Consider the following 72,089-nt stretch of genomic DNA (forward strand, 5'->3'; position numbering starts at 1 on the left):
TACCATGTTGTGGCATTTTTCTTAGCAACTCCTTGTACCTTTCTCAAAGAATTTCTAGGCCATTTGTTTCCATGTTATGATAGACCCTTGAGGCAAGGAACTCAGCCATTATTTTGGCCTTTCTTACGCGAGAGAATACAAAGAATCTTAGATGAACTACATCCTTAGACATATTGCTCGGCTTACAAGTGCCATAAATCTCCAAGAAATTCTTTAGGTGCACATATAGGTTTTTGTCTTGAAACCCATCAAACTAGCACATCTGCTACACCATCTTGATGAAGTTTGGCTTCAATTTGAAGTTATTCAGCCTACAGAGGAATCACGAACAATCTTTGGAGCAGCTCCTTCCAAGTTTGGGCGGGCATAATCTAAAATGCTCTGTTGTTGATTCTTAGCCATTTCCTCTTCTTGGTTCACCTCTATCGAGCCTTAACAAACACTGGTATCTCATAAATTGACTTGCCCCAACCTTCTATAAAAATTGCGGTCGATATCAGGATCGAGGCTTGCCAATGGATATGAGGAACTCCCTTGCGTCATACACTTAATCCTTCAACAATGAAAGAACAAAATAAGCCAAAAATAAAATAAGAAAAGAAGGCAAAGATATATATAAAAGAATGTTAAAAGTAAAAGAAAAGAAATATTCATAAGAATATAAACAATATTCATAAGAAATCCACACGGTCGTGTGGAATTTCACGCCCTTAGTGGATCACGGGCGTGAAAACACTGCAGCGCCACAGAATCGAAATACAACTTAAAAACACTTCTAACTTTGTTCTAAACATAAATCATCTTTCTAATTGAAGAAACAAAGCATTATTAACCAGATTTATCTATGAAAATCATGAATTGATGAAGGAAATAATAAATAGAGCTTACCGACGAGTTAAAATGGAAGAACTACGAATCGGCCGCAAAACCTTGCAACAATCCTACCAACTCGGCGCTAGGAGGTCGGGGGTTGATGTGAAAGTGCTCCCAGACTAATGGAGGGTGTGAGGGAGAGGAGAAACGACTATTCTTTAAAAAGAACTCACTTGCCTCTTGGGCGTTACAGTCACATCCACACGCAGTGCGGAGTACCCACGCCCATGTGCCCCACATGAGAGAGCTTCACGAGGCGGGTGCACGCCTAGGGTGCTCTCGGAAAAACTCTCACTTGACTCAGAGCGCTCCCTGCAGGCGTCGCGAGAAAATACTCACGCCATGTGCCCGGGCCCACGAGGCGGCCACTGCCCCCATGGCTTCTACGGACATCAGAGAAAATCGCTAGAGTGTTCCACACGCCCGTGCGGAAATGCCACCGGGTGTGGACATTCACATGCCCAACTCACAAGGGCACCCACCGCCCTGTGTCTTCTCGGGATGAAGAGGACTCCTCTGCGAGAGTTTCCTGCAGGCGTGCGAAATTCTGCCTTGCCCGTGCACTTGTCACAAGATCACCCACAGGGGTGAGTTCACGCCCCTGTGTGTTCTTGGGATAATCAGCCAAACTCTGCAGAAATTCACATGCCCGTGTGGAAATTACCCACGGGCGTGCGATATTCGCATGGTCGTTCACAAGGGCACCCGTACGCCCTTGTGCCTTCTCTGGATGAGCTCGCGATACAAATCCACGGGTGTGCGGAAATTCCCCACGCCCGTGCGTCTTCACTGGATGCCTTAGAAAAAAATGCAGGCTCTATAGAAAGTTTCTGAACATGTTTACACACTCAGAGCCTGCCCTAGTATGCAAGTTTTACCAGCGAAAAACATGAAATAAAGCTCAAATGACATAACTTCACCAATTCCACATGAAAACACAAGATGAATATTCAAAGCCCACAAGAAAATCTCATCACAAGCATCTAAAAATCAAGACACCAACACTTAACAAATTATTCATGAAAACAAACTAAACTAGAAGATAAGAAAACATTAAACACTTGGGTTGCCTCCCAAGGAGCACTTGTTTAACGTCACTAAGCTTGACGCACCTTGGCTTACCTCACGTGGGTTCATAGATGAAGGTTTCCCTCTTACCCATGACTTGAAAGCATGATGTGCAAAGTGTCTTGAGGATAGAGGGTGAATTATCGAGCTTCAGACCACCTAGCGATGGTTCATCCAACTCCTTCGGTTTATGGGCGTCTCCAACTGACCTTAGAGTGTTTCGGTGGCGTCTCTAGCACTCTTCATTTTCCGGAGCACCTTCTTCAAGATTCCCGGGGTAGATGGTATTTCTTCTATCGAACTAAGCATCATTACTTCTTCATAATCCTCCTCTTGGTCGAACAAACCCTCGTATGGGTCCGGATTGAACATTTCCTGCATGTATTCATCAATAATCTCATCAATAGTGTCTAGAAAATATAAAGTATCATCGAAATCAAGAGAATGCCGCATGGCTTCAGCAAGGCGGTATGTGAGCTTGTCATCTTCAACCCTCAAAGTTAGCTATCCGCCGTCCATGTCAATCAATGCCTTGGAAGTCCACAAGAATGAGTCTCCCCAAGTATCAAAAGGTACATCCGCATCCTCATCGGCGTCTAGCACTACTAAAGTCAACGAAAAATGTACTTGTCAACCTTGACAAGCACGTCCTCAATGATGCCTCTCGGATGTCGCCTTTGTTCGGTCGGCTAGTTGCAAAGTCATCCGAGTAGAGACTAGGCTCGCTCAAGCCTAGCTTTTTGAAAGAAGGTGTATGGCATACGTTGATCTCGGCCCCTGAGTCCGCCAATGCCATTTCCTCACCTACATTGCCAATATTACACGGAATGATGAAGCTTCCCGGGTCTTTCTTCTTGTTCGGCATGTTCTTTTTGCAATACCGTGAGCATGAAGCATCTAAAATCATGAAGCACTTTCCTCCAACTTCCTCTTGTTAGTCAACAAGTCTTTCAAGAACTTCTCATACTTAGGCATTTGGGCCAATGCCTCAACAAAAGTGATATTGATGTGGAGTTGCTTGAAAAAACTCAGGAACTTCTTGTACTGTTCATCCCCTTGGTCATTTTTCAATATAGAGGTATAAGGGATTCTTGGCTTGAAAGGTGGGGGTGCCACCTCTTTCTCTTTGCTTGTTACCTCTTCTACCTCTATAACCTCGGGTGTGTGTTCTTTTGGCTTCTCACTCGGAAGCCTACCTTCAACCTCACGACCACTCCTCAAAGTGATCGCCTTCATGTGCTCTCTAGGGTTGGTCTCTGTATTGCTCGGCAAGCTTCCATGTGGCCTTTCAGAGAGAGACTTCGCAATTTGCCCCAAATGATTTTCAAGGTTATGTAAAGAGGCGGTGTGGTTGCGAAGTGTAGCCTCGACTGATTCAAACCTTGTATTTGTAGATTGCATAAATCTAGTCAAGTGCTTCTCTAAGTCATTCATTTGGGTTTCCAAACCTGAGACTCTCTTTTCCACCTGAGGGGCTTGTTGTTGTTGTTGGAAACCCAGTGGCCCCATGGCCTTTTGTGGACCCTGATTACTCCATGAGAAAGTGGGATGATTCTTCCAACCCGGATTATAGGTATTGCTATGTGGGTTTCCTTTAGGTCTCATGCCATTACCTACAAAATCAACGTTCTCCACAGAAGAAACATCACGCGAGAGATCGGACAATCGGAGGGCATGTCCTCCACCACACCGGTGCAATTAGTCATGGCCACTACTGTTTGAAGTTAGAAGATCTAACTTGTTACTCAAATTTTTCCACTTGAGCCACCAATGAAGTTAGCATCTATTTCATGGAGACCGAGACACCTTTTTCTTCTCACTAGCATTCCATTGGTAGCTATTTAGCCCATTTCCTCAATTAATTGACGGGCCTCATCCGGGTCTTCCTACCTAAGGTACCTCCTACTGTCACATCCAAGAGTTGCCTTGTACTCGGATTCAAACTGTTGTAAAAGGTCTGAACAATCATCCACTCCAGGAATCCGTGTTGCGGGCACATTCTCAGGAGCTCCTTGAACCTTTCCAATGTCTCGAATAGAGACTCCAATTCCAACTGAACAAAGGATGAGATCTCGTTCCTAAGCTTTGCAGATTTTTTGGGAGGGAAATAACGGGAAAGAAAAGCTTTTACCATCTCCTCCCATGTGGTGATCAATGCTCTAGGTAATGAGTGTAGCCACTACTTCGCTCTCCCCTTTAGGAAAAATGGGAAGGTTCTCAACTTGATGACATCATCCATCACTCCATTTATCTTCAGCATATCACACACCTCAAGAAAACTCTCTATATGACTGTTTGGATCCTCATCGGCCAACCCGTTGAACTGTGTGGATTGCTGCAACATGTAGATGAATGCCGGCTTCAGCTCAAAGTTCTGAGCTGTAATCGGGGGATGCACAATGCTCGATTGTGTCCCCAACACTGAAGGTCTGGCATAATTAGATAATGTCTGATGTTGCTCGTTCTGTTCTGCCATGTTTTCAGATCCTTCCACTTCCAAATCAGCTAAATTAGACTGTTGTTGCACAGGCTCTTTCTCTTTTCTTCTAAGTGTACGTTCAAGCTCAGGATCTCCTTCAATCAATATCGAGGGATTCCCTCGGGTCATAACCAGGAGCTACACCCAAAAAAAGAAAAGAAATAAGAACGATGATAGAATAAGAAGATATGAAATAGAATGTATGTTGAAATAGCTAAGAAAACAAAGTGCAAAGTATCTCTAAACGCTTACTCCCTCAAAGCAGCGCCTAAAAACTTGACAAGGTCCCTTGCGTATATCCCGTAAGTGCATGGGTTTGTCAAAGTAATAATCCCGGATGAGCGGGAATCGAATCCACGAGAGTAGGAATAAAAACACTTAATCCGCTTCTTAGCTATGTGAAAGATCAGTGAGTGATAAAGTGTGACAATGATTCAATTCTCAAAAAGTAAAAACAACGAGTAAGAAAGCACGAGTAAAGGAGGAGGTAAGGCAATCGATAAAGATGGGGTACTCGGATAATGCTCCACCTACGACAATCGTTTCAAGTGCAAGAACCCTCTATGATGCTTCCTAATAGATGCAATAGTGAGTCGTGGAAATCCTTATATACATAGTCCCAAACCTAAGGTCAACTATGCCTAACCCCTATACATGTCCCGGAGGAGAGATTAGATAACCTCTCAACCTCGCACTCAAATAGAGTTGCAATATGCTCTAGGAATTCCAAGTGATAAATCTCTTCCCTAATTATAGACTCTAACACTTTTGGTCCGGTGGAAGGTCCCTAACAACAATTAAGCCCTATATACTAAGATCACCTCAACACTTCACTCCGTTGCACGCGCAACTAAGCCCCAGCGGAGGTTCATCCCTTAGACCATTCACTCTATTATGGCCGCAAAGAACTCGAGGAACGGAGGTAGAATCTATCACGTCGGAGGGGAAAGGGGACGCTCCTGTACCTCTCGACTCACCCTCTCAACCCTCTCCAACCTAGCTTTGTCTAATGATCGTGGTGTGTCACTCACTCACAAGGTTACCAACAAGAACTCCCAACCCTAGTGTCACTCTAGGGGAAATGTTCATACAATCAAGAATTCAAGGTTGGAACTCACAATAAACATCAATTAATTGAAAGCATAATAAAGAGATTCAGTGAAACAAATACATCCTAGGGTTCACAAATACCCAAGTACCCACTAGGGGTTTAGCTCTCTATGGAGCTAAGTACAATCAAAGAAATAGAATGTAAAAGCAATGAATCCATAAAGAAACCCCCTTGATAGTCATGTCGATGGTCTTGTGGAAAGTCCTTTACTCGTGGTGCAAGGATTCCCCCGTCCGGTATAAGATACGCCTCGACGGAAGCTCCCCTTCCAACCTTCTTCCTAAGGAATGACGATGTCGGAGCCATAGAACCTCTCCAAAACCTTAGCCAATACCCCTCAAAACCCTAGCCGAAGCCCTCTCTCAAGTTGGGGAAAAGATGGAGAAAAGAATACTAAAATTGGGGCTGATTCGGCTTTAAATAGGGCTGGAATCGGGCGACTACACAGGCGTAAATGCTTCACGCGCCCGTGCGGAATTTCCACACGGGCGTGGATAATTTCCACACGCCTGTGTGGATTCTCTGAACTCCTATTTTCTCCGCCGGCTGTGAACAGTGATGCTACAGTAATTCCTACCGTGTTGCTACAGTGCTTGACCTTAGGTTCACCAAAGTATACAAAGAGAGCATTCTACAAGTAAGGGAAATTTCAACACTTAATATGAAAAATCAATGCTCTAGCTAAAAACTTGAATAAAAAGGATACAAAACCCGAAATCGTGTACGTGTGTGAACTCACTCAAGTCAACCCAAAGTATACTCCTCAAAGTTCTAAGTACAAGGGACTTATTTATCTACAAAAGTGACAACAATTTCAAAGATGGTAGTACCTTCACACATCCTCTAAGGTAGCCCTCTCCAAAGCGGCCGCTTAGGTGGCTTTCACACTTTCGAGGTGGTAGCTCTTTCTACCGGAGTGGTAGCTTTCACTCATCCTATGAGATAGCTCTTTCTCTCATTAGGGCATAGCTAGTATCCGACTTATGAGAGTAGCTTCATACTTCATAGGTGGTAGCTCTTTCCACCCAACAAGCACAAATGAACAATAAAACTTTTCTTTAAATTCAACACAAGAAACAACTATAACTAGTCCCTTTAACATCAAACTTGAGTTTCCAAAAGAGTCTAATAAGTGAGTAGTATAACAAGTATAAATCGGGCAAAAATTTCTAGACATTCAAGCAAAACTAGAGCATGAAAAACATTCAATGTTAGAAATTCTCCCTAAACTCAAGAATACAATCCCTTGCAACTAAGGTGAACCGCCATTGGCTATGTGAGCATATATCAATCAAGAATAATCGAAAAAGAATGTGTGCACTATGAAACTTCCCCCACCACTCACACTTAAGTTGTACATTGTCCCCAATGTACACATGTAAGCTCACTCAAAATATATATCATTCAAAAGCAAATGTGGGAGAAGCAATCAAAATAATACTCCCCTGACTCCTAGTGTTGCATTTGATGAAGCTAATTCCATGGGGGTAGTGTTTCGACGGGTTGTGAAGCTCACACGGCTAAGTGCCTAAGCACTATGGTCGTGCCCATGACTAAGTCTCAATTCCCCAAGAAGACAAGACCATCTCGCACGCATACACGAGGGGTTCGATGAAAGCTCAATAAAAACAAAATATCTCGAGTATATATAAAAGATAGACAATGAATACAACTCGAGATGCAAAATGAAAATAAACTCGTAAGGAGAATCCTTTTCCGAGTGAACAAGTCTAAAAATAAAAATGAATAAAAGAAAAAGAACTAAAAGTCAAATGTCAATGTCGCCCTCGGGCTCGGGTAGCATCGTCACATTCTTTGGTGAAGATGCACATGGTGGGTCCACCAATGCTGGGGTAGGGGATGGGGGTGCCGGAGGAACTGAGGGTCTGTATCTCAATAGATCTCGTAGAAAGTCGAACCGGGCCATAAGATCTATATACTAAGCTAAATATATAGAGCGGAGCTCCGCCATCTCGGTCTGAATCTCTCTCACAACGCTCTCAAGCCTCTCAATACGGTCATAAGCTCGAGGACCGTGTCGTGCGCAGGGAGGTCCTGAAATCTGCGGGGAACCCTCCAGTAGTATCTCCTTCGCTCCCTCGGGCGGTCTCGGGAGTCGTAGCAAGAATATAGACCGCCCACATCTCCGTACTCAATCCCATCATCCCGATCGATCAAACGCAAGAGGGGTAGGCGCAAATGTCCTCTCAACACCACGTAAAAGCATCCCCAAACCCATTCCCAAAATGTGCCTCGGTAATGTAGGGGGCCAACAAATAATAAACCCACTCTCACAGTGACCGACCGGTACCTCGAATATCTCGCTAATATGCACCCTAAGTGAATCGGCACATTACGGGCCATGGAGTATAAAAAGAGAAGATCCCCGCTGGTCGATCAGATGTGTTATCAGCTCGACCCTAACATGCACTGCGATAACTATGTGTAAATGGTCAGTAGCTCGACCGGGATAGGCTAGTGGCCTCGACAACCCTCGCTCATACTCCCCATGTCGACTACTGTAATCCTATACGCATGATGTGGAGACACCGATCACGGAAAATCCACCGTGAATCGATCCCATACCCACTGCACTCAGATAAGTGATATCGCATGCAGCCCCCGTCTCAATCAGAACTCAGTGACACTCATGGAAAATGGATGTCCGAATGCTCGAACCGTGATAGCATCCGTGAGTGTCAAATCTCCCATGCATCAACGAAACTCAAAAGACGCTAAAACCTCAGCGCCAATGCACGGTAAGTCAGCTCACCGGTCGCCGCAGAGCCTCCTCCAGACTTCCTACTACTAGCATCTCATCAATTTCATTAGCTAGATTGTCACCTCCGTCAATATCTCTCGACACTTGCAAAATCCGCCGAAAACAAGTCTCGACCAAAACCGAAAGTAGGAAAGTCTCTCAAATCGAAGTCCGATGCTCGATTTGAGAAAATCCAAGTGTAGTAGCTCGGTGGGTGACTCGTAGATGCTTTACTTCGCTTCTTCTCATGCGAGGTGCCATATCCGCTCATACAAAAAGAAGAAAATGATCAAAGAAGCTCAAAGCGAGATACTATGAAAGATTACACACGGGCTTGTGGAAATTACCCACGCCCATGTGGATCTAGAGGGTGTGAAAGTCCCAGCACGAGTGCACAACAATTCTCAAAAATTCAACTTAGAACCCAGGGCCCGAGATGCTTTTCTAAACATACAACATGCATTGTAAAAATGAAAATTCCCAATTAAAGATATTCAATCTGAGAAAAACAAGAGTTGGCGAAGAAGAGAGGATAAAAAGGTTACCGAAGAAATAAATGTGAAAACTTTGAAAATCGGTACGATATGTGAAGCAAAATCCTCCAAAACGAAGATGAACGGTCGAAAAGATGATCAAAAGTAGTTTTCAGGTGACTAGAGATGAAGAATGAGATGGATCATAAGGTTTTTAAGGAAAAATCGCTGCCTCTGAATTGCAGCATCCACGCGGGCGAGTGGAAATTCCCACAGCCTGCACCCCCTACAAGAGAGCTTCACTGTGGTAGGTGCATGCCCCCAGGGCTCATCGGGAAAAACTCTCACTCGACTCGACATGATCTCACACAGGCGATCGGAAAATACCCACGCCCGTCGCCTCGACCCATGGGGCGCCCAGACGCCTGCGTGGCTTTTCTCTCGACACCCTAAGAAAAATACCAGTAGTTCCCACACGCCTGCGCGGAAATTTCGCGACGGGCGTGAACATTCACACTGCCGATCTCGCAGGCGCACCACACACCCCTGTGTCTCTCGTGGATGGAGAGAACTCCATCGCAGAGTTTTCGCGACGGGCATGTGGAAATTACCCACGCCTGCAGCTGTTTCACAAAGTCGCTCACGATGGGGTAAGTCCACGCCTCGTATGCTCTCGGGATAATCCGCCCAACTCAGAATTCCACACGCGCTGCGAAAATTACCCACCGGGCGTGGGCAGATGCATAGTTATTCACAGGGGGCAGCCGCACGTGCCTGTCTCTCGGCCGAGCTCGCATGCAGGCTCCACCCGGCGCAGTGGAAATTCCACACGCCCGTGTGTTTTCTCCGGATGACTTAGAAAAAAATCTGCAGTGCTCAGAGAAAATTTCGAACATGTTTACACACTCGAGCCTACTCTATTATTCAAATTTTTACCGATGAAAAACATGAAATAGAGCTCAAAACGACCATACTCTCGCCAATTCACTTGAAAACACACAATGACTTTAAAAACCCACAATAAAATCACAACACAAGCATCATAAAAATCAAGACACCAACACTTAACAATTAATTCATGCAAACAACCTAACTAAAAAAATAAGAAAATCAAAGAAACATTTGGGTTGCCTCCCAAGAAGCGCTTTGTTTTATGTCACTAAGCTTGACGTACCTTGTCTTACCTCACGGGGTTCATAGATGAAGGTTGCCCTCTTACCCATGGCTTAAAAGCATGATGTGTAGAGTCTCTTGAAGGTAGAGGGTGTATTATCGGGTTTGGGACCGCCTAGCAATGGTTCATCCAACTTCTTTGGTTCACGGATGTCTCCAACAGCCATGGAGTGTTTCCGGTGGTGTCTCCTAGCCCTCTTCATTTTCCGGAGCACCTTCTTCAAGATCCCGGGGTAGATGGTACTTCTTCGATCGATCCAAGCATCATTACTTCTTTATAATCCTCCTCTTGGTCGAACAAACCCTCGTATGGGTTCGGATTGAACATTTCCTGCATGTATTCATCAATAATCTCATCGGTAGTGTCTAGAAAGTATAAAGTATCATCGAAGTCAAGAGAATGCCCATGGCTTCAACAAGGCGGTATGTGAGCTTGCCATCTCCAACTCTCAACGTGAGCTCTCACCGTCCCATGTCAATCAATGCTTTGGAAGTCCGCAAGAACGGTCTCCCAAGTATCAAGGGTACATCCGCATCCTCATTGACATCTAGCACTACAAAATCAACCGGAAAAATGTACTTGTCCACCTTGATAAGCACGTCTTCAATGATGCCTCTCGGATGTTGCAATGTTCGGTCCGCTAGTTGCAAAGTCATCCGAGTAGGCCTAGGCTCACCCAAGCCTAGCTTTTGAAAGAAGGTGTATGGCATGACGTTGATACTTGCCCCTGAGTCCGCCAATGCCATTTCTTCACCTAGATTGCCAATATTACACGGAATGATGAAGCTTCCTGGGTCTTTCATCTTGTTCGGCATGTTCTTTTGCAACACTGCCGAGCATGAAGCATCTAAAATCACTGAAGCACTTTCCTCCAACTTCCTCTTGTTAGTCAACAAGTCTTTCAAGAATTTTCAGCATACTTAGGCATTTTGGGCCAATGCCTCAACAAAAGGAATATTGATGTGGAGTTGCTTGAACAAACTCGGGAACTTCTTGTACTGCTTCATCCCCTTGGTCATTTTTTTCAATCTAGAGGGATAAGGGATCTTGGCTTGAAAGGTGGGGGTCCCATCTCTGTCTCTTTGCTTGTTCCTCTTCAACCTCTATAGCCTCGGGTCGTGTTCTTTTGGCTTCTCACTCGGAAGCCTACCTTCAACCTCACGACCACTCCTCAAAGTGATCGCCTTCACGTGCCTCTAGGGTTGGTCTCGTATTGCTCGGCAAGCTTCCATGTGGCCTTTCGAGAGAGACTTCGTAATTTGCCCCACTTGATTTTTCAAGATTATGCAAACGAGGCGGTGTGGTTGCGGCATGTAGACTCGATCGATTCAAACCTTGTATTTGCAGTTGTATAAATCTAGTCAAGTGCTTCTCTAGGTCACTCATTCGGGTTTCCAAACTTGAGACTCTGTTTTCCACCTGAGGGTCTTGTTGTTGTTGTTGGAAACCCGGTGGCCCCATGGCCTTTTGTGGACCTTGATTACTCCATGAGAAATTGGGATGATTCTTCCAACTCGAATTGTAGGTATTGCTATATGGTTTTCCTTGAGGTCTCATGCCATTACCTACAAAATCAACATTCTCCACCGAAGAAACATCACCAATAGAGATCGGGCAATCGGAGGGAGCATGTCCTCCACCACACCCGGTGCAATTAGTCACGGCCGCCACTCTATTTAAAGTTAGAAGATCTAACTTCTTACTCAAATTTTCCACTTGGGCCACCAATGAAGTTACCGCATCTAACTCATGTAAACCGGCCACCTTTTTCTTCTTCCTAGCATTCCATTGGTAGCTATTTAACCCCATTTATTCAATCAACAGATCGGGCCTCATCGAGGGTCTTGCTACCCTAAGGTACCTCTTCGTCGCCGCATCCAACATTTGCCTTGCACTCAGATTCAAACTGTTGTAAAAGGTCTGAACAATCATCCACTACAGAAATCTGTGTTGCGGGCATTTTCTCAACAGTTCCTTGAACGTTTCCCATGTCTCAAATAGAGACTCAAATTCCAACTGAACAAAGGATGATATCTCGTTCCTAAGTTTTTGTGATTTTTCCGGGAGGGAAATAACGAGCTAGAAAAAGCTTCCACCATCTCCTCCAATGTGGTAATTGACGCTCTAGGTAGCAGAGTGTAGCCATCGCTCGCTCTCTCCTTTAGGGAAAATGGGAAGGCTCTCAATTTCATGGCATCATCCGTCACCCCATTTATCTTCAGCATATCACACACCTCGAGAAAGCTATCTATGTGACTATTTGGATCCTCATCGCCAAACCATTTAATTGTGTGGATTGTTGCAACATGTGGATGAATACCGACTTTAGCTTGAAGTTCGAGTCATGAATCGGGGGCGTATAATACTCGACTTTGTCCCCAACACTCAAGGTTTGACATAATCGGATAATGTTTGCGTTGCTCATTCTCGCTCGCCATGTTTTCGGATCCTTCCACTTCCAAATCAGTCGGATTAGATCGTTTCTTGTACGTGCTCTTTTCCCTTTCTTCTAAATGTACGCTCAAGCTCGGGATCTCCTTCAATCAATGTTGAGGGATTCCCCCGGGTCATAACCTGGAGGTGCACCCAAAAAGAAGGAAAAAGAAATCAGAATGATGATAGAATAAGAAGATAGGAAATAGAATGTATGGTGAAATATCTAAGAAAAAATAAAAGTGCAAAGTATCTCTAAACGCTCTATTCGACAACGGCTCCAAAAACTTGACAAGATCCCCTTGCGTATATCCCGCAAGTGCACGGTTTGTCAAGTAATAATCTCGGATGAGCTGGGTATCGAATCCACAGGGGAATAGGGAATAAAAAAATACTTAATTGGATTCTTAGCTATGTGAAAGATCAATGATGATAAGTGTGACAATGATTCAATTCTCAACAATAAAAACAACAAGTAAGAGAGCAAAAGTAAAGAAGGGGGTAAAGCAATCGATAAAGATGGGGTACCCGGATAATGCTCCGCCTAGGATAATTGTTTCAAGTGCAAGAACCCTCTTTTATGCTTCCTAATCAATGCAATGGTGAGTCGTGGAAAATCCTTAACTACATAGTCCCAAATCTAAGGTCAACTATGCCCTAACTCTATACATGTCCCGGAGGAGAGATTAGATAACCTCTCAACCTGACACTCGCATAGAGTTGCAATGAATTGTAGGGATTCCAAGTGATAAATCTCTTCCTAATTATAGACCTAACCCTTTGGTCGGGTGGAAGGTCCCAAACCACGATTAAGCTCTAGATACTAAGATCACCTCAACGCTTCACTCCGTTGCACGTGCAACTAAGCCCCCATCGGAAGTTCATCCCTTAGACCATTCACTCTATTATGGCCCGCAAAGAACTCAAGGAACGGAGGTAGAATCTATCACGTCGAGAGGGAAAGGGGGACGCCTCGTACCTCTCGACTCACCCTCTCAACCCTCTCCAGCCTAGCTTTGTCTAACGCTCATGGTGCGTCACTCACTCACAAGGTTAACAACGAGAACTCTCAACCCTAGTATTACTCTAGGGGAAATGTTTCATACAATCAAGCATTCAAGGTTGGAACTCACAATAAACATCAATTTTTGAAAGCATAATAAAGAGATTCAAATGAAACGAATACATCCTATGGGTTCACAAATCACCCAAGTACCAACTAGGGGTTTAGCTCTCCATGGAGCTAAGTACAATCAAAGAAATAGAATGTAAAAGCAATGAATCCATAAAAAAAACCCCTCGATGGTCGTGTCGATGGTCTTGTGGAAAGTCCTCTACTCGCTCGTCCAAAGATTCCCTCAGTCAGATATAGGATACGCCTCGACGGAAGCTCCCCTACCAACCTTCTTCCTAAGGAATGACGATGTCGAGCCATAGGAACCTCTCCAAAACCTTGGTCAATACCCCTCAAAACCCCTAGCTCAAGACCCTCTCTCAAGTTGGGGAAAAGATGGAGAAAAAGAATACTAAAATCGGGGCTGATTCGGCTTTTAAATAGGGTTTGGAATCGGGCTGACTACACTGGCGTGGATGCTTCACGCCGCGTGCGTGAATTTCCACACGGGCGTGGATAATTTCCCACGCCCGCGTATGGATTCTCTGAACTCCTATTTTTCTCGACTCGTGAATAGTCGTTTGCTATAGTACTTGCTACCGTGTTGTTGCTGTAGCTCGCCATGATCCGACCGAATAGCTTCCCGAATCCATACTTTCATCGGAGTAACGCAAAGCGAGCACACGCTCACGTCGCTGGATCACTTGCTTCTTCAATGATAGGCAAGTTGGTGGAGCTCTTGTTCTATGTGCATAAATCGGAATGCTCGAGTGTGACTGCCTTTGTGCCCCTCCAAATGGATGTGCCAAACTCGAATACGAGGAGGTTGGCACACACTCTAGCATCTCACATCCGACCTATGTCTTAGCGTTTGAACCTTAGCAAGATTTCCTCCAAAATCGGTGCATTGTGATCCACATTGGCTTCTTTCCTTCATACTCGGCCTCACAACCCTACCTACATAAAAGTAACATAAAAACACACATATTAGTGTAAAAACCCGAGAAAAGTAATGGTCAACATAAGGAATGAACGCTTCGCATTCATACCGCACAAGCACTTATCACTCCTAGTACTAATTCCTCCTCTAATCTCTAGCCGGTTGACGATGGTTTCGAAGTGATTTAACTAGAGTAAAATAAAGGAGAAGGATGGAAAGAACAGGTAGACAAGGGTGGAGTCGTTGCAATCAATGAGAAGTAATACCCAAGACTAATTCTCAAGTGTATTTGTGTACTAACTTGCTTTGAATGACTATCAGGTACATTTAAGGTTCTTACAAGTACTCCCTAGCAATGTCATATCTATGGCTCTCAAATACTTTAAGTTTCACAATTGTAACTACAGGTCTCATACACATCAAGTTTTGCAAATCACACAAGGTAATTACAACTATTGCAATTAACAAACGTCAAGTTTTACTACTACAACTATGCAAATAAGGCACATCAAGTTATATGACACTAGATTTAACATAAGAACACAATAAAATTCCATAGTCATTGAAAACCAGTAAATCAAAGTACACTAAGCATCATGGTTCATAAGCCCGAGGCACCATGGAATAGTTAGCCAGTCATAAGTTCATACAAATAAGAAAGGTAAAAAGATACAAAACAATGAAAGTTCATAACTCCATTTTTCAAGAAATATCTTCACAAATGAGCTCAAAGAACTTCTTTGATTGGCTAAACTTCACTCCTTAATGTGAATTCTACTCTTCCTTGATCTTCCTAGAAAGTACGGTGAAGATCGCTTATGGCCTCTGTCAATCACCTGGATGTGGAGAAGAAAACCTTTGCCAAAAAGCTCCTCTCAAACACTAAATCTGGGTATTAAAAAGTAAGCTTTGGCCTAAACACGGCCTAAGCACGCTCCCTGCTTAGGTTGTGCTTTTCTTGGGACTTTGACAGAAATTGGCTAAGTGTCCAAATAGTAAAAACATGGGTAGATCACTGAAGCAGCTCAAACGCGTGCTTCCTAGAAGCACTCCGAGTTGGAAAAGAGCAAAGAAACCGTCCTTAAGCTATTTGGAGGATTACGGAAATCCAGTGAAATGCACAGGGAGAGAGCATGGTCGTGCTTAGCTCGTGCTTCCCCTGGAACATAGATATGCTTGCATTGTAGCTCATACCTCATGAAACCATTAATAAGCACGGCCAAGAAGCACAACCATGCTTAGGCTGTGCTTAGCTTGAACACTTAGCAGATGATGTTCTTTTGCCGATCTTCCAAATTCACATCTATTGTCCTGGCCCCTGTTAATCTACACAATAAACACAAAATACCCAAAATAGCATCGAATATATACAAAGAATGCTAAAAGACAAGCAAAATGTAACTTGGAGGTAAATAAAATAACGATATGAAATGCACTCATCAAAGCCAGCCATGACTATTATTTATTTCCAAATCCTCAGCAAGCAACTTTGGAAACAAAATAAAATTCTCATAATTTCCTTATCGATCACAACCTAAGTTATTTGATAGATGCAATCATTTACATCTGTCCCAATTGTTGAAAATATTTGACCACCATAGAGCCTTTTGAGGAAGCAACCATTAATAGAGACTATAGGCATGCCTCCTGGTAGAAATCTAACCCTAAGTGGAGACAAGCAAGCATACATAGACTAGAATACACCTTCATTGCATTTAAATTTAATTGTTGACCCAGAATGTGGTCTAATTAAGTAAAGGATGTAATCATATAATCTTTTCATTTGTGTGTGCCCATCACCATCAAGCATCATAACCCAAAACTTAGATGCATATAACACACAAAAGAAAAATAGTCAAGATCCCAGGTAGTGTAATATTGTTTAACATGAATACATATATTTGTGTGTGCCCATCACCATCAAGCATCATAACCCAAACCTTCATCCTGCTAATATCAACCTCTTGTTTGGTTTTAACAGCTTAGATAATGCTTAAAAGCTTCTAGGAAGGGTATGACCCAAATTGCTTTAAGTAGTGTTATGCTCTCCATTGAGCATTGACATACCTTATGTTATGATCTCTAGTATACTCATGTTTCAAAATCCCAATTTTTATTTGGATAGTACTCTTATCTTTGATCATTGGTGAGACCCATAAGTAAAAAGGACAAGTTTTCTTGCAATATACCTTACATCTCTTCTTGTTATTGGGTCTGAAATTTATAACACACCTATTCTCAATGCCATAGTTCTTAATTGCCTCTTTGAACTGTTTAAAGCTACTAAACTTCATACCTATCTAGAATTGGGAGTTCTTCATATCAATTTGTTCCTTAAATTCAGGATACTTATGTCTAGTAGGATGTAACTCATCCTAATTTGTTGATAAACATGATTGCAAATTCATCAAACACAACATACTCAAATTCAGCAATATCTTCATCATCATTATCTTGTCTTCTAATTTCAGACTGTATAGTTATCTCAGGCCTAGGTCTAGCAATGTCACCCATTTCACCTTCTCTTTCCCTGTTTGTCACTATGGAAGCTATACTCAAAATCATATAATTTGCTGTCTTCTTCTTCTTCCTCATCTTCCAGATTCACATCCTTTTCTATAGTTTCTTCAAGAGCAACATGCCCTTGTCCTAAAACCCACCATATGTACCAACATTTCTTAAGCTAATAACACTACTACTAGTAATATCCTCCTTGGTCACCTTAACATATAAGTTTTTATCCCTACTCTAACCCACAACCAAGGCCATTTCCAATGCATCCAAATCATCTTTTATTTTATGCATTCCCATCCTTTCACTATTATTATCCTTAATCCAAAAGGTGCACCTTCTACATTTTCAATTACCTTCTACATCCCTATCCCTTAATCATGTCTACATCGCCAAGTTTTGGCATATAGTCAGCAGTACAATAATCAACAAATCTTGCAAAACTATAATTACTCTAATTCTCTACATCACCAAGTCCATAATACCCTTGCAGTGCGAAATATTCAACAATAGGCACTAAAAGTTACAAAAATGGGAAGATAGTGATACATTAATATGGGGTTGATACTAGTTTAGGTAGCATGTGAACACAATCACATTAAAACATTGCATAATAATGAACCTACATTCAACACATAACCACATGAAGAAATAAAAAACAACACCCATAAAGCAAACCCCATAAGAACCATACATATACATAAAACAAACACATAAAGGTAATGTTAAACAAACACACTCATGCGAGTGGCAAGTTGCTCATCTACTCATCATAAGGAATAGTGTCCAATATTTTGTTTGACCTTTCTTCACAAAGATTTTATGGGTATGATACTTAAGGAGGCAGAAAACCTTTCTAAATTGGTCCCATATGAGTACTACACCTAGTTGGAATTTCAAGCTAGAATATGATTGTTGATATCATTAAACAAATAGACACCAATCCACATGGTCAAAGTAAGCATTCTAAACAAATATTGTTTGAATTTCTTAGACATCAATGCTAATAACAAAAATCTTCAAGCATCAACAAACATGATAAAGTAAAATAGCTTAAACATCAAATGCTTCAATTTCCCAGTCATCAACTTAAATAGCACAAGAAAAAAAAGGAGTCATCAAACACACAGGTCAACAAGAAAACACCTAAAACATGAATTCATTTTAGTCTCTCAAGCATCAGTGTTGAACTAAAACATAAAGTATGGGTATTATTTGTGTCCATTGATTTACATGGACATAATGATCCAATAATGGGTAGTGTATTTACATGGTAGTGTCAAACTCCTCATACAAAAAATAGAATTATGGAGGGCATACATGCATCATACATCCATCAAAAGAGAGTAGCTAGATAATATAATCTTCTACATTGTGTGTGAAAACCAAATGCTTGAAAATTTGATAATAAAGTTCACGGGTATGAGAACAATATTCAAAACTCAATTACTAGGTTAAATATATTGATTGAGGATTAGTGGGGAGTAAAAGTACAAGTTTTGAAGACAATATACATACCACTAAACACTTGAAAATGTGGCCTATAACTCTATTATAACAAAACATAAACTGACAGTTATAACTTAATTATAACTCAAAGATTTATAACTTAATTATAACCAAGACAATTATAACTGTGGCTATAACTCAAAGACAATTATAACTCAATTATCCGAACCATTGATAAAAAAGTTGGCATAAGAGAACATAAATTGACAAATTATAAGAAAACCCATGTACAACCATTGGAGATCAAACACAAACTATATAAACACCAATGACAACCAAGTTTTAATTCTCAATTAGAACCATGTAAACAATGGGACTTGAAATAAAACAAAAATTGTGCAAAGGAGTTCAATGAAAACAACAAACATGATTATTGAGAAGAATTAAGATAATTGTACATTAACACAGTATGCATCCAGAAAAGTAGAAAACTTTAACCTATTTTACCCCTTAAAAAAAAAGAGTTCATATAGTTACTTCAACGGCTAAACCGTTGCCAAATCCTAATTACATTTCTTTTTTAAACTTCACAAATGTAGTACATTTAACATTTGACAACAATGGGGAGATGAGATAATAAAAAGACTTACATAAACTTGGTGCTTTGTCATCTGTTGATCTTATTCGCCAAGTGTCTGATGTATGCTTGCACTGGTTTCGGCTCGCTTTGGTTTTTGCTTTCGCCAAGGGGCTGCTAGGGTTTCTGGACTACTTTGCTTACTTAGTAATGGAGATCTTTCACCACTCTCTTGGCTGAGCTAATCGAGAGATAAAGAAAAGGGTTTTGCGAAGGGATCGAAGAGTGTGGAAGAGAAGGTTGATGTGGAGACTAACATGGAAGGCCTCTTGACATAGAGTGTACACTTGCTTAAAGAAGATGTCTAGTCGGCTAAAATCTGGCGTGTCAGATCCACCTCGCCTTAGTAAGGTCCAGATTAATAGTTCACATGCAATTGCGGTCGCCATGTCGGATTAAATTGGCTAAAAACCCATCAAGATTCTCTTCCAATGAAATCGAATTGGTGTTTGGTGGCCAAAAAGATACAAATCATAATCCAGTATCTAAAGTGAAATAATTATAATAGTACAATGACTTACTCAAATTTTTACCTATAAAAGAAAAGGAGTTTATCGGAAATGCGGCGGTAGTTTATTATGTTTGGCTAGTCAACTGGTATGGAATTTAGCTGTTTTAACTGATTTTGAATAGGAATGGGCATGGGGCAGGGAAAAGGATGGGGAGCTTCTACCCACTCACTCACCATCCCGCGGCGGGGATTCCCCGTCCACGCCCTAGTTGGGAAATCGAGAAGGAGGAAGTCCTCATTCCCAACACATCCAGGTCTCCCAATACAATTTTTTAAAAAAATTTCAAATAATCTAAGGCATAAATCCATGAACTTATATACCAATTGAAACCAATTCTTATCCATAACAAACACAATATTATACTATATTATATTATTTATTTTATTATATTTTTAAAAAAAATCTAATAGTTTAAGACATAAATTAATTAAATTAGATAATAAATGAGACCAATCCTTCTCAATAAGAACCATAATAATTTATTATATTTTTAAAATTTTTTATATCAACCCATATGTTATATATATATAGAGAGAGTAATGTTATATTGAGCGAAGAAACCACACGAACCGACCACACATGGCCCGATGTGGTCGGTGACGTCAGGAATCTTTTATTTTTTTATTTAAAAAAATAAATAATAATAAAAAGTAAAAAGTCCATCGTCACCCACGTGAGGCTCTCTTCTCTCTCTCTCTCGGGTCGGCGCTTCCCTCCCCGACCTCCCGGCCCGTCTTGGCGGCGCTTTCCCTCGCCACTCACGGCCCCATCCCTAGCCCGGGCGCTTTCCTCCCCGCTCCCGTGCCTGCCCTCTCTCCCAGCTCCGCCCCTAGTCCCGTGCCGCTTTCCCTTCCCACTCCCGGCCCCTAGTCTCGGCCGCGTTTTCCTCCCGCTCTGCTCGTACGGCCTCCCGGTGCCCCTGACAGCCCCGAGCTTCCTCCTCCACTCCCGGCCGTGTTCAAGTCGTGGCTTCCCTTCCCTGCTTCCTGCCTCCACTATATCAAAGGTATGATTTATTTCATGTTTTGTAATAATTTGTTTGATTTGTTTGAGTTATTTTGGATTTTTGTTTGTTTTACGGTGTTGATTCCCTTATTATTTGGCCTTGTTATGGGAGCACAAACGTTTGGGAAAACCAATTCTTTGTTTGCTGGAATGTGTTTAAAAGCATTATATACATACTACATGAATGATTTAATAGTTTAATCATTTAATTAATAATGGTTTGGGTTGTGTTACTTATAACTGATTCTTGTGGCTAAATAATCCACTCCATTGGACCATAGTTATGAATGGATTAATTGATTTTGTGTACATACCTCTAAAATACATACATAGATGTCTGTGTTGACATTTTTTGTGGTTTTTGTGGTTTTTTTTTTTGTGGTTTTTAAAGATTTTTATTTGTTTTATGATGGGTTTCTCTTTATGATTATAAACCAAAAATTTCATGGAGTTATTTAGGCATTATATGGATTATTTTTGTTTGTTGGCAATGTATATAAATTATTTTTCTAGTTATTTAGGCATCATCTGGATTTTTTTTTAATGATTTTTTTGGAGTTATTTATGATTATAAACCATTGCTTTGCTTCATGTTTTCTAAGTATTTGTCTAATTTGTTTTTAGACATATACCTAAAGCAAGAACATGGAAGAAGTGGTACTTGGGTGTAATGAGCAAGGAAAAAATAATGTAGAAGTTGGATGTTCAAGTTATGAAATACATGCCAAAGAAAAAATCGGTAGATTTGGATTTAGTTGAAAATATTATGCGGGGGGCTGGTATGATTCTTGATTTTGAAGAAGTTTATAAGTTGTATGTCCAATATGCACGACATGAAGGGTTCGGCATCAACAAAAGAACGAGATTAGATGATGATGGAAAAATTGAAATATTACATGCTAGCATGTGCAAGAGGTGGCAAAAGAATATCTACTTCAAAAAACTCCTTCAACCCAAGATTATCCGCCAAAGTAAATTGTCCGGCAAAGATTAATGTCATTGTTGGAAATGATGGGCGATTTACCATTTCTAGTGTTAATTTGGAGCATAATCATCCACTTAGCCCAGAAAAAGCTCGTTTCCATAAGTGCAATAAAAAAATTGATGCATATGTCAAAAGAAGGCTTGAAATAAATGACCAAGCAGGGATAAGCCTAAGCAAAAATTTTCATTCCCTAGCAGTTGAAAGTGAGGGTTATGAAAATTTAACATACACTGAAAAAGATTGTAGAAATTATATTGTGAAAGCAAGGCCATTTAGGCTTGGCATTGGAGATGCCGTGGCATTTGGAAAATATTTTTCTCGCATGCAACAAAGAAACATAAAATTTTTCCATTTGATTGACATGGATGAGGAAAGTTGTTTGGAAAATATTTTTCTCGCATGCAGTTAGATTGGTTTTTCCAAATTCACATCACCACCTTTGCCTTTGGCATATCATGAAAACGGTTCCCAAGAAGCTTGGAGGTTTAAATGAATACAAAGCAATCAAGAAGATTTTGAAACACATCACATATGAAGCAATGGATTCTCAAGAGTTTGAAGACACGTATTTGAAGATAATGCCTGACTATAACATTGAGAAAAATGAATAGCTGAATTCTCTATTCAAAATTCGTGATTGTTGAGCTCTTGTATATGTTAAAGGCATATTTTGGGCTAGAATGTCTACCACTCAAAGAAGTGAAAGAGTAAATACATTTTTTGATGGTTATGTTGGTTTGACAAATTCATTGAAGCGGTTTGTTGAGCTAATATGATAATGCCTTGAAAAGCAATATTGAGAAGGAGAACAAAGCTGATTTTGCTTCATTTAACTCGTGTTTTCCATTGATCACCGATTGCTACTTTGAGAAGCAACTACAAGAAGCATACACAAATGAAATTTTTAAATTTTTTCAAGATGAGTTGTGAGGCATGATATATTGCAATCTTTTTCTCACTGGTTCACATGGGGCAATCTGCTCATTTCGGTGTCCGAGCATTGTCAAGGGAAAGTAGGTGTATTTAGAAAGCAAGTGGTATATAATGTCTCACACTAATGAGGAAGAATTTGACATTAAATGCTCGTGTCAGTTGTTTGTGTTCAAGGGGATTATTTGTAGGCACATTTGCAAGGTGCTTATTGAGAAGAATGTGAAAGACATACTTTCTAGGTATATTTTACCACGATGGAGGAAAGACATCAAACGCATGCATACATATGTACAAAACTGTTATGATGACCCATAAACCAGTGAGGAGAAACTGCAGTACAATAAATTGTGTTCTCATTTTACTAAAGCCGCAGAACTTGGAGCAGAGTCAAATGACAAATACATGTTCTTGATGAAATATGTAGATGAGGCAATTGAGAAGTTGATGGACAACACAACTTGCAAGGAAAAGTTTACACCTATGTTGTCGGAGGAGACTAATGTGCCACACCAAAAATTTCTCACACCTTTGAAGGTGGGGGGTAAGGTTCATCCACCATCAGAAAGGAAGAAGTCAAAAGTTGAAGAAATAATATTCAGAAACAAGAAAAAGGTATTTTTATGTAGTATCATATTCATTACTTCTTTAGTTTTTTCCGATGTTTTTTTTTATTGTATAACATCCATGTTATTATTGGCAGGAGCCACAAATAAAGGGAGATGCATTAGCTCAGAAAATTATACAAGATGATCATTGCACATAAGAGAGTGTGGTAATTCTCTTGTAATTGTCTTTAATGTCCAAATTATGAATTTGAATCATTTAATTTCAAATAATGATTTGTTTGATTATAATCTCTTTTATTAGGTGAATTCAAATTCTATATCGATTAATCTGGACATGCATCACAGTTCTTTAGGTTTTTCAAGCCAATGCAATGATCTCTGATTAAGGTGAGTTGCAAGATGTACAAATTTATTTTTGCATTAAATACTTAGTGATTAAGATTGTTGGTGATATGAAGTTTTTGATGTATACATTTTAATTTTTTCGAAAGGAATCGATTGTGGTGCAAGTTAATTATATAGTGCAAGGGTTAATTTTTGTGTTCGTATTCATGTTCATGCTCATGGAGGAAAAACCGGAAATTTTTGTGTTCATGTTGATGAAGAGATGGTTGATTTGTATTATAAGAATTTTGTGCTCATGTTATGAGATTTTTGTGTTTGTTGCTTATGTTTGATGAAGAGATGATTTGTTTGTGTTATAAGAATTTGTGCTCATGTTATAAGATTTTTGTGTTTGTTGCTTATGTTTGATGAAGAGATGGTTTGTTTGTGTTATAAGAATTTGTGTGCATGTTATAAGAATTTTGTGTTTGTTGCTTTATGTTTTGATGAAGAGATGGTTTATTTGTGTTATAAGTTCAAGTTCAGTGTTCATGTTATAAGAATTTTTATGTTTGCTTATATTTGATGAAGAGATGGTTTGTTTTGTGTTATAAGAATTTGTGTTCATGTTATAAGATTTTTGTGTTTATTCCTTATGTTTGATGAAGAGATGGTTTTGTAGTTATAAGAATTTGTGTTCATGTTATAAGAATTTTTGTGTTCTAGATTTTGTAGATAAACATAATAATTTGCAGTAATATAATAAACATGTCCCATTGAGGAATACGAAAATTTGTGAATATGAAAATATATCTGTAGCCTTCCTTTAGTCCCCTTAGCGTTGGAAATATATCTGCAGCCTTTCACTGTCGAGTGACAATTCACTCTCCTGTTCTTTCTCATTTACACACAAGAGCACCTGAGTTTTATCAAGAATATATCGAACATTATGAACAAACAAAAAATAACACAAAATTAAAAACAAAATATTAACAATGATGAGACGGTACCATCGACATTAATGTAACCCAAACACATATCTGAGACGGTACCCAAACACAAAATTAAAAATATAAATAGTTTATGATGTAACCCAAACACATCATAAATTAATTGACAACACCTAAAATACAATTTTCATGTTCATATCTAAGACGGTACCATCCACATTAAAAGAAATTAAAAGAACCCAAACAATTTTCAAAAACCAGCTCACATATGAGGCAGGTACCATCCACATTTGAGGACGTATCACTTCCACGATGCCCAATTTGTCCAACTTCTGGGCATTACTGAACCTGCAAATTGTCTTACAATTTAAGTCATGCCACTTCAAAAGCCAAAAACAAAGGAGAATGCAGCATGTTTGTGCAGAAACATAAATTGTCAGGTTTTCCAAGATTCATGTCAAGTTACAAAAGATGTGATGATGAGAGAAATCATAAATTTGTGCAAAGAATCCTAAGCTTACTTTTGTAGTTATAGTCCATGCACCATGAAAAGTTAATTTCCTGTCATTCAAGAGCGAGCAGAAGCTACATGATGTAATATTTGTAGTTTTAAATTCTCTAATCTTAGACTGATGTGCTGATGTAAATTTCCAAATTATAGCATGATTCAAGAAGGACAAAGACATCATTGGAATTCTTTAAAAGAACTTAACAACTAAAAGTCACAATGTCAATTGAATAAATAATATTTGCACCACAAAAGTCCGGACCATTGACCAAAATTCAGAAAGTTGTATGACATAGAACAGAAAGCCACAAAGAAAGCTGGTGATTAGATACATTTGAACAAATAAATCCAAACAATGAAGATATGAAATTTTATTGCTGTCCTTTAAAAGGTGACGTATGATTAGTTAGACATTTATTTCCTTCTCATTTTTTTTCTTCTTGTTTGTTAAAGAAAATTACTCAAAACTGCAGCAATGTGTTAATAATCTAAAATGATTAAGAAAAAAGATTCATCATCAAATCAAAGACATTACATGCGACTGATTAAATCCTAAGCAAGAGCTTTATAGGATTATGTTGATTTCTCAACTACAATAGAAAAAGAAACCCCCAACCAATTATCTCCGGTTTTGGTTTAATGTGACATTTTAAATATCACAAAGAGATGGGCAAATAAGTTCAAAAAACATAATTCTGTACAATCGTCCAACCAACTAAAAATAATCTCATTTTGCAGTATTATGACGGAAAATATCAGAGGTTTGAAATTTTTTTTTTTCTTAAATAATATGGACAAGCAACTGTAAACATACATCCTATTCAAGTCTTTATCATATATATTATGATATATGAGTTCGACTTTCGCATAGAAATCAAATGGTACACATAATAACTATGAAATAAAATACCCAAAAAACACATAACTCTAGTTGTGCAACAGCTGAATCAACAGTTTAAATTCACCAAATCCTTTTACTAAATTGAATTAAATAAGTTTATTGTTCTGAAATTCATTCCTAAGTTTCAATGTTGGACCATATAATATGTCATTATATTAGAGAGAGAAAGCACAGAAGAAAACTAGCCAGCTTTTTTTCACAAAACATCAAAATCTGAACTTGAATTAAAAACTAAAGCATACTCAAAATGTGGAAAACCTACAACTTAACATGCTTCAAGATAAAACCACACACAAATTAAAGGAAAGAATTTTCTGAAGCCCTAATTGTTCCAGCAGGTTTAGGGCATCAAAATCTGTAGTTTTTTCTTCAAAACAATATTATCCAGCTCTGGCTTCTTACACCAATTGATAAGTAGCATACAATTGATAGAACGACCGTAGAAAAGTCATATACTCAATTAAGTTTCAAATTTCAGAATAAAAAACTATTCATTTTTCTCCCAAATAAATGAGCAATTCATTATAAGACTAATCTGTTCAATATATATGAATTATTACTATAAACCAAATGCAAGAATTACCTTTTCCATGGAATCAAGGTACTGTTTAATATGTTTGCTAACTTTCTCTGCTTAAGTTTTTGTTAGAAGATGAGGGTCTACATCAAACACTTCAGGAATGGTAGAGACATATCCTAATCTTGCAGAAATATTCAAAAGAAAAAAACATAAAATTAAATTAAATTAAATGGTACTCATTTGGATCAATTTAAAGGGAGTAAGAGCACTCGTATTACAAGATGAACACTAACAATAACCTGTACTCTTTGAAAGCCACAAAGGCTTCAATTTTTACAGCTTCTCTGGTATCCATCTGCTGATTACATCAAGATTGATAGATATCAAAAATATCAAAAACAAAAAACAATAACAAAGCAGTTTAATAAGAAGAAAAAGGCTCGGATCTTGCCCTCTATTTTTAGCATGGATAAACACGAATCAAGAGTTTGCAACTAAAGTTGCCACGTCACCCCAATTTCTATACTCTTTTATAGGGCAAATCATCATGACCATCATTACTAAAGAGTAAGAGTAATGTTATATAGAGCGAAGCAACCACACGAACCAGCCACATCGACAGAAAGAAATACATGATGCAACAAAATGATTCATGTTGAATATAGATAAAATATCAACCAATAGAATTAAAACAGAGGCTCAGATTCAACAGTAATGATGTTCTCCCATCCTTCCCCCTCCCTCTACAACAATAAGCTAGAGTGCCGGTTGCCTACTAGGCCATCCAAGCCACTATGCCATCGCTAGTAGAGTGCAGGCAGGATAGAAATTTTAGGGCCATCATTGCCTTTGTACCTGATTTCAAGGCGAGCCAGGCTTTTGTGCCAAGAAATTCAGAGAACCAGCCACATGAAAGAGAGAGAGAGAGAGAGAGAGAGAGAGGGAGAGAGTCCCACACGCGAGAGACACAAACTAGGGCCGATCTGTGCCCTAGTTTCTCTTCAAAGCCAAACAAGAGAGGGGCGCCGCCCGGGAGCGGGGGAGGGAAGCGGTGGTCGGGAGCACATAGCCACACGAAAGAGAGAGAGAGAGAGAGAGCGAGAGAGTCCCACACGAGAGAGACACAAACTAGGGCCGATCTGTACCCTAGTTTCTCTTCAAAGCCAAACGAGAGAGGCGACGTACGGAGTGGGAGGTGGAAAGCGGGCAGCACGGAGCCAGCGAGGAGAGAGAGAGAGAGAGAGAGAGAGAGAGCGAGAGAGTCCTACATGAGAGAGACACAAACTAGGGCCGATCTGTGCCCTAGTTTCTCTTCAAACCAAGAGGAGAGGCGGTGCGAGCGTCACCGATCATGGGGAGAAAGCTGCTCGTCACGGGGAGAGAAAGAGAGAGAGTCCCACGAGAGATACAAAACGCTGCCCTAATTTCGTGATGCCCTTATTTTTGTTTCTCTTTTTAAATATTTTCACGTCACCTGCTACATCAGTTGTGTGGCTAGTTCGTGTAATTTATTCGTTCAATATAGCATTACTAATATATATATATATATATATAAAACATTTTGGGTGGGTACTCAACGAAACGGAAAGATCACTGTCGGCCTTGCCCTTACTACTGGGGAATTTTGAAAATCCTTATATTGAGGGCATCTATTATTCGAAGAACGCTGCGGCAAAGACGAGCAGCTTCATGGCCTCATCGGCGCCCTACCAATGGGGGGAAACGGTGTCCTCAGCTGTGCATTCGCGCTACAAAGCGCTTCCCAAGAAGGGGAAACCTCAGGGCCGGGAAAACGACTGTTCTCGCCGCTTTCCTCCTCTCCTCCCCATTCATGGTCGAACCTAAGCCCGTCCAGCCCCTGTACCCTAAATCAATCCTAAATCTTGTCGATTTTCATCTCAGATCTCGAAGTCGTGGCTCTCGGCACTGGGACCAAAATGCATCGGTGGATCCCTTCTTAGCCCTCGTGGGAATGTTGTCAATGACTCTCACGCCGAGATCATTGCAAGGCAGAGCCCTCTTGAGGTTTGTTTTATCCCTTTCAAATCTTTTATGTGCTTTTTGTATGAAAGACCAGATTATTCTATGATTTTTCTTTCGTGGGTGGGCAGGTTCTTTTTATTCAGAAATTCTGTGGATTGATCAGAAAGAGCGTAATGGCGAACAGAAAATGGCTTTTCTTTTCGATGCTGAGCAAGGGAAGTATGTGATGAGCCCCTGGTTGAGATTGCATTTATATGTCACCCAAATTCCATGTACGCCCTTTGTCTTGCAGTTTCTATGGATGTTTTTGTTGTTCTTTAGGATACTGCTGCCTTTTTTATTTTTTATTTTTATTTTTTGGCTTCACTTTTTGTTGGTAATCTTTTGTTTGATGTTTCCATTGTAGGTGGGGTTTTTTCTATGGCTTTATCTCAAGCATTGCATATGCGGAGTTCTATTGATGGTGATTCATCATCTACAGGGAAAACGAAAGACTCCAATGGTTTGTTCACTGTCATATTTTCTCAATTGTGCAAGTTTTGACTTTGTTTTGTATGGGCACTTGAATGGACTGTTTGTTCTACAATGGGGAGTCTTTTTTCTAACCTAGATGAAAAGTTTGGAAAGAAGCAATTGATGATATCACTGCATTGCTTGCGGAGGCACACTTATTTGCATGAAACATATTTTCTAATTGAATTTTTAAATAAATATTTTTCATTGAGCTGATGGACGGACAGATGCATCAGTGACTCCAGTTATTGGCTGCCCTGAATTTGTTCAGATGGTCCAAAAGAAGCCTGGACGCGGTGACACAACTTTGTCAATGAGTTGCTTTGATAAGATAACACGGTGGACTGTTGTTGGACTTCAAGGTTTGGTTGGTTCTCAAAGATCTCTCTGTGTAATGTCTTTTTATCCGAGGCATTGCCAATCATGTCTCTTTTAGAAAATCTCATGGATATTCAGGGCCATTATATGCTTAGATCATGTCATATCATTCTGATTTAGTGCTTGAGGTTTTTGTGAAGTTATCTATATTGCTCTTAGTAGGAGCACTAATTGCAGGTTTTATGAAAATGTTATTATTTTTTAGATGTAATAGTGCAATTTAAAACTTAGTTTCCTTTCAAACTTTCAGTGAAGGTAATACTTGTTCTATAGGTGCTCACTCACCTTGTGCATGTCTTGAAACAAAGTAAGAATTATATGTGAGTGATGACTTGATCAGACTTTACTTATGTTCTCTGAACCCTGAACCCTTTATTGTATTCTTAATGAGTTATTTATTATTAAATCTGCAGCTGTTATCTTACATAATTTATGACTAATGTTGACAGTACAAATTCATGTATCAAGTTTAACATTAAATGCATGCTGATTACTCAATCAATTTTTTACTTATTCCTGCTTGTTGTTCTTCCCCTTGAAAGTTATGAAATTATTTCTTACATTCATGCTGGATGTTAATGAACTCTTGTTTGGTCTGCTTCAGGAGCTTTACTTTCTCACTTGGTGCAACCTGTCTATCTATCTACTATTACGGTGGGCAATTCTTGTTGTGATGCTTGCAGAGAATTTTACTTTGAACATCTAGAAAAGGCTTTTTGTAGTCGAATGGCTACTCTACCCAAGAAAGTTTCAAGCTCCTTTGAAGTGCTCAAGGTGGTTTGCTTTGCTTAATAGTAGTAGGATATATCCCCAAAAACTGTTAGCTCACGAGAGAAAATTTGTGTTCAACAGCCTTGTATCTATTGGTCTTCTGTCCCTTTGAAGGAATTCCAACAACCTCATGGTGACGATCCCAATTTAACATGCGGGTAGCTGATGGTTCTCATTTTCGCTGCAGTATGCATTGATAAATGAATTTTTTGCAACTTATTGCAGGCATGCTAGCTCATAAAGTAAAATCTCTATGTTTTTTTCCCTACTTGTAGGTATTCAATATGTTGGAATAGATCTGGTCTGCATGAGGTTATCTTGGGAACAACAGGGAGGAAGCAAGGCACATCTACTAAAGGGGCATTGTCCCGATCAACGGAGTCATCACTATGCAAGTATGGGAGATACATTCCGTCCACTGTTTCAAAAGTCAACTTTCCATTTTCTTTTACGATTGATCTATGGTTTGGGTAATTTAGGGGCAGATCTTTCTTTGTTTTGAAATGACTTGTGAGACTAGATTGTTTATTAATGCACTACTGCACTGAAACTGGTATGTGCCTACCTCTTTTCTGATCCCAGGAGAAGGTTGCTGGAAGTATTCATGAGTTTGAAGCACAAATTGCCTTTTGGGTCTCAAGCTGAAGAAATTCTTTATAGTGAACTGAAGGTGATTATTTTATCTGATAATCTATGAAAAGGTGAACAACACTGCCAACATGAGCATTCACAATATATATTTGTCAAGCAAAAAGTTAATATCCAGAAATATCTCTTGGTATTAACAAAAGGGCATTTTGTCACAAAACCGGGTAATTGCTATTATACCTCTTTAAAAAACCATGTATGCTTATATACTGCTGCATATCATCATTGTTTGCTTATGTGCTCCTATAATGAAAGTCCATTAAAAGACATTTATAAAAGGACCAAAGTGCCCCTCACTTTGTTCTCTTCATCCAGATTGGGAGAGAGAGGGGAAAGAGAGTATAACGTTCAATGGTAAATATATTTTTTATTGGATTTTTAAGATGCCTTTTATACATAGGGCCAGCAAACTGCTGATGCCTGTTCTTGTAAAATTTTGAACAACTCTGTTTTTGTAAACTGTTGTGACAAATTTGTTTCCACTTGCAGGGCATGGCTTATGAGTACCAATCTGCTCTCAAGGTCTTAAAAGAGAGCCCACCCTTCATCACTTGGCATCCAAAGGTTTCAGACCTCGAGGCCTTTTCTTCTAGAAAACATCCTTAGTCTAGCTAAAAAAATAGCGTGTCAATGATGTCATTACAACAGAGGTTCTTTCAGTCTAGGTGTGTTCATCGATTCGCCCCGGAACGAGGAATATCCTTGATTGATTACATATTTACATTATGGAGGACAAGTATTTGATCTTCATTTTCATTAAATTAAGAACTGTATTTTGATGCTGCTAGTAGAAGTGAAATCACCATATGATGGACCTGAAGGCAGATTCAGCAGCTTGAAGAGTATTTTCCACTCCAGTGCCTGTGAGGTTACTATTGTGAAATCTTGCGGGAGACTTTAAGGAAAACTCTGTCGACATGGTGATTATTTATAAATTTTATTTAACAGCATCTGTTACTGACTTAGTTCATGGCACTTGTCATAGCTTTAATTGATTAAGTTGGAACAGCCATTTTGAGGTGCTATGATGTTATGGTGATCTGTCCTAATATGGTTGTCGTATTGTCTGATCTGCCTAGAGTCTTAAGAAATAGCTGATTCTTTTCAAGTGCTCTCACACCTAACATAAAAATGCAAGATGATGTGGCTGGCAACTATAGCTATCATAATGCTGTCATTATGCTTTTATTGACTGCAGGCATGATGCCACCAATCAGAAATAAAGAATTCCAATTCGTAGTCTTGTGGCTTTCTTGATCATTGATTAAAATTTATTTCATGCTGAGATGCAATGAGTCACAGAGCATGCGTGCCCGCTGCAAATATGCTAGTTGCCTCACGTCTTTTCGCATACAGGTATACAGATATAACTATGATTTAAGATTTATCTTGCAAAACATCCATACTTGTACCTTTCACTACTTTTTCTCTTCCTTCTTTTCATCCTTTTTTTCCACTTTCTTTTCATCCTTTTTCTCGTCTTTCTTCTCTTCTTTCTTCTCGTCTTTCTTCTCTTCTTTCTTCTCGTCTTTCTTCTCTTCTTTAGCAGGTCCAACTGTTACTATATCGATCTTCCCGATTTTCTTCAGCTTTTTAGCAATGGCAACTGTATCCATCTCTCCGATGATTGTCATCTTCTGCTCTTTCAGATCAATTGCGATCGAGTTTATCCCTGTTTCATTGAACACACATCCACATGTTAGTTCACAATCAAAGAAACTCAAAACTCAAAAAAATATGAACACAAATGTTGATGTACGCATACCATAGATATCTGCAACAGCTTCCATGGCTTTCTGTTTGGTTTTCTCATCATTCATGGCCAAAAATTTTTGAGCACCACCTTTTTGCTGAACAAAATACAGACCATTAGCGTTTTTGTTTTGGGTATAGAAACATGGAAAGAAAACCAACAAAGAAGAGAACGAAACGAATTTACTTACTTCCACCATCTTGAGCTGGGAAGATGAACCAAACCAACCAGCCAGAGTGATGTCAGACCGCAGAACGTGGCCCTTATTATTGAGCATGTTTGATTATGATACACCCTAGCCAACACGTAGTTATCATAGGACTCTATATAAGAGTGATGTAAAAAAAGTTTGGTGCTGTTTCCTGTTAAGATATCTTGCCTGTTTAAAAATGTTCTGCAGGATAAGTAAAAACAAAATGTACTGCTGCATTTGGTTTGAGGTGACGCGAATGTTTTAGTCAAAGAGCAGCCGGCCAAATGTTTGGACTTGGGCGGCCTAGTACAGTTCTTGAAAAAAATAATTCATTTTTCAAGCTGGATCCCGTGAAGGATTTGTTGGTGTCAGAGCAACCAGCGTGAAAAATGTTTGTCATGTTTCTGTTTATTGGAGATGTCATACTAAAAAATATTGTGTAAATTATCCGGTTCCAATGTTTGATCTTGATGAACTGCATTTGTATGGCAGTAGTCCCAATAAAATTAAAATTAGAAAAAACAGAAATAATATTATTGCATGGATGCCCTGTTTTCCCATTAATTTAAGGTTTTATAATGTAATATTTCGTGTCAAACAAAAAAAACGGTTATTAAATATGATGTGTATAATCTCGTCATGATATTATTAAACAAATACTAATTTTGCCATCTGTTTCAATGAAATTCTCTGATTAAATTTTGTTCTTATTATTTCTATTTAATATTTTTCTACAATTTTGTGATAGACCACCTTGAACTTATTTAAAGAACATTCATGCTGGGACCATCTACAAGCTTACTGTAAGGGTCTCACCTTATGCGCTCGGCGGTGGGCAGGTCCATGCCGAGGGAGGATGACCGATGAAGCCAAGATGGGTCAAAATCCAAAGTCCAAATGAGGCACTAGTCGTCCCAGGTGGCCTATGTGCGGGAGGCGGCCGCACATGATCGTGGGATCCCAACCGGAGTCTTGAGCGAGAGGTGCGCAGTCACGGCGTCGCTGCATGTCAGCGAGTGCTCGCTAGGCAACGTCTTGAGGGCAAGATGCGGCGTGGTAATGGGATCATGACCGAGGAACCGGATGGGTGATATTTGGCTAAGTATGGGCCAAAAGGAGCCGATCGCGTTAGTATCCAGAAGACGGCCCGATATGGACTTGTACGGGCTCGGTCAGCAGATAGGCGAAAACGTGAGGCGGGGAGCTCTTAGCCACCATGAGCCGAAGATGATCACGAGGCGCATGGGCGCGCTACCGTGGGTCTTTACCGAGAGGAATGGCCGAGAATTAACAGACTACCGAAGTGTATCGGCACCCGAGGGCCGATAGGCGCGCGCTGCCGGGAGTATGCGGCGCGTTGGCCGGGTGATCCGAGACCGTTATCGATCGGGTGAGCGATGCGATCTGGCAGCAGCTGTAGCGCATCCTGATGGTGGCTCGGGGACTGAGTCTCGGAACATCGTAGAAGCGTGTTTCTTTGATGCTAGTAACAGCATGAGCGATGTGTTAGTTGTGACGAGACGGCTGAATGATTCTTGGCCACAAGTTAGAAGGGTCGGTTCCCTTCTCTTTGGAGGGTGTTTGGCTATAAATAGCCCGCCTCCTCCCTCTCATATGGGCAGCTAGAGACTAAGTAAAGGGCTGAGCTTCCTTGGGAGAGAAGCTTGTTCTTTAGGGCTTTGTTCACCTTCATCTCTTGGTGGAGAGAAGGTCTTGGCTGTGTGTTGTTGGCTTGTGGTGTCTTTCGGATCCTTTACATTGAGAGTTTATGTTTTTCTCTCAAGCTTCTTGTCTTGTGCGGTTTTCTTCATGTAGCCTTGGTGTGATGTGCGGATGATCCATCCTGGACCCTTCATGATGTCTATGCTTGTGTTTGCATGTTTACTAACCTTGTTGACTTGATAGGGCATGGTTGCTTGCAAGTTCTTGGGCTGATTTCGGTCCTAGGCATTGAAGGCTGGCTCGGCGCCTTGGTGGTGTGACGAGCGCCGCGCGGTGATCGTTGGTGCGATCGGGAGGGCCTTGACAACTGGTATCAGAGCCTTTATCCCCCACCAAAGGAGACAAGCTGACGGCAACAGGCTGCTGTTAGGCGAAGAAACAAGACAAGGCTTTTATTCGAATGGCTCGGACAATAACGTAGAGACTGGACCAGCTAGAGGCTCGCGTGGAACTCATCGAACGGACGCTGATGCGGTTCGTGGAGATGCTTGGTTGCTTCGGCGATGGTAACGATGAAGCACCCATCCGATCCGTGTTTACAAGGCTGATGGAACTAGACCTTCACGGAGCCATGATGGAGCAATCTATGCACACTTTGGCTGCGGAAGTCCAGGCTCTTAGGGCCGAGATAGGGACGACTCCGTCTTCGAGGTCGTCTAGAGTCCAAGAAGAAACGACAAGGCCAAGGAAAAGAGTTATGAGAGCCAATATATGGCGGGCTAGGACACAACGTTGGTAGCGCGAGAGAGCTCGTGGAACGGAGGAAACCCAAGAGGGTTCTCATCCTCTTGCGGTGAGATTTCCTTCCCCTGACCGTCGTGATGGTGTTGGTCCTAGCCAGGCTCCACGAGATTCGGAGGAGAACATGGCGATCGTACCGGTTCGGAGTGGCCGCAATGGGAGCGACCCATCCTCCAAGGAATCCACTGTCCGCTTGGGTTCGGCATGATGGGAACGGCGGGACAGAGAACGAAGCCCGTATATCTAGACGCTTAGGAGGGCATCGGGATGTTAATATGTCAAAAGGGTTATGTATGTGTGTATGCTCTTTTGAATGGTGTATGTTTTGATGCCTTTGTTTTTATGTAACCATGAGGGCAGTCCCTCTTTTGTTGTCATGTGTTATTGCTCTTTTATGGCAATTTTGGGTTATGTAATCCCCTTTCTTGCAGCAAAGCGTATGGGAGTAGGGGGAGCTTGATTGGCGGAGGCAAGTGTTCGCTAGGCCGCAGGAAAAGGCGAGCATGGGCGCGTTTGTCCGGCCGAGAAGGGCAAAGGCGAGGCGGTGTGCTTGGCTGAGATTTGGCGGGAACGGGCGCGGGTTGTTTGGCCGAGGGCAAGCTTCGTGACCTTACTATCCTGAGTTGGCAACGAAAGAAGCATGGGTGCTAGTGGGCTGTGATGGTAATTAACATGGCGAACGGATTCTCCATGTTATGGCGTCAAGACATCATCGACGGACCGATGACATTGGAGTTCGGTGATGAACCTCCATATTCCACTTGGTTTTTGGTGATAAAAACTTAAGTTGGAAATTTAAAACGGTGCGAGCCAAAGAAGACGTTCTTTGGAAATTCCGTGTGGGAAAATCCGACTATTGGCGTTAGTTTGGCCGTATAAGGTTAATGTAAACCCTTAGCCCCGTTCGACGAGGGCGTCGAACTTTCTCTAGTGGGGGTGGTTTGTAAGGGTCTCACCTTATGCGCTCGGCGGTGGGCAGGTCCATGCCGAGGGAGGATGACCGATGAAGCCAAGATGGGTCAAAATCCAAGTCCAAATGAGGCACTAGTCGTCCGGTGGCCTATGTGCGGGGAGCGGCCGCACATGATCAGGGATCCCAACCGGGAGTGCCGAGCGAGAGGTGCGCAGGCACGGTGCCGCGCAATACCGAGTGCTCGCTAGGCAACGTGCGGGGCAAGATGCGCGTGGTAATGGGATCATGACCGAGGAACCGGGATGGGTGATATTTGGCTAAGTATGGGCCAAAAGGAGCCAGATCTGCGTTAGTATCGGCAGTACGGTCGATATGGACTTGTACGGTCGGTCAACAGATAGGGCAGGCGGAGCGGGAGCTCTTAGCCAGCCATGAGCCAGCATGATACGAGGCGCATGGGCGCGCTACCGTGGGTCTTTACCGAGAGGAATGGCCGAGAATTAACAGACTACCGAAGTGTATCGGCACCCGAGGGCCGATAGGCGCGCGCTGCCGGGAGTATGCGGCGCGTTGGCCCGGTGATCCGAGACCGTTACCGATCAGGTGAACAGTGCGTTAGTTGACCGGGAGTATGCGGCGCGTTGGCCGGCTGAGTCTGGAACACTGTAGAACTGTGTTTCTTTGGTACTGTAGCACTGTAGCAGTGTGTTAGTTGTGACGAGACGGCTGAATGATTCTTGGCCACAAGTTAGAAGGGTCGGTTCCCTTCTCTTTGGAGGGTGTTTGGCTATAAATAGCCCGCCTCCTCCCTCTCATATGGGCAGCTAGAGACTAAGTAAAGGGCTGAGCTTCCTTGGGAGAGAAGCTTGTTCTTTAGGGCTTTGTTCACCTTCATCTCTTGGTGGAGAGAAGGTCTTGGCTGTGTGTTGTTGGCTTGTGGTGTCTTTCGGATCCTTTACATTGAGAGTTTATGTTTTTCTCTCAAGCTTCTTGTCTTGTGCGGTTTTCTTCATGTAGCCTTGGTGTGATGTGCGGATGATCCATCCTGGACCCTTCATGATGTCTATGCTTGTGTTTGCATGTTTACTAACCTTGTTGACTTGATAGGGCATGGTTGCTTGCAAGTTCTTGGGCTGATTTCGGTCCTAGGCATTGAAGGCTGGCTCGGCGCCTTGGTGGTGTGACGAGCGCCGCGCGGTGATCATTGGTGCGATCGGGAGGGCCGTGACACTTACCAAGTTGGATAATTTTTGGGCGTATATAATCATATTCTTCAGAATTCCACTCATAGTCTAATGCGTATAGAACTGAATCACATAACGTTTAAAGAAAACCTGTTCACGACCACAAGCAATTTGAAGCTATTAAAATAAGAGAAGCTAGTAAGAATAAAAGATGTGCTTGATTATTGTTTCATTGCAGGCAATTTCTTCAATTTGGGATTTCCTTTTTAGCAATCAAGGACTGTCTTCAAGTAATTACGACAATAACTATGTTTAAAGATCAGATCATGTAAAATCAAAAACTGAAAAACTAATATAATTAAAATTCTATATCATTATCCATAAATCAAGGATGGATCCACATCGGTGGCAGCCCTGGCAAGCGGGTCAGAAAATTTTAAAAAAATAATATTCGAGAAGGGTTAAGCCTAAGATTTTTTTATATGAATATTAATGTTTTATAATATTTTATTTGTATTTGATGAATATATAGTGGGCATGTGTTTGAGTGGTTTGTGGGAGTAGGATGATAGGAGCCCAGCATGGTTCAAGTCCAAGAGGTTGTAATGTTAAATTTTTAGTAATTTTAGTAATTAAAAACAAGTTTTTTTAAAAAAAATCACCGAAATTTTTAAAATTATAAAAAAATAAAAAATGTTCTAAACTTTATTATTTTTTTAATAATTAAGAAAAAAATTAAATTAATAATATAGTATGACAATCTTAAAAAATTTCAATGAAAATATTTTCTTATTTAATAAACTACTAAAATTCAAGTTTTAATAAAATTTGAGAAATTGTTCTAAACATCCTTTACAATGATAGCAGTTGACTTCAACCCCAATACGGATGAGTTATGGTTCTGCCACTGGTTGTGGTTGGGCTGAGGAGAAGCCATTGTTGGGCTAAAAATGCCGGAAAATTAAAGAGTGACGAAGATGAGAACATTGATTTTTATTTAAGCCCAAGTTGAATTAAATTCCTGGGTCCGCCATAAATTATTAGAATCTTATAATTTAATAATTTGGATTAACATGAGCCCAATTTTAAATAAAGCTAGATAGATTAATACATTTTACTTATAATTATTAATGAAAATTATATAATAAAAAATGTTATTGCAGGGTAAATATTCTCATTTTGATGTCATAAGACAGGTGAGACAAACAAGCACATTCTTATTGCATAATTTAACATTTATATTTATTCACTTATGGGTCTCTTTTTTACAATGTTTAATCTAATTTTTGTAAAATATTTCTTTTTATTTCTATGCAAGTAACTATATGACAATTAATGAGAAGTATATTATTTTAGTGTAAAGTACATGAAGGTCCTGATATAGTTGTAATTTCATCTCATGGAAGCTTATTCACGGTGACAGAGTGAAAGCACTTGTGGAGGAAGTTGTAGTAAAGAAATTTAAACAAAAGTCCAAGTTAAAGAAAACTGAGCAGTACTTGGCTATCTACAGTTATCATGCGGAATTTAAATAGGTGAAATAGAGAAGGCCTGAATGATGTAATGGAACCTGAATGGTAAAGTTGCCCTAAATGATATCATGAGAACCAGTTAATGCAAATTGCTAAGAATCTACATAGAAAATTATAAGAGGGGAGCAGCACAATCTAATCAATAGTGTAAGGAAATCTGAACAATAATTGTCAAACTATAATTATTTATTTACGTATATTCAACCAAGTAATACTAAAATCTAAGCATCAGTGAAAAAAAAATCTAAGCTTTAGGTACGGGACACTAACTATCTTCAGAGATAAATCTAAGTAAGAAGGTTAGAGTCTAAATAGCTATGTAAGCAAATTAGAATAGTAAGTATTAGACTCAAAGTATTTACATAGATAGCTTTGAGAAGTGCCTTGTTTTTTCTCAACTGTTTATCAAGATCCAATTAGTGCATGAAGTACAGCAGTTGGGTAATAAATCATTGAATGAGAAGAGTTACACTAAGTCAATTTAATTTTTTAGAGGCAGACATGAAGAGATGGTTTTTTAAAACCGGCTCCATAATTAAAATAAAGAAATCATTCCATTTTTAAAACCGGTTTAAATTAACCGCATACAAAAATTAAATTTCATACATGATGCTTTTTACGGCCTTCTTCGTTTGCTTGAGCGGCGACCCCGAGAGAGGAGATATCGAGAGATCTAAGTGCCATGACTCCCTTTCCCTTCCCTTCCTCGCCCGCAAGATCGACTCTTGCCGAAATCCTAACCCTAATCCCCGACCCAGCTCCTCCTCTGGCGATAGCGGTTGGTTCTCCAATGATGATGAGATTCACACCGATCTCTTCAACCAAACCTCTTCTCCCACCCTTAACAGTTGCGACAATGAAGACGATGACGATGATGAGACCAAAACCCTAATTTCCTCCACCAACTCATCGAACGGCATTAATCTCAGGAAGGTGGTGGGAGAAATTGATGGTCAAGGAGAGCTTCACCATGGTGAAGAGATCCGGCGATCCGTACTCTTATTTCAGGTGATCCATAACAGAGATGATTGCCTTCTCTCTCTCAACCCTCTCCATCATAACTGTGCCATCATCTCCGCCTTCTCCGAGAGCTGAGACTCTTTCTTTCCGGTCATCACCCAGGGCGAGCAACACCCTTGAGGTTAACTGTTCTTTTCCTCATCTTTGCTCATATACTCCCATAGTTCTATTAAAATACTATGTTTTAACAATAATAATAGAAGAGGTCGGCATCAGCATTCAAAGAAGTCGGCGGACTCATTTGCGCATTTTCCTCATTGACCATGACGCAAGGGATGCTGAATATCAATATCTTTAGGACCGAGAAAGGCTTCAATTCCAAGCGCATCCACGAGTCTCAGCGCCACCGTTTCACCAGTGTCGAGGTTATCAACGAGATGATCAACCTTGACAAAGAATGGCGACAATGTATGCATCCCCCACTTCCTCTCTTCTTAGCTCTGTGGTTAACTCTTCTCATTTCGATGTTGGTGTTTTGGCAGATCAATCAACTTCGAGAATCTCAGAAAAGACTTTAACAAAATCAATAACGAGGTTGCATGTCTCAAAATTATGGGTTTCTTTGCCCTTCTAAGCTGTGATTTGGGGGCTAATAGGGTTTTTGATTGTTTGACTGGTGCAGGTGAAGGAGGATGTGATGGAAATGATAAACAACACTAATGGGAACTACAAATTGACTGCGGAGAAGGAGATTAAGGTTCAATAGGTGAAGGCTGCGCTTGATTCTAAGCTTGAGACATTTGGCAATCTTGTGCATGATCCTGTCCCTGTTAGCAATGATGAGGTTCACCCATGAGCAGACATCTTGCTTTTCATTCTTTTAATGTTTACTGTGTTCTGTGGACACTAATTTGACTATGTTTTTAAGCAAACAATGAAATAGTTCTAGTATGGGGTGATAGACATATGGAAGACAAGTTGAAAAATCATGTTGATCTTGTCAAGCTTCTTGACATTGCTGATCTTAAAAAAGGTATGCTCAATTGTAACAAAGTTATAATTCGACCTAGTTGTTTACACTGTTGACTACGCTTCATTTGGCAACTTAATTTTTTATGCTTAGGTGTTCATTTCAAAACTGCGTTCTTATGCCTTTCTACCATAGTAATTACATTTTATAATGTTATGGCCTGTGTATTTGTTTTTCCTATAATTTGTGCTATTCGATTTGCTACAAATCCACATTGTGATTCATTGCTCATATCAAGAATTTTAAAGGTTTGTTTATGATTCATTTCGCTTTAATTTATTGTGACCATTGGCTTAAGCAACCTATTAGACTTATTTAGAAATTTAGAAGAAAAAAGGATTAATTATTGTTATGTGAATCTGATCATGTTATCAAATATTATTTATACTGAGTCTTAGGATTTTTTTGGATTCGTTATTAGTGAGGAATAGTTAATGCCCATATAATACCGTATGTTTGTAATATGGACACAATGGTGCACCAACAGGCAAGATTAATTGAAGTGCATTGGAAGTGGAGATCTAAATAGTATTTCAAAATTTTGTTTTCCCAGTAATCATCTTAAAGTTTACTTGCATGAAGAAATTTTAAAATTTTTCAAATTTGATGCTTTTAGAGCTAAGAGATATACATGTATTGCTGACAATTTGATAATGAGGACTAATTTTGAATTTTTTTACCAGAATACTCATTGAGTTGTACCGCATGGCCATCCTAAGACGTGATGAACTTGGTCAGGTTTGTCATGTCCACAATACTTATGCCTATATTGGTTAAGTTTAGTGCCTTAATTAACTGACCTTAACTGGGTTTTGGTGAGATGTAGGAAACCTGATAAGTGCTTGTGTATTAGTAATATGAAGTATTCTTTTCTAACGATGAGCATTACTTTTATTAGGATTTAGCGCTAATACATGTGTATTTGTGTTACTTTTGTGCATGAAGGGTTGTTGAGCCAAATATGAAAGAAAGAAGCCAAAGTAGTTCGTGAATGCACTATTTGATGAAATCTTAGAAGGAACAAACGAAAAGACACAAGTTGGGCTCAAAGATACGAAAATGTGTGCCAACATCCATGTATTCAAGCAATTACAATGATTTGGAGGGGCACGAAGGCAGTCACATTTGCGTATCCCGATGATAAGTGCTTGTGCGATATGAATGCGAAGAGTTCATTCCTTATGTTGAGCATTACTTTTCTCGGGTTTTTACACTAATATGTGTGTTTTTATGTTACTTTCGTGCATGCAGGGTTGTGAGGCCGAGTATGTAGGAAATAGGCCAATGTGGATCATAATGCACTTATTTTGGAGGAGATCTAGCTAAAGTTCAAACGCGAAGACATAGGACAAGTGTGAGATGCTAGAGTGTGTGCCAACCTCCTCGTATTCTAGTTGGCACATCCATTTGGAGGGGCACAAAGGCAGTCACACTCGAGCATTCCGACTTATGCACATAGAACAAGAGCTCCACCAACTTGCCTATCATTGAAGAAGCAAGTGATCCACGACGTGAACGTGTGCCTGTTTGCGTTACCCCGATGAAAGTATGGATTCTGGAAGCTATTCAGGCAGGGCAATGCAGCAAAATTGTAGCAAAGTACTGTAGCAGCACTGTTCACAACCGGCCGAGAAAACAGGAGTTCAGAGAATCCACACGGGCGTGTGGAAATTATCCACGCCCGTGTGGAAATTCCACATGGGCGTGTGAAGTATCCACGCCCGTGTAGTCGCTCGATTCCAGCCCTATTTAAAGCCGATTCAGCCCCGATTTTAGTATTCTTTCCTCCATCTTTTCCCCAACTTGCGAAAGGGCTTCGGCTAGGGTTTTGAGGGGTATTGGCTAGGGTTTTGGAGAGGTTCTACGGCTCCGACATCGCGCGTCGTTTGGAAGAAGGTTATTGGGAGAGCTTTCGTCGGCACCGATCCGGCGAGGTGTATCCTAGACCGGACAAAGGATCCCTTGTGACGAGTAGAGGACTCTCCACAAGACCATCGACACGACCATCGAGGGGGTTTTCTATGGATTCATTACTTTTACATTCTATTTCTTTAATTGTACTTAGCTCCATGGAGAGCTAAACCCCTAGTGGGTACTTGGGTATTTGTGAACCCTAGGATGTATTTGTTTTATTGAATCTCTTTATTATGCTTTCAATTAATTAATGTTTATTGTGAGTTCCAACCTTGAATGCTTGATTGTATGAACATTTCCCCTAGAGTTACACTAGGGTTGAGAGTTCTCGTTGGTAACCTTGTGAGTGAGTGACACACCATGAGTGTTAGACAAAGCTAGGTTGGAGAGAGTTGAGAGGGTGAGTCGAGAGGTACAGGAGCGTCCCCTTTCCCTTCCGACATGATAGATTCTACCTCCGTTCCTCGAGTTCTTTGCGGCCACAATAGAGTGAATGGTCTAAGGGATGAACCTCCGCTGGGGCCTAGTTGCGCGTGCAATAGAGTGAAGCGTTGAGGTGATCTTAGTATCTAAGGCTTAATTGTGGCTAGGGACCTTCCGCCTGGACCAAAGGGTTAGGTCTAAATCTAGGAAGAGATTTATCACTTGGAATCCCTAGAGCTCATTGCAACTCTATGCGAGTGCGAGGTTGAGAGGTTATCTAATCTCTCCTCCGGGACATGTATAGAGTTAGGCATAGTTGACCTTAGATTTGGGACTATGTAATTAAGGGTTTCCATGACTCACCATTGCATTGATTAAGAAGCATAATAGAGGGTTCTTGCACTTGAAACAATTATTCTAGGTGGAGCATTATCCGAGTACCCCATCTTTATCGATTGCCTCACCTCCTCCTTTACTCGTGCTCTCTTACTTGTTTCTTTTACTTTTGAGAATTGAATCATTGGCATAATTATCACTACTGATCTTTCACATAGCTAAGAAGAGAATTAAGTGTTTTTATTCCCTACTCCCAGTGGATTCGATACCCGCTCACCCAGGATTATTACTTCGACAAACCCGTGCACTTGCGGGATATACAAGTGTCTTTACTCCCTACTCCCTGTGGATTCGACCCCGCTCACCCAGGATTATTACTTCGACAAAACCGTGTGAAACTCTGCAGAGGAGTTCTCTCCATCCCGAGAAAACACAGGGGCATGCAGTTACCCCTGTGAATTAGGCTTGTGAATGTCCACACCTGTGTGGAATTTCCGCACGGGCGTGTATAACACTTGGTATTTTTCTCGGATGTCCAGAGAAGCCATGACAAGGTCCCCTTGCGTATATACCGCAAGTGCACGGGTTTGTCGAAATAATAATTCGGGTGGCAGGGTAAAATCACAGGGATGAGGAATAAACTGCTGAGTCGATTCTTAGCTATGTGGGTATCAGCAATGATAAGTGTGATAATGATTCAGTTCTCAACAATTAAAAGCAATAAGTAAGAGCAAAAAGTAGGGAGGAGGCAGGCAATCGAGTAAAGATGAGGGACACTCGCATGATGCTTCGCCCAGGAAAAATGGTTTCAGGTGCAAGAACTCTACTAGTGTCTTCTAGTCAATGCGGTGGTGAGTCTGAAGATCGTCCCATGCAGTCCCAGGTCTGGGTCGCTATCTGTTCATGTCCCGGAGGAGGAAAATAACCTCGCGGCCTGCACTCTAGCTGCAATGAGCTCTGAGGACTCAGTGGGCTCTCAGGCTGCGTGGCTGCTGGTCGGCGGTCCCCAGCCTGAAGCCTGGGCTGAGATCTCATGGCGCTTCGCTGCTCGACGGTCGGCAGTATCCTGACGGATGAACCATTCCTATATGACATGAGGCGGGCGATGGAGGTCTATCGCGTCGGGAGGAAGGGATACTCGTGCCTGGGCTCACCTACCCGCGCCTGGGCACTGGCTCTGCGCTGGGTGGAGTGATCGCTCACTCAGTGCGACGGCTCTCGGCCTGGTGTCACTCTGGGGAGATCGCCATGCAATCAGGCGTTCAGGTTGAGACTCACCAATCATCCCGTCAGTTGAGCATGATGAGTTCAAAGGCGAATACGTCCGTTCCTGCATAGTGTCCGCTGGGGGTTTATCTCCGTGGGACCGTACTGATCGAAAATCGGATGTGAAAACGTAGTCGTAGCTCTCGATGAGGCCGATCGTCGATGACTGTGATCTCTGCTAAATCAGTCAGTTCCCTAGGGTGCGGTATGGGATGCGCCTGACGGAAGCTCTCACCAGCCTTCTTCCTCGGGATGACAATGTTGGAGCCATAGAACCTCTCCAAAACTGAGGCCAATACCCCTCAAAAACCTAGCCGAAACCCCTCTCTCAAGTTGGGGAAAAGATGGAGAAAAGAATACCAAAATCGGGGCTGAATTGGCTTTAGATAGGGGTGGAATCAGGGCGACTGCAGTGGATGCTCCACGCCCCTTGCTGAATTTCCCACGGGCGTGGGTAATTTCCACGCGCCCGTGTGGTTCTCTGTTCTCTGATTTCTCGGCCGGTTGTGAGCAGTGTTGCATATAATGTCTCGGGTCTTCGACTGAATAACTTCCAATTCCATACATTCATCGGGGGTAACACAAAGCGGGCTGCGTTCACGTCTTGAATCACTTGCTTCTTCAATGATATACATGTTGGTGGAGCTCTTGTCACTATATGCATGGAGTCGGGAATGCTCGAGTGTGACTGCCTTTGTGCCTCCAAATGGATGTGATCACTAGAATGCGAGGAGGTTGGCCCACACTCTAGCATCTCACACTTGTCCTATGTCTTGGCGTTTGAACTTTTTAGCTAGATCTCCTCCAAAATAAGTGCATTATGATCCACATTGGCCTATTTCCTACATACTCGGCCTCCCACGCTACACATAAAAGTAACATGAAAAACACACATATTAATGAAAAATCTGAGAAAAGTAATGCTCAACATAAGAATGAGACGCTTAGCATTCATATCAAGCCTATATCAAACTCCCCCACACTTAAGCTTTTGCTTGTCCTCAAGCAAACATTAAAAACATTACGTGCATCAATGAAGAAAATATTGAAAGTGCTTGGCCTTAGGTTCACCGAGGGTATACAAAGAAATTATTCTACAAGTAAGGAAAATTTCAACACTAAATACTGAAAAAAATCAATGTTGTAGCTAAAAACTTGAATAAAAAAAGGACAACAAACACTGAATTTTTGTGTAAGTGTGTGAACTCACTCAAAAATAACCCAAGTTATACTCCTTAAAGTTCTAAGTACAAGGGACTTATTTATCTACAAAAGTGATAAAAAAATTTTTAAAAAGATGGTAGTAGCTTACACATCTTCTAAGGTAGCCCTTTCCAAAGCAGCCGCTACGGTGGCTTTCACACTTTCGAGGTGGTAGCTCTTTCTACCCGAGTGGTAGCTTTCACTCATCCTATGAGATAGCTCTTTCTCTCATTAGGGCATAACTAGTATCCGACTTGTGAGAGTAGCTTCATACTTCATAGGTGGTAGCTCTTTCCACCCAACAAACACAAATAAATAATAAAACTATTTTGTTCCTTCTTTTCATTTTCGAATTTATTTTTTATTTTATTTTTATTATTTTTTAATATCAAAAGAAGTAAAACCTAACTAGTCCCTTTAACATCAAACATGAGTTTCCAATAGAGTTCAAAGAGTGAGTAGTGTACTAAGTGTAAATCGAGGCAAAAAAATTCCTAAAAATTCAAGAAAGAACTAGAGCATGAAAACATTCAATGTTAACAATTCTCCTAGACTTAAGAATACAATCATTGCAACTAAGGTGAACCGCCATTGGCTATGTGAGCATATATCAATCAAGAACAATAGAAAAAGATGTGCACATTATGAAACTCCCCCACACTTAAGTTGTACATTGTCCTCAATGTACTCATGCAAACTCACTCAAAATATATCATTCAAAAATAGATGTGGGAAAAGCAATCAAAACAATACTCCCCTGACGCCTAGTGTTGCGTTTGATGAAGCTAATTCATTAAGGGGTAGTGTTTCAACGGGTTTGATGAAAACTCAAATGCAGCCAAGTGCGAAGCATCTTGGCCGTGCCCATGATTAAGATCTCAATTCCCAAGATGACAAGACCATCTGCGCGCATACCCGAGGGGTTCGGTGAAGCTCAAGAAAAATAAAAAAATAATTCGAGTGTATAAAAAGATGAAGCAATGAATACAACTCGATAAATGCAACATAACATAAACTCGGAAGGAAAAATCCTGCTACGAGTGAACAAGTCTAAAAACAAGAAAATAAAATAAAGTAAAAATGCGGGAAAGTAAAAGAAAGGTCAAGTGTCGAGTCGCTCTCGGGCTCGCATTGCTGCTCTTCTTGAAGTGGAAGCATATAGTGGGTCCCTCGGTGCTTTGGGGTCGAGGATGGAGGTCTTTGAGAAGCGGGGGCACGAAGAGTCCTCCTTTGCGGGGACAAATGATGAGGCAACGTCTCGCTCTAGGATCTGCTGTAATATGTCAAAACGTGTCATGAACTCTGTGTACTAAGTAGCCTGTGTAGCCCTAATCTCGGCAACCTCGGCTCGGACCACTCCTATAGCATTCTCGAGCCTCTCAAAGCGATCATTGGCTCGAGATGGTGAAAAATATACTGCACGGGGTGGTTCCTCGTGACTGGAGGTGCCTCGGTCTCCATCGATCTTTGGTCGAGGCTCGGGGGCTAGGGCTGAGATGCTCCGGCGTCATCACCTTCATCCTCGGCTATCTACGGGGCTGGTAGGGACTAAAGCAAAAACCCAGTGTCCGAACCCTGCAGGACCATGCCCATCAACCGCATCATCTACTAGACCGGGGGCTAGTACACTCGCTCTTCTCGGCCCCGTGAATCGAATCCAAGAGACCCATGCCCGAGCACTAATCTCGTAATGTAAGGGGCCCGAGAAGATCGCTCCCGATCCTAACATATCTGTCCTTGATGTCCGATGTAATCGCCAAGATGTGCCCTAAGTGGATCGGAACGCCTCTACCGTCGAGTACAAATGCAGTGACTCGATGGCTCAAGACACCGATCTCGTCACCACGGCCATTCACCGACCTACTCATGATGGCATGTAAATATCTCGTAGGCGGTCGGGAAAGGCCGCGTGGCCTTGGACACCCCGCTCGTCTTGACCTTGACCATATAGCGCTCTGTAAACTCTCTGCGGGGTCAAGGTTCCAGGATAATCGATGAGCAGCTGCATGCATACTCCTCGTAGGCGTGAATGTCTCCTCGTATAGGCCAAGCAGTACGAAAAACTGCGTAATGCTCAAGCTATGGTGGCGTCCAAATACTCTGAACTGAATGGCACCCAAACTATCGAAGCTCGCATACGCTCTATCAAACTCGAATGAGGAGAGCACTTCCAGTGTAAACTCTCAGATGGCTGGCTCTCTAATAGTCAGCAACTGCCACCAACCGCCTTCTGAAACTAGATCCTTGATCTCATCGGGTCGAACTCATCACCCTGCTGAAGCTCCACGATGATAGTAGCATCCAGATCGAGTGCAGTCCCGAAGCGGGTCTCGACAATCGCTCATAGCGGACCCGATGTTCGGGAATCGCAAATCGCATGCCCTCGGGCTCGGGAGGATGACTCACGTGGCCTCTTATCGACTTGCTTCTTTGACCTAGGTGCCATGATGCGCAAAATTTAAACAAAAATTGGTCGAAACAAGTTGATAAAAACATACTACAATCCACACGGTCATGTGGAATTTCCAGGCGCCGTGTGGATCCACAGGGCGTGAGAAAGCGCACGACCCGCGTGATAAGTGCTTGTGTGATATGAATGCGAGCGTTCATTTCCTTATGTTGAGCATTACTTTCCTCGATTTTTCTACATTAATATGTGTGTTTTTATGTTACTTTTACGCAGTAGGGTTGTGAGGCCGAGTATGAAGGAAATGGGCCAATGTGGATCATAATGCACCTATTTTGGAGGAGCTCTTGTTAAGGTTCAAACCGCGAAGACATGGGTCGGTGTGAGATGCTAGAGTGTGTGCCAACCTCCTCGCATTCGAGTGAGCACATCTATTTGGAGGGGCACAAAGGCAGTCAGGCTCGAGCATTCCGACCTATGCATATAAGGTCAAGAGCACCACCAACATGTATATCATTGAAGAAGCAAGTGATTCAAGACGTGAACGTGTGCCCGTTTGCGTTACCCCGATGAAAGTATGGAATTGGGAAGTTATTCAGGTCGAAGCTGTAGCAGAGCACTATAGCAATTAATGTAGCAACACTGTTCATAGCCGGCCGAGAAATCAGGAAAGCAGAATCCACGGGCATGTGGAAATTATCACGCCCGTGTGGAAAATTCGCAGAGCGTGTATCATCCACGCCCGGTGGAGATGCCGATTCCACCCTATTTAAAAGCCGATTACGCGATTTTGGTATTCTTTTTCTCCATCTTTTTCCCCAACTTGTGAGAGGACTTGGCTAGGGGTTTAGAGGGGTATTGGCTAAGGTTTTTGGAGAAGTTCTCGACTCCGACATCGTGATTCCATTAGGAAGAAGGTTGGTAGGGGAGCTTTGATCGAGGCGTATCCTATACCGGATGAAGGAATCTTTGGATGACGAGTAAAGGACTCTCCACAAGACCATCGACACGACCATCGAGGGGGTTTCTTTATGGATTCATTGCTTTTTACATTCGATTTCTTTGATTGTATTAAGCTCCATGGAGGCTAAACCCCTAGTGGGTACTTGGATAATTGCGAACCCTAGGATGTATTTGTTTCATTGAACTTATTTATTATGCTTTCAATAAATTGATGTTTATTGTGAGTTCCAACCTTGAATGCTTGATTGTATGAACATTTCCCCTAGAGTGACACTAGGGTTGAGAGTTCTTGTTGGTAACCTTGTGAGTGAGTGACACACCACAAGCGTTAGACAAAGCTACGTTGGAGAGGGTTGAGAAGGTGAGTCGAGAGGTACAGGAGCGTCCCCTTTCCCCTCCGACGTGATAGATTTTACCTCCATTCCTCGAGTTCTTTGCGGCCATAATAGAGTGAATGGTCAAAGGGATGAATCTCCGCTGGGGCCTAGTTGCCCGTGCAATGGAGTGAAGCGTTGAGGGGATCTTAGTATCTAGGGCTTAATTGTGGCTAGGGACCTTCCGCCTGGACCAAAGGGTTAGGTCTATAATTAGGAAGCGATTTATCACTTAGAATCCTAGAGCTCATTGCAAATCTATGCGAGTGCAAGGTGTTGAGATTGTTCGATTTCTCCTCCGGGACATGTATAGAGTTAGGCATAGTTGACCTTAGATTTGGGACTATGTATGTATGGATTTCCACGACTCACCATTGCATTGATTAGGAAGCATAATAGAGAGTTCTTGCACTTGAAGCGATCATCCTCGGTGAAGCATTATCCGAGTACCCCATTTTTTATCGATTAAGTATTTTCACTCCCTACTCCCTATGGATTCGACCCCGCTCACCCGGGATTATTACTTCGACAAGCTCCTGCACTTGCGGGATATAAGCAAGGGGACCTTGTCACCACGCATCAACAATCCAAAAATACAACTTAATAATACTTCTAACTTCGTTCTAAACATAAATTATCGTTCTAATTGAAGAAACGAAGTATTATTAACCAGATTAATCGATAGAAAATACGAATTGATGAAGAAGATGATGAAAAAGGATTTACCGATGAGGAGGAGTGAGAAAATGAAGAGCCGGCCAGAAAACTTCGCTAAAATCCCACCAAACTGGCGCAATGGACTCGGAGAGTACTGTGAGAGTGTTTTCAAGTGAAAAGGAGTCGTGAAGATGGAGAGGAACCATCCTTTTTTAAACAAAACTCGCGACTTTTGGCATTCTGTGCATCCACACGGGCGTGCGGAAATTTCCCACGCATGGTGCCTCCTCACAAAAGCTCCACGAGGCGTGCACTGCGCACAGTGCGCTCTCGGAAAAACTCTCATTGACTTAGAGCGATCTCACACGGGCGTAGCGGAAAATATCACGCCCGTGTGCGCGCATCGAGGCGCGGGCCTTGCGCCCTGGCGCCAGACCCATCGAGAAAAATATCAAGTCTTCACGCTGCGCCCGTGCGAAATTCCCCACGACGTGGACATTCACATGCCCAACTCACGAGGGCGACCCCTGCACTCGTGTTTTCTCGAGATGGAGGGAGCAACCTGCAGAGTTTCGTACGCGGACGTGCGAAGTACCCTACGCCCGTGTGTAATTCACAAGGTCACCCGGCGAGGCGAGTCCACGCCCACTGTGTTCTCGGAAAAAAATCTGCCCGACTCGCGAGAATTCACGCCCGTGCGAAAGTGCCCACGGCGTGCACCCGGTCGCATGGTCGTCCACGAGGGCGCGCACGCCCCTGTGCCCTCTCTGGATGAGTTCACAGTACACATCCATGGGCGTGCGGAAATTTCCTACGCCTGTGTGTTTTCTCTAGTTGACTTAGCAAAAAAACCTGCAGGCTCTGGAGAAATATTCTGAACATGTTTACACACTCAGAGCCTGCCCTATTATGCAAAATTTACCAGATAAAAACACAAAATAGAACTCAAATGACCAAATTTCGCCAATTCTTCATAAAACACGATGAATTTGAAAAACCCACAATCAAATTGCAGCACAAAAATCTAAACATTAAAAACACCAACACTTAACAGTTTATTCATGTAAACAACTAAACTGAAAGATACGAAAACAGTAAACACTTGGGTTGCCTCCCAAGAAGTGCTTGTTTAACGTCACTAAGCTTGACGTATCTTTCTTACCTCACGGCGGTTCATGAATGAAGGTTGCCCTCTTACCCATGGCTTGGAAACATGATGAGCAAAGTCTCTTGAGGATAGAGGGTGTACTCTCGGGCTTCGGACAACCTAGCAATGGTTCGTCCAACTTCCTTGGCTCATGTACGTCTCCAACAATCTTGGAGCGTTTTCGGTGGCGTCTCCGAGCCCTCTTCATTTTCCGGAGCACCTTCTTCAAGATCCCCGGGGTAAATATTACTTCTTTAGTCGAACCAAGCATCATTACTTCTTCATTGCTCTCCTCTTGGTCGAACAATCCTTCATACGGATCCGGGTTGAACATTTCCTGCATATATTCATCAACAATTTCATCAGTAGTGTCTAGAAAGTATAGAGTATCATCAAAATCGAGAGAATGCCGCATGGCTTCAGCAAGGCGGTATGTGAGCTTATCATCTCCAACTCTGAAAGTGAGCTCCCCGTTGTCCATGTCAATCAATGCATTGGAAGTCCGCAAGAACGGTCTCCCAAGTATCAAAGGTACATCTGCATCCTCATCGACATCTAGCACTACAAAGTCAACCGGAAAAATGTACTTGTCCATCTTGACAAGTACGTCTTCAATGATGCCTCTCGGATGTCGCACCGTTCGGTCTGCCAATTATAAAGTCATCCGAGTAGGCCTAGGCTCACCCAAGCCTAGCTTTTGGAAGAAAGTATATGGCATGACGTTGATGCTTGCCCCTGAATCTGCCAATGCCATTTCCTCACCTAAGTTGCCGATGTTACACGGAATGATGAAGCTTCCCGGGTCTTTCTTCTTGTTCGGCATGTTCTTTTGCAACACCGGCGAGCATGAAGCATCAAGCACCACTGAAGCACTCTCCTCCAATTTCCTCTTATTGGTCAATAGGTCTTTCAGGAACTTCGCAAACTTAGGCATTTGAGCCAATGCCTCAACAAAAGGAATATTGATGTGGAGTTACTTGAACAAACTCAGGAACTTCGCATACTTAGGCATTTGAGCCAATGCTTCAACAAAAGGAATGTTGATGTGGAGTTGCTTGAACAAACTCAGGAACTTCTTATACTGTTCATCCCCTTGGTCATTCTTCAATCTAGAGGGATAAGGGATTCTTGGCTTTAAAGGTGGGGTTGCCACCTCTTTCTCTTTGTTTGCTCCCTCCTCAACCTCTACAACCTCGGGTGCATGTTCTTTCGGCTTCTCACTCAGAAGCCTCCCTTCAACCTCACGACCACTTCTCAAAGTGATCGCCTTCACATGTTCTCTAGGGTTGGTTTTCGTGTTGCTTGGTAAACTTCCATGTGGTCTTTCGGAGAGAGATTTTCAAGATTGTGCAAGGAGGCGGTGTGATTGCGAAGTGTAGCCTCGACTGATTCAAACCTTGTATTTGCCGATTGAACAAATCTAGACAAGTGCTTCTCCAAATCAGTCATTCGGGTTTCCAAGCCCTCGAAATTTCGCTTTTTCCACTTGAGGGGCTTGTTGTTGTTGTTGGAAACCCGATGGCCCCATGGTCTTCACGTGGTCCTTGATTACTCCATGAAAAAAATTGGGATGATTCTTCCAACCTAAATTGTAGGTGTTGCTGTATGGATTCCCTTGAGGTCTCATTCCATTACCTACAAAGTCAACGTTCTCAACTGAAGAAACATCACCAATGACGATTGGGCAATCGGAGGGAGCATGTCCTCCACCATAACCGGTGCAATTGGTCATGGCCGCAACTCTATTCGAAGCTATAAGATCTAGCTTCTTACTCAAACTCTCCACTTGGGCCGCCAATGAAGTTACCGCATCAATTTTATGGAGACCGGCCACCTTTTTCTTCTCCCTGGCATTCCATTGGTAGCTATTTAACCCCATTTCCTCAATCAATTAACGAGCCTCATCGGGGGTCTTGCTACCTAAGGTACCTCCTGCCGCCGCATCCAAGAGTTGCCTTGTACTCAGGTTCAAACCATTGTAGAAGGTTTGAACAATCATCCACTCCGGGAATCCGTGTTGCGGACACTTGCGCAGGAGTTCCTTGAACCTTTTCCATGTCTCAAATAGAGACTCCAATTCCAACTGCACAAAGGATGAGATCTCATTCCTAAGCTTTGCGGATTTTTCGGGAGGGAAATAACGGGCTAGAAAAGCTTCTAACATCTCCTCCCATGTAGTGATTGATGCTCTAGGTAATGAGTGTAGCCACTGCTTTGCTCTCCCTTTAAGGAAAATGGAAGGCTCTCAATTTGATGGCATCATCCGTCACACCATTTATCTTCAAAGATGTCGCACACCTCGAGGAAGCTCTCTATGTGACTGTTTGGATCCTCATCGGCCAAACCGTTGAATTGTGCGGATTGCTGCAGCATATGGATGAATGCCGGCTTTAGCTCGAAGTTCTGAGCTGTAATTGGGGGATGCACAATACTCAATTGTGTCCCCAACACTGAAGGTCTGGCATAATCGGATAGTGTTCGTTGTTGCTCATTTCGTTCTGCCATGTTTTCAGATCCTTCTTCTTCCAAATCAGCTGGATTATTCTGTTCTTGCACAGGTTATTTCCCTTTTCTTCTAAGTGTACGTTCAAGCTCAGGGTCTCCTTCAATCAATATTGATGGATTCCCTTGGGTCATAACCTGGAGCTGCACCAAAAAGAAAGAAAAAGAAAATCAGAACGATGATAGAATAAGAAGATATGAATCAGAATGTGTGGTGAAATAGCTAAGAAAACAAAGTGCAAAGTATCTCTAAACGCCTAGCTCCCCGGCAGCGGCACCAAAAACTTGACAAGGTCCCCTTGCGTATATCCCGCAAGTGCACGGGTTTGTCGAAGTAATAATCCCGGGTGAGCGGGGTCGAATCCACAGGGAGTAGGGAGTAAAGACACTTAATTCGATTCTTAGCTATGTGGAGTATCAACAATGATAAGTGTGATAATGATTCAATTCTCAACAATTAAAAGCAACAAGTAAGAGAGCAAAAGTAAGGAGAAGGCAAGGCAATCGATAAAGATGGGGTACTCGGATGATGCTTCACCTAGAAAAAATCGTTTCAAGTGCAAGAACTCTCTATTATGCTTCCTAATCAATGCAATGGTAAGTCATGGAGATCCTTACATACATAGTCCCAAATCTAAGGTAAACTATGCCTAACTCTATTCATGTCCCGGAGGAGAGATTAAATAACCTCTCAACCTCGCACTCGAATAAAGTTGCAATGTGCTCTAGGGATTCCAAGTGATAAATCGCTTCCTAATTATAGACCTAACCCTTTGGTCCAGGCGGAAGGTCCCTAGCCACAATTAATCCCTAGATACTAAGATCACCTCAACGCTTCACTCCATTGCACGCGCAACTAGGCCCCAGCGGAGGTTCATCCCTTATACCATTCACTCTATTATGGCCGCAAAGAACTCAAGGAACGGAGGTAGAATCTATCACGTTGGAGGGCAAAGGGGACGCTCCTGTACCTCTCGACTCACCCTCTCAACCCTCTCCAACCTAGCTTTGTCTAACGCTCATGGTGTGTCACTCACTCACAAGGTTACCAACAAGAACTCTCAACCCTAGTGTCACTCTAGGGGAAATGTTCAATCAATCAAGCATTTAAGGTTGGAACTCACAATAAACATCAATTTATGGAAAGCATAATAAAGAAGTTCAAAGAAACGAATACATCCTAGGGTTCACAATCACCCAAGTACCCACTAGGGGTTTAGCTCTCTATGGAGCTAAGTACAATCAAAGAAATCAAATGTAAAAGCAATGAATCCATAAAGAAACCAGCTCGATGGTCGTGTCGATGGTCTTGTGGAGAGTACTCTACTCGTCGTCCAAGGATTCCATCGTCCGGTATAGGATACGCCTCGACGGAAGCTCCCCTACCAACCTTCTTCCTAAGGAATGACGATGTCGGAGCCGTAGAACCTCTCCAAAACCTTAGCCAATACCCCTCAAAACCCTAGCCGAAGCCCTCTCTCAAGTTGGGGAAAAGATGGAGAAAAGAATGCCAAAATCGGGGCCGAATCGGCTTTAAATACGGCTGAAATCGGGCAAATCCACAGGCGTGGACTCTACACGCGCCCGTGCGGAATTTCCACACGGGCGTGGATAATTTCCACACTCCCGTGTGGATTCTCTGTTTCTCTGATTTCTCGGCCGGCTGTGAACAGTGTTGCTACAGTATATGATACAATGTTGCTATAGTGCTCTGCTACAGCTTCGACCTGAATATCTTCGAAATTCCATACTTTCATCGGGGTAACGGAAACGGGCACACGCTCATGTCGTGAATCACTTGCTTCTTCAATGATATACATGTTGGTGGAGCTCTTGTTCTTATATGCATAAGTCGGAATGCTCGAGTGTGACTGCCTTTGTGCCCCTCCAAATGGATGTGCTCACTCGAATACGAGGAGGTTGGCACACACTCTAGCATCTCACACCTGACCTATGTCTTCGCGTTTGAACCTTAGCAAGATCTCCTCCAAAATAGGTGCATTATGATCCACATTGGCCTATTTCCTTCATACTCGGCCTCACAACCCTACCTGCATAAAAGTAACATAAAAACACACATATTAATGTAAAAACCTGAGAATAGTAATGCTCAAAATAAGGAATGAACTCTAATATGTGTGTAAAATGATTCATTGACTCTCCCAAGACCATCGACACAACCATCGACACGACCATCGAGGGGGTTTATTTATGGATTCATTGCTTTTACATTTGATTTCTTTGATTGTACTTAGCTCCATGGAGAGTTAAACCCCTAGTGGGTACTTGGGTGATTGTGAACCCTAGGATGTATTCGTTTCTTTGAACTTCTTTATTATGCTTTCAATAAATTGATGTTTATTGTGAGTTCCAACCTTGAATGCTTGATTGTATGAACATTTCCCCTAGAGTGACACTAGGGTTGAGAGTTCTTGTTGGTAACCTTGTGAGTGAGTGACACACCATGAGCGTTAGACAAAGCTAGGTTGGAGAGGGTTGAGAGGGTGAGTCGAGAGGTACAGGAGCGTCCCCTTTGCCCTCCAACGTGATAGATTCTACCTCCGTTCCTTGAGTTCTTTGCGGCCATAATAGAGTGAATGGTATAAGGGATGAACCTCCGCTGGGGCCTAGTTGCGCGTGCAATGGAGTGAAGCGTTGAGGTGATCTTAGTATCTAGGGATTAATTGTGGCTAGGGACCTTCCGCCTGGACCAAAGGGTTAGGTCTATAATTAGGAAGCGATTTATCACTTGGAATCCCTAGAGCACATTGCAACTTTATTCGAGTGCGAGGTTGAGAGGTTATTTAATCTCTCCTCCGGGACATGAATAGAGTTAGGCATAGTTTACCTTAGATTTGGGACTATGTATGTAAGGATCTCCATGACTTACCATTGCATTGATTAGGAAGCATAATAGAGAGTTCTTGCACTTGAAACGATTTTTTCTAGGTGAAGCATCATCCGAGTACCCCATCTTTATCGATTGCCTTGCCTTCTCCTTACTTTTGCTCTCTTACTTGTTGCTTTTAATTGTTGAGAATTGAATCATTATCACACTTATCATTGTTGATACTCCACATAGCTAAGAATCGAATTAAGTGTCTTTACTCCCTACTCCCTGTGGGTTCGACCCCGCATGCGGGATATACGCAAGGGGACCTTGTCAAGTTTTTGGCGCCGTTGCTTGGAGCTAGGCGTTTAGAGATACTTTGCACTTTATTTTCTTAGCTATTTCACCACACATTCTAATTCATAGTTTCTTATTCTGTCATTGCTCTAATTTTTCCTTATTTCTTTTTGTTGCAGAAAATGATCAACATGTTTGAATCATTTGACACTATCATGAGGATGGTTGAACACGTAGAGCAGAAAGTTCAAACAGTTGCATGGAATGACATATCGTGTTATTCTTACCATGGACAATGTACAACTCAACAGGCATCAGAAGAATCGGTTGAAGAGTACATCGCCAGGATTCAAGGGCAAAGCTGTGAATTAGATAATGTGATAAAGTAGTTTGAGGAATCCACTTCAGTGTCAATGAGTGACCAGTTCGAGGAGAGTGTAGAAAGAATCATTGCTAGGTTTGATTCTTCCTATCAAGATCAGAAGCAAGAACTCTTTTCAGTTGGAGTTGTTATTTCAAATTTGGAATTCTGTGGAATGGACACGTTGATATCCAGTGCAGATTGTAAAGAAATAGATTTCCAGGTGGAAAAGGAAGAGAGTAACTGTGAACATGAGGCGAATGATTTTGAGGAGATTGATAAATTGAAGGAGGGTAGCTTGCGGCCGTCAATTGTCGAACCACCAGAACTTGAGCTTAAGACTCTTCCAGCACATTTGGAATATGCATTCCTAATGGAGGACTCTAAACTCCCCGTAATCATGGCGTCGAACTTATCTGCGGAACAAAAGGATAAGCTTGTTAGCATGTTGAAAAAGCACAAATCAGCCATCGCATGGAAGATCTCCGACATTAATTGTATAAATCCATAATTCTGCACTCATAAGATCCTAATGGAGGATGACTATAAATCTGTGATCCAACCTCAGCGAAGATTGAACCTGAATATGAAGGAGGTTGTTAAGGCGGAGGTAATAACACTTTTGGATGCAGGAATTATATACCCCATATCTGACAACAAGTGGGTGAGTCCGACCCAAGTTGTAACGAAAAAAGGAGGAATAACAGTAGTGAGGAATGAAAAGAATGAGTTAATCCCCACGAGGACAAGCTATCGGTTGGCGAGTCTCGCATTGATTATAGAAGACTAAATGACGCCACCCGAAAGATAACTTTCCTTTTGCCATTCATCGACCAAATGTTAGAGCGACTAGCGGGCATCATTTCTCATCGCTTTCCTTGATGGCATGTCGATACTTTCAAATTCGATAGCCCCGTAAGATCAAGAGAAAACCACATTTACTTGCCCTTATGGAACATTTGCTTTATAGAAGAATGCCTTTCGGGTTGTGTAACGCCTCGCAATATTTTCAGCACTGCATGACGGCAATTTTTTTGATGACTTTCTCGAAGATATTATGAAAGTTTTTCATGGATGATTTTTTTCAGGTGTTCGGGACTCTTTTCGATGCTTGATTAAACAATTTGGAAAGAGTATTAGTGAGATGTGAAGAGACAAATCTTGTCCTTAATCGGGAGAAATGTCATTTTATGGTACAAGAAGGCATTGTCCTTGGACATAAGATTTCTCGAGCGTGTATGGAAGTGGATAAGGCGAAGATTGAGATAATTGACAAGCTTCCACCACCTACGAATATAAAAGGGATCCGCAGTTTCTTGGGTCATGTAGGTTTTTACAGAAGATTTATTAAGGACTTTTTCAAAAAATCTCCCAACCGTCGACCAAACTTCGGAGAAGGATACCCCTTTTTAACTTCGGAAACGACTCGTCTCGAATGCATTCAATGTATTGAAAGAGAAGTTAGTGCAAGCACCAATCCTAACAACACCAAAGTGGGATGAGCCATTCAAGTAATGTGTGATGCTAGTGATTATGCAGATGGGAGCGGTTTTTGGGTCGAGAAGAAATAAGCAATTTCAACCGATCTATTATGCTAGCAAGACTCTCACAAGTGCACTAAGAGAATTACACCACTACCGAAAAAGGAATTATTAGCGGTAGTGTATGCTTTTGATAAATTCGCACTCATATCTCATCCCTATCTAATGTCACCGTGTTCACAGATCATTCTACACTCCGCTATCTCATGAACAAGGCAGATGCGAAGCCAAGATTGATTTGGTGGATATTGTTGTTGCAAGAATTCGATATGGAAATCAAAGATAAAAAAAGGGGACGAGAATGTGGTTGCCGATCATTTGTCGAGATTAGAGGGTTGTGAGGGGCAAGAACCCGGCAAGCAAGGAAGTCAATGATTTCTTCCCTGAAGAACATCTGTATGCGGTACAGGAATCAAAATCAGAAGATACCCCATGGTTTGCGGATTTTGCAAACTATCTCGTCAGAAAGGTATTGAAGGTGGCTTAAGCTTTCAACAGTAAGAAGAAATTTTTTTCAGTGACCTTAAGAATTTTTTTCTCGGGAAAGATCCACACTGCTCCGTGATTTGTGCAGCATCGTGGTGCGAAGGTGTGTTTCTAGGGAGGAAAGGTGGAACATCATTGCGCATTGTCACTCAGGCCCAGTGGGGGGGCACTATGCGTCAAGTCAAACTGCAGAGAAGGTTCTAGCTGCTGGGTTCTACTGGCCGACTTTATTCCAAGATGTTCATAAATTCATTTTATGATGTGATAGTTGTCAAAGGGTTAGAAACTTATCACGAAGGGATGAGATGCCTCAAAATCCTAAGCAATTTTGCGAGGTGTTTGATGTATGGGGAATTGATTTAATGGGACCATTTCCAAAGTCCAATGGCAATCAATACATTTTAGTAGCAGTTGACTATGTTTCCAAGTGGGTGGAAGCCGAAGCTCTTCCAACTAATGATGCAAGAACTGTGGTGAAATTTCATAAGAAGTTATTTGCTCGCTTCGAACTCCAAGAATTATCATTAGCGATCGGGGAACACATTTTTTTGTAATACACAATCACGTAAAAGTGTTAAAAGCTGCTATGGGGTTCATCATCGTCTTGTAACACCTTACCATCCGCAAACGAGTGAGCAAGTGGAGGTTACAAACAGAGAGCTTAAGAGAATCTTAACTAAAACAATGGAACAAGGTAAACGAGATTGGTCTGAAAGGTTGGACGACACGCTTTGGGCTCATAGAACTGCATACAAAACGGCAATAGGGACCACTCTCTATAATCTAGTGTATGGAAAATCTTGTCATTTACCGGTGGAATTAGAGCACAAAGCGTATTGGGCAATTAAAGTGATGAATTCCGACTTGCGCAAACTGAGAGCAACGAATATTACATCTCAATGAGCTAGATGAATGGAGGTCAAGGCATATAAGAATGCTAGGATATATAAGGAAAGGATTCGGAAGTGGCATGACAAGCATATTAAAACCCCGAAAAGACTTCAAAGTCGGCGACTCAGTGCTACTATTCAACTCCCCGTCTCACGTTTATTCCCGGGAAACTTAAATCAAGGTGGTCTTTTCCGATACATCGTAAATCAAGTTTCACCCTCATGGAGCCATTGAGATTAGTCATCCGTAGAAGGGCACATTCAAGGTGAATGGACATAGGTCGAAACCATACCATGGCGGAGAAATTTGCAAAGTGACAATAGAGAAGTATTTTTTTCCTCCATGAACCCTCATGAGGTAAGGTAAGGTATGTCAGCTTTAGTGACGTTAAACAAGCGCTTCTTGGGAGGCAAACCCAAGTGTTTACTCGCTTTTTCCTATCTTCTTAGTTTAATTTGTTTGCATGAATAAATTGTTAAGTGTTGGTGTCTCGATTTTTTTAAGTGCTTGTGCTCACGATTTTTGTTGTGGGATTTTTTAAAAGTACTCATTGTGTGTTTTGTTGAGAGTTGGCGAAGTTTGGTCGCTTTGAGTTCTATTTCGTGTTTTTATCCGGCATAATCTCTAGCAGGTGTGTAAACATGTTCGTAATAGTTTCGCAGAGCTCCCGCAGTGTTTTTCTAAGTCATCCGAGAGAACACACGCGCGTGGAATTTCCACGCCTGCGGGTGTATACCGCGAGCTCATCCAGAGAAGGCACTGGGCGCGCGGCCGCCCCTATGAACGCACCATTCGACATGTCGCACGCCTGCGGTACTTCGCACGGGCGCAGGAATTCCTCGCGATAGTTGTGCGGATTTTTCCTGAGAGCACAGTGGGTGTGAACTCGCCTCGTGGCAACCTTGTGAAACACGCACGGGCGTGGGTAATTTCCGCATGCCCGTGTGAGTCTCTGCAGAGGAGTTCTCTTCATCTCGAGAAGACACAGGGGCGCAGGGCTGCCCCCCGTGAGTTGGGCATGGGAAGTCCACGCCTGCGGAATTCTCGACGAGGCGTGTATACATTTTTCTCGGATATCCAGCAAGGCCACAGGGGCATGCATCCACCTCTATGAACCCTTCATTTGAAGGCGCACGGGCGTGGATGACTCCCCGCACGCCTGCGTGGAGTTCCGTGGATTTAAAGGACCATCCGCTCTCCCAATACAAGAGTTACACCCTTACCCTCAAATTAACCTAAGCTGCCCAAAGAGCATTTTTTTCCGAATCGTCTTGTCCCCTACTACTATCGCCTTTCGAGCTCGATTGATTGAGTATTTTGTGGATTGTAAGGGTGCTTAGTGCAAATTTCATCCAGAAGCCTTGATTTCTCTCTTTTTCGATTTCGCTTTGAATCTAACTGATTACTTACGATTGAAATGGTCAAAAACACATTGTTTTCTTTTGCTAAACTAGTTATGATTTGTTTTTGAGACGATATGGAAGTGAGATAGAGAGGTGGCATGGAGATTGGTTACAAGGACCGCAGCGGCTTTCACGCCTGCGGAAGCACACGGGCGTGCGGAATTTCCGCACGGCCGTGTGTTTTTATTTTTCTGCCACTTAAATGGAACTGATTGATTTTCCTTTTCTAATACATACACGTATGGCTACCAAATCGAAGAAAGCAGTTTTATCCGGAAGTTATGGAATTCACACTCCTCGACATCAAGCTCGGTTTTCAACATTTAGAGAAGCTTAAGTTTGGTCAAACATGAATTCGGATGTTGGGTTACTTTAGAAGGTGCAACTAGCGAATGATATGGTCGACGCAGGTCGAGAAATTATTATCGGGTCAAGAATTGGCACAAGTTATCGAATATTCATGACGTCGCTATCCTCACACTCACTTTGGAGGTACTTGCTTTTCGCTTTGAGTTCGACCGCCTTATGCTCATTTTTGATAGTGTCGACGCCGATCTCGCCTCGTAGCTTTTAGGGCAAGATCACGAGATGAGTGTCACACGCTTTCCACTAGACTTGGTCTATATGATGAAGAGTATACCTAAACCGAGGAGTATGAGAATCTCCCAATTGACATGACGGGTTTATCTCCCATCGAGGCATATTCATTATTATTTGAAAGGGGCGTGATGAAGCTGGGAGAGTGTCTAAGGCCCTCATGTTTATCTCTACCCAGCTATACATATCTTCACGCCATCATAAGGTGTCGATGAGTGGTCGCGGTGATAGCACGGGAGTCATCAACAAGCAAGAGCTTTCTCGACTTGTACTCCATGGTTCGTAAACGAAGCGGTCCATATGGGACTACATTTTAGCAGAGTATTTGAAGCATCAAGACAATATCCTTGATTTGGTGTCATTTTCTCGGGTCCATATATTACCGCACTCATTGTGGGGATGGGTTTACGAGATAAAAATCGGCGGAACCGAGAAAGCGATAATACCAGCTCCACTGGGTTGAGAGACAATGAGGATCATGGGGTTGATCTCAAAAATATTCAAAATGGTGTTTATATGCTGAACATACCATTCAAGATGAAGTCGGGTATCTCAACTCGCCTCCCTCGAGCTCCCAACCAGCCCGATGGAGACCGAGACACCTCCAACAAGCAGAGGAACCACCCCCGTCATGTGATATTTCCACCATCTCGAGCTCATAATCATTTTGAGAGACTCGAAAGCGCCCTTGGGATTGATATGATGCATAGGTGGGCTCGAGGATCGAGCCGAGGTTGCCGAGATTAGGCCTCACGCAGCTATCTCAAGACATAGAGTTCATGGCACGCTTTTGACATATTATAGCTGCATCGTAGAGCGAGACATTGCATCATCATTTGTCCTCAGCAATCGAGGACCTCTTCAGCCCCCTCGTCCTCCAAAGACCTCCATCCTCGACCCCAAAGACCGAGGACCCACTATATGCTTCCACTTCAAGATAGAAGAAGTAGCGGAGCCGGAGAACGACTCCGACACTTGACCTTTCTTTTACTTTCATGCATTTTACTTTATTTTATTTTCTTGTTTTTAGACTTGTTCACTCAGAAAGGATTTTTCCTTCTGAGTTTATGTTATGTTGCATTTACCGACTTGTATTCATTGCTTCATCTTTTAATACACTTTCGAGTTATTTTTTGTTTTTCTTGAGCTTCACCCGAACCCCTCGTATGCGTGCGGATGGTCTTGTCATCTTGGGAATTGAGACTTAGTCATGGGCACGGCCAAGATGCTTTTGACGACTTGGCTCGTGTGAGCTTCACAACCCATTGGAACACTACTCCCAATGAATTAGCTTCATCAAACGCAACACTGGGAGTCAGGGTAGTATTGTTTGGTTGCTTCTCCCACATCTATTTTTGAATGATATATTTTGGGTGAGCTTGCATGAGTACATTGAGGACAATGTACAACTTAAGTGTGGGGGAGTTTCATAATCGCATTATCTTTTCTATTGTTCTTGATTGATATATGCTCACTTAGCCAATGGCGGTTCACCTTAGTTGCAATGATTGTATTCTTAAGTCTAGGAGAATTGTTAACATTGATTTTTCATGCTCTAGTTCTTGCTTGAATTTTTAAGAATTTTTGCCCGATTTACACTTAGTGCACTACTCACTCTTTTGAACTCTATTGGAAACTCATGTTTGATTTTAAAGGACTAGTTAGGTTTACTTCTTTTGTCTGAAATTTTGAAAAACATAGTTTTATTGTTTATTTGTGTTTGTTGGGTGGAAAGAGCTACCACCCATGAGTATGAAGCTACTCTCACAAGTCGGATACTAGTTATGCCCTAATGAGAGAAAAGAGCTATCTCATAGGATGAGTGAAAAGCTACCACCGGGTAGAAAGAGCGTACCATCCTCGAGAAGTGCTGGAAAGCCACCTTAGCGGCCGCTTTTGGAAAGGGCTACCTTAGAGGATGTGTGAAGCTACTACCATCTTTTTAAAATTTTTATCACTTTTGTAGATAAACTAAGTCCCTTGTACCCTAGAACTTTGAGGAGATATAACTTGGGTTATTTTGAGTGAGTTCACACACTTACACAAAATTCGGGTTTGTTGTCCTTTTTATTCAAGTTTTTAGTTAGAGCATTGATTTTTCAGATTTAGTGTTGAAATTTTCTCACTTGTAGAATACTTTCTTTGTATGCCTCCTGGGAACCTAAGGCCAAGCACTTTCAATATTTTCTTCATTGATGCACATTGACGTTTTAATGTTTGCTTGCGAGGACAAGCAAAAGCTTAAGTGTGTGTGGGAGTTTGATAAGTGCTTTGCAGCGATATGAATGCTAGTTGCTCATTCCTTATGTTGAGCATTACTTTTCTCGTGGTTTTTACATTAATATGTGTGTTTTTATGTTACTTTATGCACGTAGGGTTGTGAGGCCAAGTATGAAAGAAATAGGCCAATGTGGATCATAATGCACCTATTTTTGGAGGAGATCGTGCTTAAGGTTCAAACGCCAAGACATAGGTCAGGTGTGAGATGCTGGAGTGTGTGCCAACCTCCTCGTGACTCGAGTGAGCACATTCATTTGGAGGGCACAAGTGCAGACACACTCTAGCATTCTCGACTTATGCATATAAGAACAAGAGCTCCACCAACATGTATATCATCGAAGAAGCAAGTGATTCTACTTACATGAACGTAGCCTGCTTGGCAAGCACCTTCGGCCGAGTATGGAATTTCAAGATTCGTGCTCGGCCAGGCTAGAGCACTATAGCAACACTTCAGAAAGGCACTATAGAGCACCAGAGTAACACAGTATCATACATCAGAAAGAAGACCGCTCACAAATGCCTGAGAAAACCAGAGAAATGGGAGAATCCACACCAAGTAGGGAAATTATCCACTGGGAGGTTCAAGACGCAAGTGAGTACCCATCATGTAGTTCCCCGATTCCAAATTTCTATTTAAAGTTGATTTAGCCCTGATTTTGGTGAATATTCCCTAGAGCTCATTGCAACCGGCGTGCGAAAAGTAGGTGTCGTAGATCGTTTCATTTCTCCGGGACATGTATAAAGTTAGTATAGTCAATTTTAGATTTGGGATCATAAATTAAGGATCACGACTCACATTGCATTGATTAGAAAGCATAATAGAGGTTCTTTGCACTTGAAACAATATCCTTAAGTGGAGCATTATCTGCACCCCATCTTAATCAATGCCTTGTACTCCCTTCTTATACTTTTGCTCTCTCTTTACTGCTGTTTTCACTGTTGAGAATTGAATCATTGTCACACTCATTATCATTGAGATCTTACATAGCCAAGAATCGAATTAAGTATTTTATTCCTCACTCCCCCGTGGATTCGATACCATTCACCCGGATTATTACTTCGATAAAACCCGCACTCAGGATTACACGGGCGTGGGGACCTTGTCAGTTTTCGCGTCATTGCCGAGCTAGGCTAGGAGATACTGCACTTTTGTTTTCAGCTGCCTCTACCAATATCTATTTCACGTCTTCCTATTCTATCATTATGATTTTTCTTCTTTGGTGCACCTCCGTGTTACGACTCCGAGGAATCCATCAATATTGATCACATGGTGACCCCGAGCTCGAATGCACACTTTGTGGTGAAAGGAAAGAACTCCGTGGCAAGAACAAGAGCACCAAATTTTGGATTCTGAGAGAATCAAAATAAGTAGTTCTTAATGAGCAACACAACAGAGCTGAGTCCCAAATGACTTCAAGCAGTTGGGGACACACCCAGGCTGTGCGCCCCCCTGACATGCTACCTCTAACTTCAAGTTAAAGCCAAAGATTCATCCATACACCAACTATCACGATGAGGATCAAAACAAATACTTAGAGAGATGAGAAAAGTATACGTCAAGATAAATGGAAGTACGGATGATGCCATCAAATTTGTGGTTTCCCATTTTCTCAAGTGAGTAGAAATAAGGTGCCGCCACACTTCCATTACCTAGAGCATCAATCACTACATGGAGTGAGAGAGATGGTGGTGGTGCTTTTTCTAAATTATGGTTTTCCTCCCTAAAATCAGCGAAGCTTAGGAATGAGATCTCGCCTTTTGTCGGGCTTAGGAACTGGAGTCTCTATTCTAAGACATTGGAAAGGTTCAAGGAGTTTCCGAGAAAGTGTGTCCTAAAACATAGTCTAATTAACAAACATACTTGATTGGCGACACAAACATAGTATTTAGATTACGTAAATTTTAGCAAGATAAACTACGTAATCTTTGTAGATACTACCAAAGTGCATTACCAAACCAACAACCTCAAGCATGTGCAAAATCTTTTGGCTTGCACTATGAAAATGTAGTTTGTAAACTTCTGAGGCTAGTGTTGATTTGCTTTCTTATATATTAATTTTGCTAATTTGTGGATTCTTCTAAGCTCTTTCGGGAAAAGAAAGGTTCATATCCCCGCCTAGAATTTTCTCTACCGCGGTCGCTTTAATTGTTGGTGCATGGTAATATAGCTACACATATTAGTTATGATGTGTAAGTTGTTATATTCATGATAACAACTCTAAGTACCGCCTTGGCGCATTCGGAATTTATACGCTAACACACAACTTGAGTGCTTGGTCTTAGAATACTAAGTTCTATCCTTCAATGGACTCCTTAAGAACTTCTAAGTCTTGTTGAGCCAGCTCTAGCATTCTCAGCAGATGGTGAGCGGTCTAAAGACCTTATCTAGGTGAGTGGATTTAAAACAGTAGCAGAGAAAAGAAAAGGAGTCCGGTCGCTGCAAGATTCCTCCGCTAGCGAAGGATAAGCGCCAGTGATAAGAATGCGAAGTGTGTTCTCTTCCCTATGATGAAGCATTACTTCTTATGTTTTTAATGCTGGGATATGTGTGTATTTCTATGTTACTTATGCGTATAGGGTTATGAAGAAGTACGTATTAGAGAAAGAATCCAATGTGGACTGGCTAAACGCACCAATTTGGAAGAGATATTGTGAAGGTTCAAAACGCCAAGACATACAGGCGGGTTTAAGATGCGAGAATTTGTGCCAACCTCCTTGAATTCAAGTCGTAATTAACGATTTGGAGGGGTACAAGGGCTAGCCACATTTAAGCATTTCGCTTTCAGTGCATGTGGAGCAACAAGATCTCCACCAATACGTCCGCTATTAAAGAAGCAAAGCGATCTATGACGTAAACATGTGCCCATTTATGTTACCTTGATGAAAGCATGGATTCGGGAGTGTTTTGGGCTGGTACAACAGCGTAGCATCGTAGTAAGTAACGTAGCAAAACTCGTGATGTGTACTCGCTCACACGTACCAAGAATGAGTAAACGTAGACCTGCACATGAGCGCGTGTTAATTCCACACGCCCGCGCGTAAAATCCACTGTAGCGCCCATGCGCAGTGGATTCCCGATTCCAGCCCCTTTAAAGCCGATTTCAGCGATCTCAAAGATTCTTTCTACATCTTTCCCAACTTGGAGAGAGGGTCAGGCTAGGGTTTTGAGAGGTACTGCTATGGATTTGGAGAGGTTCTATGGCTCCCGACATCAGTGATCATCTGGAAGAAGGTTGTTAGTGGGAGAGTTGCCACGCGACTCGATCCGGCGAGGCGGTATCCTAGGCTTTCCATATTGGCCATCAAATCGACTAGCAGTAGGACTTCCACAAGACCATTGCACATGACTATCGTAAGGGTTTTCTATGAATTCTTTGCTTTACATTTGATTTTCATTGATTGTAATTAGCTCCATGGAGAGCTAAACTCTCTAGTGGGTACTTGGGTATTTGTGAACCCTAGGATATATTCGCTTTTCATTAAACTTCTTATTGTGCTTTCAATTAATTGATGTTTTATTTGGAGTTCCCAAATCTTTGTATGCTTGATCGTAGGCGAATACTCCCTTAGAGTGACACTAGGTTGATAGTTCTTATTGGTGTTCTTGTGAGTGAGTGACACACCATGAGAGTTAGACAAAGCTATACTCGAGAGGGCTGAGAGGGTGAGTCGAGAGGTAGCGGAGCTCCTTTCCCCTTCTAAAGGTGATTTATCCATCGATGCACGTATCGTAATGCCACTGAGCAGGCACTGCTCACACCGCCGAGAAAAATTAGAGAACATGCAGAATCCACTATGGGCATGTGGGAAATTCATCCACGTGCCGTGTGGAGGACTTTTGCACGGGCGCAGCCCACTGCCCGTGAGCCGCTCACTCAAAGACTATTTACAGTGCCGTACTGGGCTTCCTCGATGGTATTCTTTTCTCCATCTTTTTCCCCAAACATGCGAGAGTGCTTTCGCTAGGGTTTTGAGGGCATTGGCTAGGTTTTTGAGTGGTTCTACGGGTTCGAGCATCGCGCAAGATCGCTTGAAGAAGAAGGTTATTGGGAGAGCTGTGCCGGCATCCGACATGTCATGAGAGTATCCCAGGCCGCTATTGGAAAGGATCCCTCATGCACGTGCAGAGGTTCCTCCACAATGTACCACGGCTACCCGACCATCGAGGGAGTTTATTTATGGGATTCACTGCTTTACATTTGATTTCTTTTGATTGTACTCAGCTCCATGGAGAGCCAAACCCCAGTGGGTACTTCGTGATTGTGAAACACTAGGATGGCCTGCTTTCGCTTTGGAACTTCTATTATTATGCTTTCAATAAATTAATGTTTATTGTGAGCTCCCAACCTCGAATGCTTGATTGTATGAACATTTCCCAGAGTGACACTAGGTTGAGGAGTTCTTGTTGGTAACCTTGTGAGTGAGTGACACACCACGAAGCGCGAGCATAAAGCCAGGCTGGAGAGGGCTGAGAGGGTGAGCTCTAGAGGTACAGAGTGTCCCGCTTCTCCGGCGTGATAGATTCTCACCGCTCTCGAGTTCTTTGCGCCATAATAGAGTGAATGGTCTCCGAGGGATGAATCTCCACGGGGCTTAGTTGCACGTGCAATGGAGTGGAAAGTGCTGAGGTGATCTGTGTATCTGGCTTGACTGTGGTTAGTGGACCTTCCTATCACGCACCAAAGGGTTAAGTCTATAAATTTAGGAAGAGATTTATCACCGGAATCCCTTTGTAGCTCACTGCAACTTTTACTCTCGAAAAGTAGGTTGAGAGATTACGAATCTTCATCCTCCGTGCATGAATAGAGTTAGAAAGGGCTAGTTGACCTTAGATTTGGACTCATGCAGATAATGTGATAAAAAGTAGTTTCGAGGAATCCATCAGCTGTCAATGAGCGATCGCCCGAGGAGAGCCACAGAAAGAATCATTAATAGGTTTTGATTCTTCCTATCAAGATCAAGCAAGAACTCTTTTCGCTTGGAGCTGCTATTTCAAATTTGAATTGCGTGAATGGACACGCTTGATATCCGAAAGATGATGTAGCAGAAGAAACAGATTTCGTGCGAAAAGGAAGAGAGTAACTCGCAACATGAGGCGTAATGATTTCCGAGGAGATCGATAAATCGCTGAGTGTGGAAGCTTATGCCATCAATTGCGAACCACCGTAACTCGTATGCTTAAAACTCCTTCCAACACATTTGGAATATGCATTCCTAATGGAGGTGACCTCTAAACTCAGTAATCGTGGCGCCGAATCCCTATCTCGCCGGGAACAAAAGGATAAGCTTGTTAGCATGTTGAAAAAGCACAAATCTGCCATTAACGCATGGCAGATCTCCTCGACATTAAGGGTATAAACCACCCACTCTCGCACTCATAAGATCCCACTGGAGGACGACTGATGAAATCTGGTGATCCAACCCCGCCAAGATTGAACCCGGAATATGAAGGAGGTTGTTAAGGCGAGGTAATAAAACTTTGATGCGTGAATTATATACCCTATATCCGACAAATAAGTGGGTGAGTCCGGCTCCCAAGTCGTCTCTGGAAGAAAGAGAATAATGAGCGAGGAATGAAAGAATGAGTTAATCCCTTACTCGAGGATGCCATCGTTGGCGTAGTCTGCATTGATTATAGAAGTCTAAATGACGCCACTCGAAAGATCACTTTGCCATTCATCACCAAATGTTGAGCGACTAATGGCATCATTTCTACCGCTTCCTTTTGATGGCTGCTGTAGATACTTTCACCTGATAGCCCCGTAAGATCGTGGAGAAAACCACATTTACTTGCCCTTATGGTACCTTTTGCTTATAGAAGTAATGTCAAGGCAACGCCTCGCAACATTTCGCTACATGATCGTAATTTTTGGTGACTGTTGATATTATTGGAAGTTTTCGCTGGATGATTTTTTCGTTGTTCGGGACTCTTCGATGCTTGCTAAAACAAGTTGGAAAAGAGTATTAGAGATGTGAGACAAATCTCGCTCCCAATCGAGAAGGTCATTTATTGTACAAGAAGGTATTATCTCGACATAAGAGATTTCAGTGTGTTTTTATGTTGGATAAGGAAGATTTGAGATACATGATGCTTCACCACTCACGAATGTAAAGGATCTAGTCAGCTTGGGTCACGCAGTGTTTAAGGTAAGATTTATTATGACTTTTCAAAAATCTCCAACGTCACCAAACTCGAGAAGGATACCTTTTGACTGAAACGACTGCCCTAATGCATTCAATGTATCGAAGAGTAGGTTAGCGCAAGCACCAATCCTAACAACACTGAAGTGGATGAGCTATCATTCAAGTAATGTGTGTGATGCTAGGATTATGCGCGGAGCGGTTTTGGGTCCGAGAAGAAATAAGCACTCAACCGATTCTATTATGCTAGCAAGACTTCACAAGTGCATAAGAGAATTACACCAGTCATCTGCGCGAATTAATATTAGGCCAGAGGGTATGCTTTTGATAAATTCGCATCATATCTCTTGTCCATCTATCGTTCACTATTTTCAGATCATTCGCATCTGCTATCCGATGAACAAGGTAGATGCGGCTTTAGATTGATTCGTTGGATATTGTTGTCGGTAAGAATTAAATAGATGGAAACTGTACAAAAGGGACAGAGAATGTGGTTGCCATCATTTGTCGAGATTAGAGGGGTCAGAGGCAGAACCGGGCAAGCAAGGATGTTAATGATTTCCTTCTCAAGAACATCTCGTCAGATATGTACAGAATCAAAATCAAGATACCCCATTTAAGTTTATAGATTTTGCAAACTATCTGGCTGTGAAAGGTATTGGAAGCAGGCTTAAGCTTAAATGTAATAGAAATTTTTCAAATGACCTTAAGAATTTTTTTGGAAGATCCGCACTGCCCGTATTTGTGTAGATCGTGAAAGTAAGGTGTGTTTCTAGGGAGGAAGGGTGGAACATCATTGTGCATTGTCACTGTGCCCGAAATATGCTCAAGCCTAACCGGCAGAGAAAGTTCTCTAGCCGCCGAACGGCATCGCCGACTTTATTCCATGACGCTCATCAATTCGGTTTTGCGATGTGATAGCTGTCAAAGGGCTGAAACTTATCACAAAGGGATGAGATGCCTCAAAATCCTATGCAATTTTTGTGAGGTGTTTGATGTGATGGGGAATTGATTTCTTTATGGGACCAGTTTCAAAGTCCAATGCGTGTAAATCAATACATTTTGGTATAATGACTATGTTTCAAGTAGGAAGCCCAAGCTCTCTCAACTATCGATGCAAGAACTATGGTAAATTTCAAGAAGTTATTTGCTCGTTCGAACTCAAGAATTATCATTAATGCATCGGGAACACATTTTTGTAACACACAATTGTGAGAAAGTGTTAAAGTTGCTATGTTCATCATCGCTCTTTGTAACACTACCATCCGCAAAACGAAAGTGGGGCAAGTGGAGGTTACAAACAGAGAGCTCAAGAGAATCTTAACTAAAATACTAGTGGAACAAGGTCCATTGGTTTGAAAGGTTGGATTTACACGCCAGTCTATAGAATGATACAAAACACCAATAGGGACCACTCCCCTATAATCTAGTGTATGGAAAATCTTTCCATTTACCGTGGAGTTAGAGCACAAAGTTTATTGGGCAATTGAAGTGATGGATTCCTGACTGCCCCTAAATCAAG

General features: G+C 41.9%; 2 protein-coding genes and 3 non-coding genes across 5 annotated transcripts; 4 read left to right on the forward strand and 1 right to left on the reverse strand.

Annotated features, from left to right (window-relative positions):
* Positions 1-3,920: 3,920 nt before the first annotated feature.
* LOC120257093 lies at positions 3,921-4,027 on the forward strand. Its single transcript, XR_005535513.1, has one exon. It is a non-coding gene; the product is annotated as a small nucleolar RNA R71 (small nucleolar RNA).
* A 7,854-nt stretch (positions 4,028-11,881) lies between these two features.
* LOC120257090 lies at positions 11,882-11,988 on the forward strand. The gene has a single exon (XR_005535511.1). It is a non-coding gene; the product is annotated as a small nucleolar RNA R71 (small nucleolar RNA).
* Positions 11,989-27,811: 15,823 nt separating this feature from the next.
* Positions 27,812-31,628, forward strand: LOC120257088 (tRNA-specific adenosine deaminase TAD1-like). Its single transcript, XM_039264710.1, is given in 11 exon segments — positions 27,812-28,018; positions 28,020-28,116; positions 28,155-28,256; positions 28,339-28,482; positions 28,617-28,712; positions 28,939-29,085; positions 29,706-29,875; positions 29,954-30,030; positions 30,148-30,267; positions 30,455-30,542; positions 31,010-31,628. Coding segments are annotated over 11 exon segments (1,260 nt in total). The 5' UTR covers positions 27,812-27,916; the 3' UTR covers positions 31,127-31,628.
* Positions 31,629-31,740: 112 nt separating this feature from the next.
* LOC120257089 (heavy metal-associated isoprenylated plant protein 39-like) lies at positions 31,741-32,347 on the reverse strand. Its single transcript, XM_039264711.1, has 2 exons — positions 32,286-32,347; positions 31,741-32,192 (listed from the first exon to the last, which is right to left on the reverse strand). The coding sequence occupies exons 1-2, from the start codon at positions 32,338-32,340 to the stop codon at positions 31,939-31,941; spliced, it is 309 nt and encodes a 102-aa protein (XP_039120645.1). The 5' UTR covers positions 32,341-32,347; the 3' UTR covers positions 31,741-31,938.
* A 20,900-nt stretch (positions 32,348-53,247) lies between these two features.
* Positions 53,248-53,354, forward strand: LOC120257091. The gene has a single exon (XR_005535512.1). It is a non-coding gene; the product is annotated as a small nucleolar RNA R71 (small nucleolar RNA).
* The last annotated feature ends 18,735 nt before the right edge of the window (positions 53,355-72,089 follow it).

Source organism: Dioscorea cayenensis, unplaced genomic scaffold (genome assembly GCF_009730915.1).
Source record: "Dioscorea cayenensis subsp. rotundata cultivar TDr96_F1 unplaced genomic scaffold, TDr96_F1_v2_PseudoChromosome.rev07_lg8_w22 25.fasta BLBR01001851.1, whole genome shotgun sequence".
In the NCBI taxonomy this organism is placed as follows: Eukaryota; Viridiplantae; Streptophyta; class Magnoliopsida; order Dioscoreales; family Dioscoreaceae; genus Dioscorea; species Dioscorea cayenensis.

Coding starts and splice junctions, on each gene's coding strand:
- LOC120257089 (XM_039264711.1), bottom strand. CDS start 32,340: ATGAATGATGAGAAAACCAAACAGAAAGCCATGGAAGCTGTTGCAGAT. Junction 32,193..32,285: donor AGCTGTTGCAGATATCTATG/GTATGCGTACAT, acceptor TCAATGAAACAG/GGATAAACTCGATCGCAATT.